Raw genomic sequence first — 63,661 nt, 5'->3', positions numbered from 1 at the left:
CTGCAGCTATTCGGGAGACATGCAAGCTCTATTTCGTGTTCGGATCGACATTTCGGGCATCTGCAACTAGGCCGAGTAATCATGCGTAAGGAGCTTCAGCAAGGGCAGAAAGGTCTTGGTGTTCCCCGAGATGTACATAAGAGATCGGTCATCAGCTACTCCTGAAATGTCCCACTGGGAGTCTTGACCCCACAAGATGAGGGCGTCAGCCAGCCTTTGTGATTCCCCATCTGCTTTAGTCTGAAGTGTCCAGTATGGTATGACGTTTTCCATGTGGTTTTCTCTATGCTTCATTTCTTGAGAGTCTGATTGCATGTGCGTTACCGCCTGCAAACGTACAATGCTTCGCAATTGTAGGCTCCTAGGCTTCTCACCTACAGTCACAGGGTTCGTCAAGTCCAAGAAAGCTCCGCAGGAGCTGTTGTAAGACCTCATAAAGAAATTCCGAAAGGTGATGAACAGCTCAGTGGAGCTATCGTCTCCTAGCTGAAAGGTCGATGCACTTCCGTGGGAGTGCGGTGTCTGATCTGGGAAGCCAGGTACCTGGACGGGCTCTTGCTCGATGCCTTCTCCTATAGACACCGAATCATCAGTAGGCTCGTCGTTGTATAACTTGACCGCCGTTCGATAGGCAGTCCTCGAGCTCCCGTCTGCTGTTGCGAGAAGATTCCCTTCGACACTCCACAACCTCAAGAACTGGTGTCTGAGAGTCTTTCTCGAGACTGAGGGTGATCTATCTGTCATCCATCGTGCTGTCTCGGTGATCGCGACGAAACATGGATTTAGATATCAGCTGCTTATCATCGGGATTGCATATACCAAAGGACACTCTAGTAAATTCTATCAGCGCAGTCACTTGGCCTCTCCTGGAGAATAAGCAAGTGTCGTGGACACGCCTGGACAGCGAGTGGAATGAATGGGAACGGAGCGTTCAACCCACGCAGATGTCAATTGTTTCAGCCGCACATCGTTCGCACAAAACCATGCTTGTAGGCTCGCCGCTACTGAATTGATGTAGGCCAGCTGTAGCTCATAAACTATCCCCCTTTAGTAGTTGACTTCCTTCATGCGTGGCATCCAAGCTTGTTTGCCACATAGTCGACACTCGAGATCATTGCGTTCCTCAGTATAGGCCTGCGAAGACTCTGCACCATCTCTCAGTCACTACTACAGCGATCGGAGGACATTCCGCGTTCAAAAGGCCATGGCGCTCCTCCGGCGTGATTGATCCGCATTTGTAACGCCGGAACGTCTCTTTCAAGTGAATGTATGAGTTGTTTCAAATGGCCTAAACGCGCTTCATAATCATTGCAAGACTTCTCCGAGCCCATTTGCCGCTTTTCCAACACAACATTTCGCTGCTCTAAAACAACGCATTGGTGTTCTAACCCAATTAGCTGGTTATGTAAAAGTTCGAAGGGCCCTATCGGTCTGTCTTGTACGTGAGCCTTTCCCTGGGTTCCGTTAGTACTATCAACGGCGATTGAACCAGAGGTGATCGGTAGTGCTTCTGACTTCTCAGCTTCGTCGTAAACAATGCTCTCGAGACTGGGCAGCGGCGTTTTGTGTGGGATCAAACGGTCAACCGGCTTCATCGTTCCGTTCACGCCCAGGCTCCTTGTCTCGAGGCTTGGCCTCGGCATAGTTGACCATGGAGCTTGCGACATGTGTAGAAACTCGAGATTGCCGTCTTGTACTGATGCATGGCTTGAGGGAAACAACCTTTTGCAGGCAGGTAGCGAGCCTATGGCAGTCCTCTCGACATCGGACGCTTCCGGCAGCCCACCACCACAACCGGCTTTCAGCTGCAACAACGCCTTTGCTACGCGGCATCTATCAGGATTGTGCCAATTTTCGTCGTCTCTGTGGATGGCGCTCCATGGCTCTTGGTAGCTTCTGAACGTATTTTTCATATTCACTTCGTCTTGTGTGTGTCCTCCCACCTCACCGCTACAACACTCGTAAATGCCTAAAAACGTAAGCTTTGTGCGTGATACCCGCAGCGCCACGTTCACGAACCTCGCTAATTGTTACTAGAGATGGACGAAGGCTCGATGGATGCCATGGCGTCCGCGCGCGGGTCCATTGTCCGTCGGTGAGGCCTCGAATTCGGGAGCATCGAAAGCCGTTTTGGTACACACCTACGCGACGGATGGGCGGTGTCTCAAGTTTCTCGAGAGCTTGTCGTTCAGCCTGGTGAAACAGTCAACTCATAGTAACGTGGTTCAAAGAGAGGCCTTTTGACTACGACAAGTCTTACGATGTAAAATTCCAGACACGATACCAAAATTGAAGAAAGCCGTTTGGTGCCAGCGAGTCGATAAGGGGTTCAATTCTGCATATCCCAGGCCAATTGGAAACTGGACGTCGTAACAAAGCCTGACCGACAACAGCCATCTCACATCATCTGCCTCTCAAGGCTCGCTCGGGGCAAGGGGAAAAGCCCCGAGGCAGCGGATCATTCAGCCGCCATTGGAGAAAGCTTCCTGGCGGCCCATACACGGTGTTTGTTCTGCACTGTGCACATTGGTTAAAAACCAGGAGATCTTTAACAGAAGCAATCTCACTATCCGTCGCCTTCGCAGTCTTCGTTCGTGTTCGTACGGCGGTCAAGGTGGCTGCCTGAATCCAACATTGCCCCCATCGTACAGGGTGAGCACCTGTAACCGGCGGAGGCCATCGACCTTGCAACAGTCGAGGCATGCTCGCCATTGATGGCTAGACATGATGTTCTGAACACCCCCGCCCGCTCACCTACACGGATCTGACTGCCCAATGCAGACGAGGCCATGCCCAGCCCAACTGACTGAACCTCCGCACGATGACCCCAGCGCGCTATTACACGGCCGGGAGATGGCTTTCACACGACTCGAAGAGGCACACAGAGGAGACTCTGTTGACGAGACGGCGTCTAGTGTGGCCCATGCCCCTGCGCTACGCACCGACAAGGATTGAACGCGCACACCCATAGAATCCCTTGCGATGGGTTCAACAGCAGGGGTACAAGTACACGCCTCCTGGTGCCTGCTAGCACAGACATGGATACCTCACTTAACGGGGAAGTGGAGTGTCCAGCTCTCTTCTGAGCAAGCAAAAGTTTGTTTCCACGCCCCTCTATGTAGAAGGTTCGGCGTTAGGCGGGGAGGTACTATCTCTAGATTAGCCATATGATTTAGGCGTGGAAAATAGAATCTGTACTTACGTGGTAACCCCCTTGTCAATTCACTGCGCTAACGTATGGGATCCCTGGGGAGGTGTAGAACTTCAACCTCCATGGATGATGGGTAACAGTGCAAGAACCAATCACGGCGGGCATGGGGGGTCCACAGCCCGTCGGTGTTTGCTGCCAATCCGACATCATGCCCTTCTCCAGATGCCAAGCGCACAGACGAACAGGGCATCCGCCAGTTGCCTGTCATGTTGAGCGGCGAGGCCATTTAAGCACACCGTTCAAGAGACACAACCGGCAGCGCGACGGCTCGATGAAATTGGACGGTCTCGCTGAGGCGATTGATCACGGTTTTGAACCTACTTGAGTTGTAGGAGTCTTGGTCGCTTCTTCTCAAGTGAGCGGCGGATGTGTGCGCAGAATCACGTAACGAAAAAGCGCCACCCATGCAGAAACTATCATTCTCCTCTTCGAACAACCATGCCGACAACACATCAAGGTTGTCGCTGCGCATCGCAATTACTGTTGTCGGTGCCGTCGCTGACTCGCCCTCCAGTGACCTCTCCACTGTAGTCAAAACAGGCGTAGCCGTTGTTGGGCGACTACACGCTAACCTCATCGAACGTGCAGACAGCACATTGCGGCCGTGCGGGGGTGTCCGCGCCTTGCAGCCCTGGGACTGGGATGCTACACACGGCTTTAGATCCGTTCATCCCGTGGTGTTCCACCGCGCAAGGAAGCGGATGATTGTGTAGTGTACACTATCGGGCGAGGTGATGCAGGAGCCAGCGACCGCCATACCCGGGAGCTCACGAATGCACGTCCCTCCCCTGGCGATGTTTGGGACAATTGACGACCCGGTACAAGTCGCGCGCGCTCTCATGGCTTGCGCGACACCCCCATCCACTTAGACGCAAGGACTAGGATTCGGCCGCGGCTCTGGTCCGATCTCCGTACCACCGGCGCGGCGCCGTTTCGTCCCGCCGCGCCAGGAAAATCCTGGGACGTCATTCTCACCGGTGTGTGGGTCGCGCGCCGAAAGCACAGGCCACCACTCCGTAGGTCCCCGACGTAACTCCTCGCGTCGGCTTCTTGTCGAGGCTGCCACTGGTATTAGTATTCGAGAATACGACCTGTAAGATGTAATACGCAGTGTATCGAATAACATGTTTTCCTCCCTTTGATGACATGTTTGCCTGCTCCTACAGCAGCCGGCCGAGGACCTGGCAAAAGCGCCTTGAGGGTACGAGAGATGTCTTCATCCCGAGTCTGGGAACTGAACACATGAATGCCGGGAGGCCAACATCATGCCACATGTGTTCCAAATTATCTCCGACCAGCGAGTTAAGCGTGCGCTGCTGGCTGTTAGAACGGTCCTAATCCTTTCACAGGGGGACGAACGGCCTAGTCCAGCCGGGTGAGCGTCCACGGGTGCACACTTTGATGTTGTCCTCAAGACGCTTTGCACTGCTTCGGCAAGTGAAGCGGAGTATACACTATTTGCATCCATAAGAAGGCAATCCAGTGTGAACACGTATGATATGGTAATCGAGTACATATTTTCTCTTGAAGCGCCCCTGACATATTATGCATCCAAGAGGACGCTCTCTGACGTGGGTCGTGATGTAACGAGAGAGTACATGTTGGTTCTTGAAGCGTCTGCCACACTCTTTGCAGTTGCAGGCGCGCCCTCCGGCGTGATGGAGGGCGTACAAACCGAGATTAGGCATAGACACCGTGTTTGAAAGCGTTTTCTTTTATCTGGCTTTTTGGTCAACCTCTAAAAATATGATTGTTGGGTTTTCACCGCCGTTTGTCACCGCTGTTTAGACGGCATAGCGATAAACCTAATCCGTTGGGGAGCTGTTACCAAGACGAGGGACGAAATCCGGACGGTGCAAACTGATCGATCAATGTGTACAGCCCACGGATTGAATTAGACTGGCCGCCTAGAGACGGGAAAATATTGCCTTCGGGTGTGCCAAAACTCCACTACACGCTCCTTTTGATGCGTCTTCTTGCCTCAGGAAATGCGCGGTAGCTGTTTGAAGAAGAAAATCAGGCAGTTTTTGGAGTAACGAAGATTGGAAGCCCGTTGAAATAGATATAAAAGCCTTGGAAATAGGAAGAACACTCTGGGATTGAAAGCTTACCATCCGGAGTCCAACGCCTTTCGTCGACAGGAAGGTGGCACGAAGCCCCCATCGTTGGGACCAATGCCAGCCGAAGGCACCGACCCTCACGTCCAGCCCCTCCACCGGCTGAACTTCTCCAATCGCCCCCGACATTGAAGATTGAATCGGTCAGCTCTCGTTTGCGTACACACAAAAGTAACATGTCGTCCAATGTCTTGACTCATCTGCCGTCAAAAGCCTTTGCAGCATAATCAAAAAACCCAAACTGTCACCATTGTCAAGGGCAGCCAAGATGAAGCAGTCATGGCCTGGACTACAACCGTGACCGCGGGTTGCGCCCGCCGGGTCGGAGAGGCCTGCTCACCTTGGCGGCGGCACCGCATCTGCTAACCTCTCTCGCTCTGGAATGGACCATGGCAAGCATGGCAGCTCAACTTTCCCTTGCGTGAACTGCCCTGTCGTCGAGGGATCAGACAAGACGGAGCAGAAACACTCGCGAATAAATTTGAAAGCCTTCAACACTCTGAGAAGTGCAATATGAAGTAGAGGTATACGATTCTTCACTTGAATGCATTGCCCACATGGCTAGCCTGCTGATCAAGTCACAGGTCGAGCTTGCTTCATCTCCTCTTATCTGAAGATCCGCAGAGACGCCTTTCCTCACCAGCTTGTTGAAGTGGCTTCCTCCGTAGGACGAAATGCACATCTAGCTGGGCACCAGCCCATCAATATTGCTGATTGTATCATTGTACTCTCTGAAAACGGACGGTCTGGGATGGATGGCACCTTCGACGGGTGACGTGACATCAGCCACGTACTCGACATGTCCGCGAGGCTGCTTTGAATCTCAGACTCGCAAGCCTCCTGGAGCATGGCCAATGTGCTGCAGCAATATCCGACCCGCAGGTCCGGCCAGCATAACCTTGTGCCTCTTACTGAGGGCGAGTGGGTGTAACCCCTGTCAGGTATCGTTTCGTAGACACGCGTACCTTCTTCTCCACTCACCGCCCTCGTTCGTAGTTCTCCCCACTCCCGATGGATCATGGAGTACAGGGGAACGACATGGGCTCAGCGTAACGAGCCAGGTTCTGCAGGGGGGACGAACCGCATCTGGCATCCCTGTTTTGTGCAAGGAAAGCGAGGAGCTGTGGCCAACGCCATTAGGTGTCGTCGACTCCGATTGAAGTCTTGAACTTGATGCATTTATCGGACGAGCGAGGCGGCATTTTCTTTACATCGCCTTTGACCAATGATTGATTCGTCCAATCGCGGAACCTCCGACACGCACATCCACTCTCCACACCCATCTCCTCATATTGAACAGAGCTGTCAATTTCGTATAGCCGCACATTGTGTATTATCGGAAGGCAACTAGTCTAGCATTATAAATATGATGGGTTTGGCGCCTTCTGCTCGCCAGGACATTTTCACCGTTCAGATATTGACCGAGCAAAAAAGCATCGCGAAGAACAAATTGCACGAAGACGACTTCAATACTAGTATTTGTTTGTGGGTACAAACCCATACTTGATGCCAATTGTAGACGCATACTCTAACTCATTCCAGGCCCACAACCTCAACATGTGCACGTGGCTTGACACACTTTGTCCCAGGTGCGAAAGCACTCTTACAACTGTTCGCTCTGTCCATTGTGGTACAGCACACGAACAAACACGAGATAATACGATTCATGAAGCAGGGGCAAAGTGCGGACCTTGCAGTTTGCCCACGCCTCCGACTAGCAGCGATGACGAGTCTGCACATTAGAATCTTGACCAAAGCATTTTGCATGCACCCGGGCTATCATCAACTTGTTGGATTGACGATTGTGTCTGGATAAGGGAATGCTTAGGATGTATTGAATACTATGTAAGAACTGTTGGATTGACGATTGATTGATTGATTGATTGATTGATTCCTACTCGAGTCGCATGTACTGTACCTCAGTCGAACTGCAAATGATTGCTGCTTCCTGCCGGGTTCCTATGTGGCTCATGTTTCCTCGTCCGATTACTGAGTATGTGAGTATGAGAGCTCGTGCACAGATTTCGCAGACATTGTCGGACGTTAAAGGGACGACAATCCTTCTTCGCAGAGGGGGGAGGGGGACGACGGGTGACCAATCTGTCTGTAATGTGTAGTGTTTTGCGGCACCGATCGTAGCATGCCTGATGCCTGGTGCTTCTTCTGTGCAGGAGGTGATACTGTTCTGTCGGGCTAGTCGTCGTTGCTGTCGCGGGACGTTGCAAACTTTGTCGGGGATGATAAGGCGACCCATAACCTATCGGTGACTGTAATGTTGATGTGTTTGGGCGTGGTCGTTGTGCTTCTCGTGATAACCTGCAGGCCGCCAGCGGAGGTGGCGATGGTGTTGTCTCTTGGCACGTCGTTCTTTGTGGCTTGCTCTCGAATGTTTCGTGGTCAGAGCCCGCTCGCAGCCACGAGTAGGCGCTTTGGATGCAGAATCAATGCCGAGGATGGCATTGTGCCCAAAGTGGCCTCGGCAGACGCGAGCGGGTGTGGTTCGATCAATTTGGTGCTGTTCTCAAAAATTTCGTTCGGCGCTTTTGTTGGTGTTTTTTGTTGAATTGACGACTGTGTCTGGATAAAGAGATGCTGGAAATGCATTGAATAATATGCACGAACCGGTGATTATGGGTAAATACGAAACATCACCCCGCTAAATCCCTCAATCGAGCACAACAATCAACTTTTGATAGATGACCCCAGGATATTGCATGATATCAACATCTTTTGTCTAAGAAGTACACAAAGGGTCATCTTTGATAAATGAACCCTGTAAGCATTGCATCGAACGTCGCTCATGCAACCAATCGTCGCAACCTGCTTAAACTCATATTTGGATTATGATATGGCTCATCCCCGCACCTCTATAAATCATGCTTTCTTGACTCACAACAAATTGTTCTGTACGTTCAGGCTTTCACCGCGCAGGGGCAGGCAACGCAGCCGGTGGTTCTGTGTATGCTGGCTCTCACTCAACCTTAGATCCTTCATACCAAATTTTTTCTACTTTTATCTCGACCTTCTACAATGGCTGAAAGAAGCGAAGAGCGAACCGCAAAGCGCTTTTTCATGCAAATCTCGCAGCGCAGTCCATTTTGGGCAGCAACGGACCAGGATATCATCAAAGCTGCTCTAGAACACCTTAGCGATGGCAAATCTCCACCCATCGCAGATGTAGACATCAAGCTTGTTATCCGAGAGATATGGCCTTCAGAAATATGGATTGTCGTCGACCTTCTCAACGATGCGTACGAGCCAACTGAAGCCCATTTGCCAGGCCGGAATGACTTGCCTGTGTATATTCTCCGTCTCGGCAAAGCTCGCAAACTTAATCCTGCTGGCCAAGCTCTGCAGGATAGGGTCAACAAAGAGGTCTGCAAGGCTCATGATTTGCACGGCAAAGACAGCAAAGTACCTTTCGTTGTCGATCACTCCGATGGCCGCATACCAACTTTCTCCAGTCCGCGATCACAAATCGTTCTACCACGCGGAACAAACACCTGATCCCAACTAGGCGCTTCTCGACCCATGTTAAATATCGACGCCTACCCGCTTTGGTGTCTGGTTGAGGGTTATTTCGTTCTGAATCATGACTCGCTAGCAAAAGTCGCTTTGGTCACCAGCTGTCATATGTAATAGCATTACCACGGTGATAGAGAATCTATGAAATAATACAAGACAGCCATCAGCGTCCAGCGAAACAAAGCCCCGCATTCTGCCGGTCATCGTCGTGCTCGATGATGCGTTGTGATGTTGCAGCTGTGCCGATGTTTGGAGTCACCTTTCGCTTGACATGCCCATAATACTACGAGCGCTTGCCTGGCGGTCACGCTTCAATTGCAGACTCCAAAGAAGCTGACGGGATGTGGGTGCTCAGCTGTCGTAAATCGAAAGCCATGAAGTCGAGTCTTCGACGTTTACCACCTGGACATCGCCGCTCGGGCAAGAAGGTGAACCGAGAGTTTTGCTCGCGTCGGAGAGCCCGGATGAATGAAGTGCCAGTAGAATTCGACCATCTCGTCCTTGGTTAAGGTCTCGATCCGCGCTGCGTCCTCCTGGTCTGAAATAGATGAGTGGCCAGTCATGGACAAGGAGAAGATGCCTACTTACCTTTCAAAAAGTCATAGTGCCCGCTTTCAATCTGGACCCAAGTGCTTGTCACTCTCCTCTTTGAGATTTCTAGGGTTTTGAAGACGCTCGATGATCAAACTTTGTTAATGCTTCTCAAAAACGGCCTCGGACATAGAATCCAGGTCATGAGAGAACTGGCTCAAGAACGCCTCGATTCTCGTCTCGAGGTAAGCAGATGTCTTCTCGCTCTGGATGTAGAAACCAGGACCACACATGGTAGGAAAGCTCAAGAAAGGGTTGCCGACCAGATGTCCCAACTGCTCCTTGGTTCTATGTTGGTGGAACGCCGGCTGATGTGTAATCTGGAGAAGAAGCATCGCCTTGGTCCGTGTCGTGCGGTCGCTGTCATTTCCAACAAACAGAAATACCCCAATACAAGTATAGAAGTCTGCCGGGTTCTGCAGCGTCTTTCTGTGAAGATAGTCCGATCCCTTGGAGATGATAAGAGATTGAGGTACGGGCCACTAACTTCCCGCTGGTTCCCGGGGCTTCAAGGTCTTCTCAATCAAGTTTACCAGACCGATAGCTTCGAGTTTTTGGAAGTTGCCTTGTGCGAAGCACTCAATATGTATTAGCGAGAGGATCTTACTCCTGGGTTGAGAAACGTCATCGACGGTGTTGACCGACTCGCGCAACAGTGCTGCGCCTGGATGCCAGAGCTCGTAATTAATGCATGATACAAGTTCCAAAACTTGGAAGATGAGTGCCCGAAGCACTCCATTTCGATACTCTAAACTCAGGCTCTCACTCGCGATGTCGAATTTTGTCTTCGATATTTCGTGGAAACAGGTCGAATCGAGAATTTTCTCTAAGAGAAGGGCTAGTTTAGCGGAGTACCCCGAAACGCTGAGCAATAGCCCTCGATCGAGCGTCCAATGCTGGACTGAAGACCTGCGAGCCTCGCATCGTAGCATTCGGTCTACAAAAATTCCACCATCAGATTTACGAACAGTCTGATTGTGACAGCGTTTCTGAAGTCGAGTAGACATCAAGATGCCAGCACCTGACATTAGATGTGGCCTGGGGTACACCGGAAAGGTCGACCTTCTTCCACCAGCATCGCATGGTGGCATCATTTCGAATGAAACTTGGCGAAGGAGCTGATCTATGGAAAGCCTATGTATCGAATCCGAAATTGACAAGAATCCATGTGTTTTGAGCAGGAACATGAAGTTCTGCGGTCCTTTCGGAGGCAGTACACAATTTAGCCTTCCTGAGGTCCGCCATGAAGCGCTCACGGTGCCTAGTTCTGACTTATATCAGCTGCACGGCTGCACAGTTTGGGGCGAATGCTGGCGGGCTACGTGGCGGAAGCTGTCTCCATGCATTCAAGTTGCTCAGCTTGACAACTTGCAGTCCGCATGACCCCAACCGTCGACCCGGCCGTTGGTCAACGGTGGCAGTCACTGTCTCGTTAGCACGCAGTGCGCTTTACGCGTGCAGATTGTTCAATTGAGGTGCGTAATGCACCCGATGTTCGAGAAGAAGAGAAAAAAGGTTTGGATCCCTTGGCCGCAAATGACCATGGACATACATGCCCGGCAAAAGGCCGGCCCTGCGGCCTTGCGTAACACAGGAAATAGTCAGAGACAGCGACGGATGAGGCGGGATGGCTGATGGAGGCTTGCTGAGCGGGGCATCACTGGGCCTAGAAGCAGCGACGCGCCCGCAGCCATCCGCAGACAAGGATATCGGTGCCATCTGCTCGCTTGCCTAAACCCCCAAGATGCTTTGCTTCTCAAGATGCTTCTACGCCGCACCAGGGGCAGCGCGTGATCCTTGACGGAATCAGGCAGCAGAGGTCTTCGGCGGCCTGTCTATTGCGTACAGCTCGTGCGTAATGAATCTTCCCCAAGGTCGATGATGAGCGTCGTACACGGCGGGGAGCATGTGGGATGGCGGCGATGAAGAGTCTAATCTGGGGCACTTCCTTTGAACCACCTTCAACGAACATGTCCGGGTACAACAGCCCATCGGGAATTCCTAGGGTGGCTGAGGACTATACAGTACGTAGCAGCCCACACCAGTTCGTCTCTTTCCTGTGGTCCGGCATAAAGCCATGAGGGTGGACTACAGAAATACCCCTAACTTGACCCAGCTCACTTCCAAGGTAGGCGCAGCGCGAAGAAGCTCAGCGGCGCCCTGGAGGGACGACACGACAGGCAACACCGCATATATGCATGGCCGTCATGCCCAGCTATGTCGATGCACCGTCGACCCGAGTTCTACGGTCTGGGCTTGTCATGTTGGTAGACTGCGCTCGCCGACTTTGATGTGTCGTCGAAATGGCCAATGATCCGCGCGCCATTGATTAGCGATAACTGAGAGACGATTCGTGCTTCGTCATCAGCGATAGATTGCCACCAGCCGTTCCAGTGTCCCCGACCCTACTGAGCAAGCTACCAAGGGGATACACACGCCAGCACCACTGTTCGTGCTCGAAGTAGGTATGTCGCACACGCTAGCGTCGTATGGCGACGAACCAGGGTCGTTTGATCGTTACAGCAAGGTACTCGTCCACCCCTGCTCCGGTACGCCATTCCATGCCATCCGCCGAAGTCCCAGTTCGTTCTGTGCGAAACGGGTAGACATCTTTGCCTAGTAGTTTTCAGGAGAGCAAAGAGTGATTCGCTCAAGTCTGCCACGTCCGATTCGACCAGGGACGTAGAACAGCGATCGTTTGAGCGGTAAGACTTGAGCACCAAGCAGGGCCTCTGCACATTCATGAGCGTGAGGCTGTGTTCTTTGGCGAGGCAGGGAAGGTGGAACAGGCCAGAGGACAGCGTTCGGCATTTTCGGGATGTGCGTCTCATCTGGCTCTCTGCACCGAAACGCCTGCCCGTGACTTGCTTGATGTGAACTCATGGCGAGCAGGAATGGATCGCGCTCGCACTTACCTTAGCCGCAACACGACGAGTACTGGGTGAGGTTGATCCTACAGGTAATGTTCATTCTGCCTCTCGGCAGGGGTGCTATAATATGGAGTCAGCCTGCTCGACCCGTCCATCTTGTGCGAAGCGGCTTTTTTTCTTTTGTCTCGCCGTACTGTATCGACTGCTCTGTGGGTCGGGTACAGCAGCCGGTAGCTTGTTCCGCCAATGTGCGGTCTGCAAGCACCTCCCGGGAAGTCGAAAGAACAGGGAAATGGTGACCTCGTAGCGCTGATAGCTGCGCCACGGCGATGGTGATGACAGTCGTCTGCTGAGAACGGTTGGACGGCGCCCGCATGAGCTGTGAGCAATCGCAAAGCACACCTTACGCGGTCTCTTTTTGTATTGTTCATCCCAGCTGTACGAGTGTATCGGCGCGTCGCAGGGCTTGAGGGTGTACTCCGTGAATGATTACAGACCCTGGAGAAATGCGTTCCGTGTGCGAAACGCCGAAGTTGGTACTAGCACCAATGCCGGGTGAACTCGCTTCCACGAGTTTAACAATGTATACTGACTGCTGCTGGTCAATATTTGACCTTTGCAGTGCCGGCGGTTCCACAGATATCGTAAGTGTGGACGCGACTGGCGATGGGGTTCTTCCAAACCATTCATTCAAAGGGCGCTCCCGCAGCTCTGATACACGCAAAGGGGCGTCAACTCATCTGAACAGCGGAAGTGGAGTGCAATCGCATCTCAACCCCTCTCTTGGCACGCCATGTGCGCAAGGATCAGGTCTGGCGTCTCGCATTAAAGGTCCTTCAGATTCTATGTCACTTGTTAGTCTTGATACTACTGGATACAGGACATTGCCCGTCCCGTTGAAACCTCCCGAAATATGTAAAGGCAGAAGGAGATGCCTCTCAGCGCGCCGATGCGCCAACACAGCTTTTGTGAGGACATGCACTTTGGCGCGTCCTATTGGAACGCCTGGTCAATGCAGGATTCCATCAATGGGAATCGCGCCGCCAGCCCCCTTGGACTATTGACCAAGAGAGGGGACAGGTAGGTTGCATTACGGAGTAGTAGCCGCTCCGTTCATTCCCTGCTGCTATGCGTGCCCGACTAGCTTAGCGCCCGTGACGGCGGGTCTCTACAGCAGGCCCGTTCTAGCGAATGCAGAGGCCAGTAGCTCCGGGGCTTAAGCTTTGTTGGCTCCAACGTACCGCGCGCACTAAAGCCTCAGCAAGGTTTCGGGAAGAGTGCCAGCTTACGCAGTAGAGCACTGTTGCGAGGGAGCGTACCCCGTTTCCGACAAACGTTCCTTTCCCACGATGACTGCACCCGTGACCCCCCTAGTCCGAGTTTGTTTCACTGATGATCGCTGGCTAAGCGCCCGTAACATCAGAGTGGATGGTCCCACAAAAGTAAGTAGTGGCCGCCCTTGAAAGGGTTTTTGTGGTTTCCGAATATCCAAATTTGGCGCCGTCAAGGTTGAAGAAGATGGTAGTATTCAAACGCATCTGTCAAACAGTGACTTTGCTGATCCCTGATCCCTACACACTCTCCACTGCCCATCATGAACAACTTCTCCTCACTCGAAAGCTACATTCGAGCAGGCCTTGTATCAGGGCACCAGCCACATCACTTCATCCGAGGTGGTGGTGGTTGTGATTAAAGGATCTCGGCCTCTACCAGCCTGCCAATCCACTCAACTGTGACGTCACATTCAGAACGTTTCTCCTCGCGTTACCGATTCAGAACAGCTTGCCTCGACAAGGCAGACTCGGCAGTCGAGTCAAACAGTCAGCCAATCTTCGATCAACCCTGAGTTTTTAGTGGTTGGATCGACCGACCCACACTTAAGCGCTCGGAGCTTGTTCGAATTGACGACAGACACTAAAGCATCCTTAACCTTCGCTACACTCAACTTACCCGTGATGGCTCCAAGGACCGCACAGGCTCTGAGAACCGAAAAAGTGCGCAGGCGACGTCCACGCCAGTGATCATGCCGTAGAGCGTGGAACCGGACAATAGTCGTGCTACTACCGGAGATCGAATAGGGCACCGCTAGCTGGCAATCCAGGAGAGGAGAGCTCAAAGTACGAGGAGATTAGAGCGAGAAGGCCAGCCCAAGGTTTGAAATCCGGGTCATCACGGTTCTCCCCACACCTATATAAATCTTTTCGAACTCCGGAACGCGCTGTCAGCTCGACGCGCAACGACGCTATGGAGGACACCACGAAGCAAATTGGTGCTCAGAGCGAGGGCTGAGGCAGAAGGATTGCCAGTGCCGTAAGCTGCTTACCGAGTGGATGAAACGGCAGCTCGGAATGGACGATTTCTCTTTAACGCGATGCTTAAGTTGGAGAATGCCGCTTGTTGCTGACGCTGTTGACTGTGAATGTACACCATCAGCAGGTTTAGGCGCCGTCACGCTGACTGTGTACTATGATGGCCAGCTGTCAGCAATTTGTTCAATCAGCCACTTCGGGATTCTGTGAAAGGGATGTAGCAGCTTTGTCAAGGGACCCCTGCCTCCTCACACGTACATACCTGATTCATGGAAGGGCGGACACCAGTTTTCCAAACCTTTGTGGAGAAACATGTATAGTATATATTTGATCATACATGTTGCTTCCTCTTGGCAACACACTTCATCTTTTTGGACTTGACCCACACAAGCCGGGCCCATAGTCGTTCTGGCTGTGTACATGCGACCACAATCAGAAGTACGAGAGTGACTGCTGTGAAAGCTGGTTGTGGATGCTTTGGAGTAGCTCTTGATTACACGCTGCCCCTCGCACTGTCGTACACCATGCCGACCCCACATTTTGGTTTGCAAACCAACCGCAACAGCCATTACCAGAGGTTTGCGGAGGCCCATCACAGCAACTTTCGGCTTCTCAAACTTTGAGAATATTTGCGAGAGAGGAAGTGACGTATGATCACAACTGTACCTGGCAAGATCTATGCGTGATGTTCGAATCCTTTATGGTGCGTCTTCTGGACGAGATCCTGCCAGCGCCACTGTCCATCATTGTACGGGCGCCAGGGCTTCTTTTGAGCTGATGGGCCCGACTCAGTGGACCAGTCCCGCCAGCAACCTGGGGCTTCGCAATGTCAATCGCCACGGCGCATCGTTCAGCGGACTAGTCTGTTGAAAGTCTCCTAATCCGCATGTTCTGTCGCAGCTGACCCAGGTTATCTCGGGCCAATAAGCACCAGCTAGTCTAAACGTCATTTAACCCCTTTCGCAGCGTACCCTCGTGGGACAAGATCCACTTTAACCTGTTGCGTTCCAGGTAAATTGTGGCGCGGCATGTGGCATTCAAAATAGGCAGCTACCTCCTCTCACCACTTGCGTCGACACTTCCTCATACACGATGGAGAGTCCCATCAATAAATCAATTGTCAACGTTGACAGAAAACTTGCAATCACTCCGCGATCAAGCGCGCTCAGGTACGTCTGCAACAAAGGAATAGGGTCTGATAGCATACCGTCTTATTCACCCAAGTGTAGAACATCGTCATGTGCATAGAACTCTGGCGGCGATGGAGTTGTGGCTGTTTGACGTTCAAGACACTCCATGCTTGCGACGAGTGGGCGGACAGCCATCCTGGCGCCAATGAGGAAGGCTCAAATGAATGGGACAATTACGATCATGAGGGCGATCACGAGACAGAGGATTTCGACAGTCGTTGCGACGATTGTGCCCATCTCCCAACCCCACCAACATCATCGGATGCAGAAAACTGAGCTTGCGAGCTAGTGGGACTGAAAGTGGGACCTTGGCCCATGTCAATGAGTTAGATAAGTGTATCAGACGAATGATTAGTCATGTTGCGACAGGTCCGTACTTAAGCCCGCTGGAACCCCTCTGTTGCTTTTGCTCTGATGTACTCTGATGTACTCCCTACAAGCATGGCGCTACGTTTCGATCGCATCCTAATCCAAACAAAAACCCACCTCGTTCCCGGTCGCGATTATCACGATAAATTGAGACGGTTAAAGAACAGTATCTGCCAGGAAATCTGGGGCAGAGACTTCGACACCAAATTAGACCGATGGCTTAATCACCGCGCCAACTTTGGCTGCTACAATCAGCGTTGTTATTTCCTCCTTGATCATGTTACTTCAGAGGAACCTCGATTTCTATGGTTTGAATGGACAGGGCAATCTTTGTCAGTGTGAACAGCTCACAATCGAGGTTCCAGCTCACTAATGTGATCACAGCAACGCCATCACCAGGACACTTCCCCCGGAAATACTAGCAGAGCTCGAAAAATATCCGCCGGGCCTCGAACAACATAGGCCGCCGAGAAGAGTAGTGGTGTCGGCAGAATGCGATTCTGATACCAGAGTTCAGATGATCAAAAGTCGGCTACGACAAGGCATGGATGTCACTCAAAGGGAGCTTGCTTTTCTACGCGCGCACCCATTATTCTTCGATCAGCTCCGGAGTATGATAGGACCTCAGTTACGTGAGAAGATCAATGGCCAAGTTCTCTCTAGCTCATGATAACTTCTCAAGATCATCGCTCTTAGTTTCGTCCACTTGTGGATTTGACCTAATGCCCCGCTTCGACTGACTTTGAATAGTTCCAACGGGCGTATCACAACAATGACGCAGGAAGTGGTGAATTCTGTTGTACATAGGATGCTCGAACAGGATCTATGTATCGCAGCTCCTGGGTTCATGCAAAACCTGTCCAGTTCACTAACCAAAGTTGCCGGTATAGTGCTCGTCATTGTGTCTTGTAATATCCTGCCCCTGTCCCGTCCCAGGAGGTGCCAAATCGTCTCCAACCCTGAGGAAGGACGACACCTTTGGTCTTCCCTGGGCGTCGCTGTATGTCCCTAGACAACAAGCGAAAGTCGACTTCCTTTGCTTTACTCTGGGCTGTCCTGCTTTTATCGTGAGAATAAGAGGAAGTGGAATGACATTAGGCTTCCACTCCGGTTTGGGTGGTAAGACCACAACTTATTTGTGCTTACAAACAATGAGATTGAATCGCCGCTATGCCTTCACGCTGTTTCTCGTGCGACAGTACCTCAAGCGTCGTGCCAGAAGACCGCTGTCGTTAGTAGCAATGCCAGAATAACACAGGAATAGACCTCGCCAGGCATTAAAGTTGTTTGTATCGCTACGGGTTCGCCAAAGGTAGGTGAAAGTACTCCCGGCCCGGTATCGGGCGATTCGGTATTGACCCCGGAAAAGATGGTAATAGATAGAAGATGGAGCCCGTCATACTTGCTCTGGACATAATGTTAGGACCACGTTGAGTAGGTTCATAGCCCTCTATAGTCTCCGCCTCACAGCCGATGTCGGGGCACTGAATTCGTCTTTGTCTCAAAACGCGAGCAGGCTAGAGCTCTGTTGCACCTCTTAGCACGCCATGATGTTTCCTCTACATATGTGCTGCCAGAAAGATTGAAGGAGCGAGCAATAGAGTCGTCGAAACCGTAACCGATTCGACGGGCTCGAAGAGGTCCTCAAATGAATGGAGAGCGAAGATGGGCGGCTACCGACAGGAAATCCTAGCCTCTAAATTTGGCGGAAGGGTGAAACAAACTCCTATCGGCGCGCTTATCTAGTCAAGAAAGGATGCGTCAGCTATTTCGAAAGTGTGTTGATGCCAAGCCTAATGGCGAAAGGACGACCCAGTGACGATTGTACCGACGATCGTCACTGGGGACCAAATGCTGAGAATGATCAACCCAAGTCGGGATTGCCGTGCACGATTTCCTTGGGCGCTTCCGGGGCATCGGATGGTGGAATTACGGATGCTCAAAGAACGACGGCGGAAAGGCTGCTGTGAGTCTGCCTCGAGGCAATAGTCCTGGGCCTTGCGTGCTTTGACGTGGACGCGCTCGGGTATCACTTGCCGTCACTACAAGGGCCAGATGCAGCATTGCGTTTCTGCTGGACAACCTATATAATCCGGCCTTTAACGATGTTGCGGAAAACATCCTGGCGAGAAACCCAATTGGATACCGCGACGTGACAGATAACCGTAACTTCCAGAAAACGTAGGTGCTACATTATCTGTTATCCACGACCCGCAGACTTCCTGGATTTTGGGTGAGCCATTTCTTCGCGGTCGAGGGACGGATCTGTGTCGGAAGCGAAGTATAGATTGCTACTCGCAACGTTGCATGACCATACCAGGTCGATAGAGGATGATAAACACACGAATAAGATCATTATATTTGAACACTAGACCGTGAGCATGCGCTCTCTGAGTGCGTCGACGGTCGTACGTAGTTAACACTCTAAACCAGAGTTGACCGTAACTTTTGCCGCAAGATCAACCACGCTTGGCAACCAGAAGGCAACTTCGCCAATCCTTGCGAGCTCAGCCATACACAGCACCATCAAAACCTCAGAGGCTTCAGGCATACCAAGGCATGTCAGTGACGTCGTCAACGGCAGCGGCCCGACCCTTACCGCAACTCACGATCAGATCGCCTTGCAGGCGGAGAAAGAGTCGCCTGACAGTCTCGGCGTCACCGTCATCGACATTGTCTAAGTGGCCTCAGTCCGATCGCGGTTGATGCACTTTTCGAGCCTCTTCAGCCAACATCGTCGGGCTTGGCCCAGGTTCAGGGTTGTCTCGCCGGACTCGTTGTGCGGTTTGTGGTAGACGATTGAAAAGTCTCGTTGGCCCTTGGAATTACGGAGGACGAAGCGAAAGGCCGAACCACCGGCTGGTTCCATGCTGCATCCGAGGCTGCACATGGCCTTGCAGAGATCATCCCAGGAGAAGGTCTGCTGAGTGCCGTCTTGTAACGACAGCCAAAAGTCCGATTCTCCAAGCTGGGTATGTGGCAAGTGACGCGGGAATGAGCTGCATAAGGGCCGTTGGGTCGACTGCCCGGTCGGTCGGCTGGGGTTGGGAGTCTGGTGTCGTCCCCCTCTCCGACGTGTTCGTTTGAGTTGAGTCGCGGTGGCTGCCGTCCCAGGCGCCTTCCTGAAGATAGAGACCAAGGCATCCGTCGGAACTTCTGACACAGGCTGTTCAGACCCAAGCGGCATTGTTTGTTCTATCTTGCGAAATATGCCTTCGAGACTTTGGTCGTTCTGTGATACCTTTGCCATCTGCTGGTCCAGTCGTTGCCAGAAAACCCTATGCCCTTCAGTTAGATTAAACTCGTCGGCGTTTTCCATTGCTTCGACCGTCTTGTCGAGGATTTCCAGCCAGGGCCGCCGCCTGCCGGTCTGTCCCGCGTGTAGAGAGTCGGCCACCCTGGAATACTGCACCCAGTCAGAGATCGACGGATGATGGCTGCTTATCTCCTCCAAGCAGACAGCCATGACGTGCAGGTCGCTGAGGGTTTGGGAGACCGCTATGGGGAAGGACGTTGTTCCATACGCTTCTCGCTCTACGGTTTTCATCACCTCCGAGAACCCCATAGACCGAAGGACAGGATCATCTTGTATGATCATCTCCAAGAGCCGATCGCCAACCGTGGTGAGTGTTCTCTGCGGCGGTGGCTTGATCCATCGGAAATGGAGCAATCTCTCTTCGAACGCGGCACAAAGAGCGATGTCGAGGGATGCTGCGATCTGTATGTCGTCGTCTGCGTCACTCAACAGAGGGTTTCTAGTCTGTTGAATAGCGGTTCCAATGGACTGGTCCAAAGCACTCAAAATGTCGATGCGGCCGAAGAGTATGGTAAGCAGCTCTTTTTTACCGCTGCTTTTAGCCAATCCCTTCAGCCCGCTATACCAGGCGTCTGCGTCTTGGCGAGCCTGCAGCAAATGGTCCATTGCTTCGTCAAGTGATGTTCTGATGACATCTCCCATATCCTCCAGATTAATACTCATGGTGTGGGAAAGATAGTTGGGCCGGGAGAAGCGATCAATGAGAGGGGTTCTTTCAGCGTCACCATTGTCGACCGGGAACGGCTCATCTCCCACTTGAGCCTTCGACGTGTTATTTATCGTGTCCGCCAAGCAGCCCAGGAACCGGTAGACCTTCTCTTGCGCTTCGAGCTGCCAGAAGAACACGCTAGGAGTAATAACGCTCGGATTAACGCATGTTAGTGCTTCGTGATCTGCGAGCTCGGAGACAGTATCTCTGTAGACCCGACGCGCCCCCGCCTCACCGGAAGATCCGTTGTGGAGCTTCAAGAACAATACTCCTTCCACCGCGATGGGAGTGTTCCGCCCTGCAAGAAGACCCAAGGTCGAATAACGACCATCCAGGCGAAGGAAATGTTGCGGTGGCACCTTGCACCGCGTTTCCAGCAAAGATGGTAGGACGTCGCTCTCCGAGAGGTCAACACAATTGAATGGCTGATAGGGATGAAGAGCAGTTGAACGACCGTCTTCGGGCCCCTTCAGGTAGGCATAGATATGAGCACTTTGGATCCAGGGAAGCTGATATTTCAGGAGAACCTGCTTCCTAGCATCCGTACTCAACCCTGCCCAGCTCCTTCGAAAGGCGGGTAGGTATTCCTGCTTCAGTTCGAGCTTGTCCAGATCCTGCAGAACCTGCTTCTCACGCCGGGAAACAGCCCGCCAGAATTGTTCCCTGTCCATAGGAATCGAATTGGATGATGTTAAGTCGATGCCCATGGCGCGGTGCATTTCTGACGATCGCGTTTGCCAGTTTGGCCCGAAGAGACGGTCAAGCGAACGCCAAAGCGGGTGTTCTAAGAGTTCGGTATGTGCATCCTCGAGCCCCAACTCCGAAAAGTTGATCTTCAGCAGCTGGTACATCCAGGCCAACCTTTCGACTTCTTCGCGTAGCTGGTTTTGCGCGTTCTTGATCCATTCTTCCAGATTTGTCCAGTCGATTTTCTTATGCAACCTTTCTTCCAATGGTTCGAACCGTTTCATGAGCTGGTTCAGTGGGTGATCTTCCGAAGGCTTCAAGAGCCGAACCAATTTGATAGCACTGTTCACATCCCCATAACCAGCGAGCTCGGCTTGGATTACCCTTAAGTCAGCCCACACGGTGTCGAGTTGGCTCACCTGCCTCTCGACCCAGCTGGTAGAGCTATCCGTGAGCGTGGGCATTGTCGCTTGTGTTGTTTACAGTAGCCGTTGGTGGTTGCGGTTGATAGACAAGCCAGTTGTCAGCAACGCGAACCAGAAATCCCACAGGCAAAATGACGGCGAGAAGGAATGGGTACTTATACAAAGCAAGGAAAGGCCCGGCATAATGGCTTTGGGTGTGCTTGTGGAGAGCTGGCGTACTTGAGGGGCTGGCCCACTATTTATGCACGGTGATGAGGTCCCAGTGACTTCGTTTGGAGCATGAAGCGTAGTACAGTAGTACCATGGAATCATGGATACGTAGGAATTCCCGCAGCGGTATCGGGAGGACGAATAACCTACACATGATTCTGAATCAGCCGCTGAATGGCTGGGCTTCCGCCTGTGAGTGACGCACTGCACCTGGTCTGCTCGAGGCCACAGCTACCTAACGAGGCATGTCTACAGTGGCCTACTCTATCAGACACCAGCACGGCAGATACCAGCATGGCAAGGCCTCCGTGCTGCCGAAGACTTCGGCAAGCTGAGCCTGTCCATGGCGCCCGGCACAGTCAAGCACCTCTGTGTATTCGACAAGCCCAATGTGACTTTGCCCTACCGGCCGGCTGTTCGACGTCGCCGAAACTTGCGACTCGGCACATTTCGTGAGGGATGCTGGAGGTTGGCCGCAATGCGTGGATAGCCGGCCTTCGACAGCGCGGAAAGGAGCAGCAGCAAGTGTCAGCAAGACTTTGGCTGTTACAGGCCCGGAAACGAACTCAAACGGACTCGGGGACACGGCCTGAGCCTATCTCTGTGACGGCAAAGGCAGCGCCAAATCACCACTTTAATCCCTGCGTCACGTTGCTGAGTCTCGGCGGCAGGAAGTACCCAAGACCGCAAATGAAGGGCGGCAGTGACCGTTGGCTGGACTGTCAACCACTCGACGATGTAGACGCCACCCTAATCGATAACGCCTTCTCCTGGTGATTAGCCAGACGTGTGGAAGAGAGGTAAGCGTAGACTACTTTGCGTACCCCTGTATGCACAGCGGTGCGAAAAGCGGCGCACTGTGAAGCCCGTTGTACCGTCGTATGTCAACCCCTATCACCAGGATGGGCAGAGGCAGACACGGAGAGTGGGTTGACTAGGGTCACAGTGGGTTGGTGGAAAATACACCTAGCCCTAATTAGGCAGGCCTGCCAGCCGTAAGGAAAACAGGTGCGGCTACAACTTGTATGCAGCTGTGAGATTAGCTTCTCAAGATCCGCTCGCAGCGTCAGCACCCGGACGGATCTTGCCGTACGCAAGACTGTAGCAAGTTTCCCACGATGGTACTTGGGCGGTGAACCGGTACTCGTGGACGAGTCGTGAAGTTACAAAGACGATCAAGCCACACACACGTATCGACCAAGCCACAAAAAAAAAGAAGAAAAAAAAAGGAAGGAAGAGTTGTTTTATTGTGAAGCAAGTCTGGCCTCTGGCACAAGATGGCCCTTCGGGCGCCTACACTAGTCCGCCTAGTATTGTGCCTGTGATCTACGTAGTATGCCTGTTGATAGCGCACCCAACCTGCTTTGGCGGCGTCAAGCCGTTGTGACAGTGATTACGACCAACCAACGGCCCGAGACACATTTTTGCACCAACATGCTGGCCAATGGTATGCACCACTTGGTCAACGACCAATCGTTGGCCAGTTGCAACCGCCAATCACTACTATGGGATTGCTCCTCACCGCGGAGGCATCCGCAGGGTCTAATCCTGGTGCTCGCAGGGTCATAGCGACTGCCAAGGGTCTCGGCGGCTACTTACAGCATGGGACCAAGAGGAATTGCATTCCATGTCGGGGTCGGCGTCAAGCACAGCAGAGCGTCGACGACCTTTATCCGTCGCAGCCGCACCACACTCCCCCGCCAGGCTGGTTCAATTTGAATTAGCGGGGATTAGTGGGAGGTCGCGCAAAGCAACCGGTCTGATACATACCAACGCTTCACAACCCAAGGTGGTTTTTTCCCTTTATTTCCGAGTCTTGAGTGGACCGTGCTCAGCAGACATACTTTACCAGCTGGGAATGCGGACATTGGTCTTGCAATTCGCTGTTGTCGAATGCATGAGTCGATCTTAATGACCCCGTTGCGCATGTCTGCAGATCGATGTATCCCAGCCCATGATTGACTGCGAATCTTCGCACAAAAGGACGGCATAAAGAGCGTCGCCAACTCGGAACGGGCTTCTGTGGTACTCATTATATGCTGACATGATGGTAAGGACACTCATCTAATCAGCCCGAATCTGTTCTGATCCGCACTCATGGCCCTGACACGGACCGACCCAGCGGCCGGTCAACGACATCAAAGGATGTTGCAAGTGATGAAAAACGTGAGGACCAAACATTGGGGGATACCCACTCGGTCGAAGCTCGCGAACAGCGCAACTACGAGTCATTGGTTAGGATTGCGGTCGATGCTATGCGAAAACTGACGATGGCGGCGAGACAGGGCGACATGGGTAGAAGCACCATAATCGCCCTTTGGACGATAAGCCCCAGCCACATCGTAATGGATTCGCAACGTAACATCAACCGCGACCTCGTCCTCACAGGTTCGAGTATCTCTAGCAGCATATCGTAGGGCCGATTATAACCATGCGCGTATCTGGCCCGCGAAGCTGTCCTGACGGTGCGCAGCGTTCCCCCATTTCGACTCTGCGAGCCGCACCTTTGCATTCCGCCCAGCCATCACTGCCCTCCCCTCGTCTCCATGTGAACCAAGAACGACATCCGATGGCTGTTGGCTCATACGCACCCCGACAAAGACGATCCGTGGATTTCCTGCAATTCATGACCTTTCACTCAGCGCATTGGGTGCCAAATCGAGGCTCTATCCCGTACGCAAAGCCATGAATCTGGGAATAAGTCCAAAACGTCTGTCTCGGTAGGTGCAGCGGAATTCGCATCGTCAACTAGGCTGGCGTCCTTACTTGGTGCAGTTGTGATAACCGGGGAATCGACGAGATGGCGGCATGGAGTCCACGGCCGATCGAGAGACGCCAAATGGTAAACGATTCCAATGTTGCACAGGTCTGAAAGCTTCGGTGATGTTGTCACTTCCTATAGAGATCTAGAGATCTAACATCCAAGGTGATCCTGATGACGGATCGGCTGCAACAACGAAGCCGTGAACCTTCGGCTTCAACCAGATTGTCCAAGATACTTTTGTGCCTCACCCAGCGCCACGACCCGACCAGCATCCCTCTTTAGCTCCAGGGAAAGAGGGAGATAGACTTTGACGAGCAGGCGTGCCATTTTCTGCGTGACACAAGGGCAGGAGAGATCGAGCTGCACGATCCTGGAGAATAAAAGTCAGCCGTCGTGGAGACAGAACTGAGAACATATTGCCAAACGTTTTGACACCCAGATGATCCCCTCATTCCGCAAGGATTGTTCCTTCATTATGACTGCTTATAGTGCATCGAGGCGCTGTTGTACAGAGATACGTTGCGCCAGTAACACACCCTGCTGCTCATGGAGTGTTTGAATATAGCGTAGTGGGATTGGGGCCCTTTTCCTGCAGCTCTAGTCACATGTCTTGAAGCTTTACGACGTGGATATAGGTTGGCATTGTCCCTTCTCAAGCCGCCATGAACTCCAACATCCTGCGGATACTTGAGATTGCAGCCGCAGATCGTGAGAGATCTAACATCGGCCAGAGGAATGCCGCTGTACAGCTTCTGATGGCTACGAAGGCAGCGATTGATAAACCACCGATGGGGTTTTCTGACTGTAAGACGCACTAGTACAGCGGGACGGCATCATGACTATTATGGTAAGGAAGCTCCTCGACCCTCGACGTGCAGAGCACGCGAATCGATGCTCTGTAATGAGAGAGAAATGTAAGCTCGTGTGGAAGGCCACTCTGATCAGGTCATCTGTGAAGGAAGGACATGGCAGCTTATGGCCTGGCCTGGACCCATGGGTATCCGCCTTTGCATTGATTTCATTCACGTGGAATCTGAGATGCGCATTTGCAGTCCTTTCCGAACGTGCACGGATGGAATGTGTGAACGACATCCACGTAAGTCTCAGGGAAAGCTGATGCTAGCGGCCGTCCATCTCGAAGGTGCTGTGTATACACGATTGACCAGACTCACACCACCGGGCAAGACGGGATGAAGGATCAAGAGTGTGCCTACATATCCAGTTTTCAATTTTGCGGCAAAAGGTGACAGTGGGTGCTTCGTCGCAAGGCAATACTGAACGCCAGGTCAGTCTACGCAAATTTCACGACGTGCTGAGTCGAGCCTTTTGCCTCCGCGAAAAAGCTGGTTCCAGCTGCGTAATTACTACTCATAACCAATAGCTCTATGTCGAGATCATCGGACTGTTTCGTAAATACACTACGACTGTTGCAACATCAGGTCTGAAGGGCTCATTAGCTTCTTCCTTACATGTCAAAACCCTGTCAACTTTTGTTTCCCGTAGAGCCATTCCCCAAAAGTCTCACGGAGCGAAAGCTTATTGATGTGAAGGTGTATCCCAAACAAACTCGATCTGAACCACCACAATGGCATTGAGTGAGATGCCGAATGCCACTTTCCCCGTGGCTCGACAGCCCCGGATAAGAAGATTTGAGTCCATGGGGATGTCGGCTGCTTTCAAAATCTTACCCTCGTCAAGGGCGCCATCATGTCGACGATAAACCGAAAGCAGCCCAGTCGCTGTCGACGCAAATTCCATATGAAGGGACAGTCTGTCGATCTGGATGTGTAACGGCCCTTGTCCCACCAACGCGTACCGATGCCACGGTAGTTCTAGCTCCGTGATCTTGACGAAATGTGACAGCATGACCGGCCATGAATGGCGCCTTGGTAGCATGGCGTCTTCAACATTGCCATGCCGCGCTGGGATCACGTTCCCCTCAACCTCCGTGAGTCGTTCAGTCAGGCTCGAGGTGGCTCCACTGGACAAAGGCAGACATGCACGACTTTCAAGAGGATAGCAATACACGATTCGTCTCTCGACTTTGAGCCTTTGAATCGCCTCTCCCATGTCCCTTGTCATGCAATCTATCACGCTTCGAAACCTCTCTGTCTCTTTAGCGGTCATCCAGTCGACGTCTGGCAGCGTCCATTCCTCGTAAAGCCGACCATGGGTGTGCGACACCACATAAACCCCATGCATACGAATGAATAGATCACATAGATAGGAAGCGGACTTGCTGCATCCGATTGCCCGCGGCGCTGGTACATGTGGCTGCCGTTCCAAGTCGAATATCTGTTGAACCTCTGCGTGCACGAAGCAGTACTGAGCAACACCTGGAGGGATAATGCCTGCGGGTGACTCCAAAGCCACAACCTCGACATGTCCAAACAAGTGCCGATAGCGGGTTTTCTTTGCGAGACGGGTAAGGTCTTTGCATGTGAAAAAGTACCTTGCCAACTTGTCAATCTGGCGGATCTCTGGGCTCTCGGCGAGCCGTTTTCCAACGCCCAACGACTTCAGATGCTCCTCGACCGAGTTAGCGCTGCCCAGGCTTGCCACTTGCGCGCAATTTTCGACAATGGTCTTAATGGCGTCCAACAAGGCACTGGGCTCTGTAGGGTGCTCGACGAGTTTTAGGGTGTCCCCTAAGCCCTTCAGTCGTTCGAGAACTTGTGTGATTTGCGCAGTGGATTGTAGGGATTTTTCGATCCTGACTATGCACGTCTGTACTCTGCCCTGCAATGACATCTGTCGTCTTGTGAAGTGGCGAGGTTGTGCCACCCAGGTCGGCCGCAGCCGGCTTAGAATACGACTACTGTTCAAGCGGATAACCATCTCGAGAAGCTTCCCCTGGACAGCACGTTTCGAACCGCCTGCAGAGATGTCAGATCTTGATCATGAAGGCCCCTTTGTGAGACATGCCTTCTTTGCTGAGCGTGCTTACATGATCCATTACCTTCGCGAGCTCATCCTGGACCTTTGATGATGGTGTTGTGTTGCCGGCAAGGACGATCCGCAGCCGTTCGTGACATTCACGCAAGGTCACCGTAGAAACGAATTGAGCTCCCTCCTTGTGATGCGCAAGGAATGCGATGGCATCGGCACATTGCATTTCATCCTCAATAGAAAGGGTGTGGGTGTCAGATTGTGATGTTCTTCCTCCGCGATAAGTTCGTGGCTCCGATGGAACATCAGTTAGCTGTCGCATGGACGTAAGGACTCGATGGAAGTCGGCCTTTAGCGGCGGTGTCCAAAAGTTGAACGACATGATCGATCCCAGTTTGCGCGCGCGTGAGATGGTTCGATATGGATCAAGCCTGGCGCCGTTCTCCCTTAAAGGGTTTTGCGAGATGTTCGCTCACTTCAAAAGCAATCTCTCTTCTCATACATATGTTGGGATTGTGCATGGATGCCCGACGTGGTCGTGAGGGGAAGATGGGTTCACTCAGCCAATCGCCGAGGATCCGTCTCTCAAGCGCTCCCGACAAAACTGTAGGTTTGGCTAACGACTAGCATTACCGTGCAAATCAAGATTAGGATGTTGACCGAGAACCCACGAACGGCTGCACCAGTCTGGAATGGCAGAACACCTGCTAGCTGAGGCGGACGCAACTTGCTGGGCTGCGTGCTCTTTCTATATGCCTGTAACCCGAGCTCAGCCTACAAGTGAACGTCGCGTGTACTGTGGTACCCTGCAAATCTTACTGCGGCGCTTGTACCGATACTTCCACAGTGGGATCTGAGTATGCTTACCTGCTTCGCATGATGGTCGGAGGTACTTGGGCAAGAGCTGACCAAACATGTGGATGCCCGCCCTGGCCCTGGCAGGACAACACCAGTCGGGCGTGCTGTCAGCGAACCACCACGATTCAGGTGGTTTGTGAGCCTCAACCAAGCAGGCTCCAAACTGAACGCCTGCCCGCTATCGTTCAAAGACCAGCGATTCCCCCATTTTCTTCACATTGGCTGAGCGTTTGGCCGCGATTAACAGCTTGAACCCTAGTGTGAAGACCGGGTACCGGAGCTGCACACCCGTCCGCCGACGTTTTCCGGCCCCGCCCGGTCTTAAGCGCCGCGCAGCAACTGGTTGGGGGCTTTTCTTCGTCCAATAGTTGGAACATCTTCGGGCGTCTGACGGCATACCGACCTTGATTGCACGCGACCATCTTGTGTTGTGTACGTCGCCTGCATCAAAGGAAGCGATGATTTCGCAGCATGTGTAAGGCGATGCGCTGCTCTGCGAGGCTGCATGTATGAAGACACTCACATCACATGCCTGTTTGTTGACCACCAATGGACATTGTGCGATACATAGCTTTGGCGATACCAATCCTTTGCCAGGTTCTTATCTGAAAGACGACTTTTTGCCACCACAGGCGGCGCGGCTGGCATACCCTCCTACTGTGCTAACGACTAAATCCTACGCCGATCCCATTCGCCTCCTGCAACGGCGTGCACCCGCAAGAGTTCGCCCACACCCGAACGCTGGCCAGTGTTCCCCATACACTCGCCAAAACCATATACGACTGCCCTGCCCAAGAATGAAACATGAGGCTACCAGCCATCAAACGTGCAAGTGCATTTCTCTTGGGTAGTGCAACCAATCCAACTCACTACATGATGCTACCCAAAAACGACACCGAAGAAATCGTGCGCCCCGTGTCACGCCCACGGGATAGCAGCGTCGTCCCCGAGCAACTGCGAATATGCCGCCGGGGTACCTATCACGGCGCACTCGCTTTCAATCTTGCCGCCTTTGTGCTTCCTGCCCTCTATGGCACCCTCTCCAAGCTCTGGGTCGCCAACATTGACTCGTCCCTCGTCGTCACTACGGACGCGTACACCTACATCGATGTAGTCACCGAGCTTCTCAATGAAGGTCTTCCACGCGCGGCATGGGTGATCATCGGCGACAGGGCATCTCGATTCTTGGCGCAAAGGCTGCAGTTGACGCATACCCTCATTGCTTTCCAGTCCGTCATGGGGCTCATCATAAGCATCGCCTTTGTCGCCGGCGCGGAAACATTTGCCAAAGGCTTCGTGCCGGCCGAGGTCCGCGTCGTCAGCATCACCTACATTCGCATCGGAGCATTCAGCGCGCTCAGCAGTGGCATCGAGACTGCTGTTTCGTCAGCCACAAGAGCACTGGACCGTCCTGACGTGCCGCTGATCATCAGCTCTGTCAAGTTCGCCGTCAATATCGTCCTTGATCTGCTGATCATTTCCAAGGTCCACATCGGGTCGCACCAGCCGACAGTCAACATGCAGGCAAGGATCCATTCCGCCTTTCTCGGCCTTGCGTACTTTCTTTGGAGCAACACCATTCGCTTTCAGAAGCGCCGGCGTGGGCATGACGATGAAGGCGGGACGACACGTCCGAGTGCGAAGGCACTCCTCATCCTTCTCCGCCCCGGTGCCTTCCTTGACCTTCGTCGAGTCGGCGATCCGCAACGCACTCTACCTCTGGCTGGTTACTAACATCGTCTCCATGGGTTCGACATATGCGACAGCGTGGAGCATCTTAATACCATTCGGTGGGGTCTTATCATGGTTCCCATTCAGGCCCTGGAACAGACGTCCCTGGCATATGTTGGTCACGCATGGGGCGCCTGGAGACGGAGCATCGGCGTTGAGACTACGCAGCCAAGGGCAGGAAGAAGCACCATCCGCAAGATTACAAGACCAGCCCTCAACTCCCTCGCTATAGCTATCGCCGTCGAGGTGCCCGTGTGCTTGTTCCTGACGTATTTCGGCGCACGACCCTTCGCGCGGTATCTCAGCGGCTCGGATGAAGTTGCCAGCGTGACTGCGATGATGTGGCGGACGATTGACTGGTGCTACTTTTTCTATGCCATGTCGACGATGTTGGCGACCATTCCGTTGGCTACGCGACCGAAGTGGTATCTCTGGCAGAGTCTGGCGCGCAACCTCTTGCACGTGCTACCTTGGGCGATTGTGTGCCAGACGGCCCAGCTCTCGGCCGATCGGGCGTGGACGTACCACAGCCTGGTGTTTGGTGGGAGTCTTGTATTCAGTTTTGTTGACATTTTCATTGTCGACGGTCTCTGGGTTTGGACTCTGTTGACAGGCCGGATGAAGCTCGATGTGTTCCGTGGATGAGTGTCAACGGAGATCTCAAGCCCAAGGACTGTGCATCATCGAGCGCGGGTAGTTGGTTGGAAATCCACGAATTGCCGGCTTTGTTCCTCTTTTTGTTTGCTACTTTTGAGCGCATGCCATGGGGTTTTGTGGCTGTTTTTGATAAAGGTCCAGCTTTTCTTACTGTGTGTTGCGATTAGGAGTGCATCCGCCATATCACCAGCCGCTCCTTGCAAAGGAGCGCTTAACATAGCCCCCCAACCCCTGGTGGTGTAGCCTCGCATGCGACCCGCGTCTTACCCTTTCCTATCCGAAGGAAGGGCCTTGCGATAACATTACCGCTCCTCGCGATTTCCAATCAGGCTTTCCATTCATGAGATTGAGACCATGGGGACAGTTGTCCGTCTGTCATTTGCTCTTCGAGAGATTCGCTCATAGCTTTGTCCCATTGACTTTCCACATTCGGAAGCAAGGCATGCAGCATGGCTTCCCGCTGCCGCCGGGGTTGGTTTGCGATTTTCGTCTGTGTGTTTGGCAGTGGTTTTGCGCTCGGACGAAAACCCATGTTGTGGTTACCAGGCGCGCGAGCTGAGGTGAACCCTGTAGCCGCCAACGAGCAAGTGCTCCTCACTTGACCGAATGAAGATCGTTCACGGCCAAAGACAGTACCGGAATGCGAATGGTTGTACAGTGCTAATCTATAAGTTCACGGCCTTCTAAGTTGGTTTGAGTACGACGGAAAAAGAAACAGGGTGGTCATTCATGGTGGCTAATGCTGCACTTGCAGGCCTGTGATACGTGCACAACCCCCGGCAGCTCCAGCGCAAGCCAGACCACAGCCATTCTACGCGCCCTAAGGCCTGCCACAGAGCAGGGTGGACACTTGCGGCGTTGGGAGGGCACCAACAGGGCATCCATCGGTTGGCAGGCTCTTCCAGCTTTTAGCACTCGTCACAGCGGGGCTTCCAACCAACACACGCCCGCCGGTTGCATCAACAGCTGACTACTGGGTCGAGACCACCCGCAAGCCTTTCGCCCACGTACATAAATGCGGCCCTGCCGCCCCGTATCCTGCCTGCACGTATGTCCGTCAAGTCGCTCGCACAGAATTCAGCCGGTTCTTCCCTTGCATTCTTTTGCTAGACACGATGGTCAAGAAAATTCTCGTGCCGTTCGCCGGAAGGCAGACTCAGCAGGATACCTCCTCTGAACCGGACAAGTCGGAACGCAACGCCGGGACCAAGCTTGAAACCCAGGCTCAAATGCCACTTCGATTCGCCGTGGCAGAAACTCGCATTCTGTCTGACGGAGGAAACACAAGGGAACCATGCTGTGTTTGCACGTCCAAGGGTATGTAGGAACCTCACAACCGAGTTACATAAGCTCAAATGCCTCGACGAAACAGATGACATGGAAGGAGTTCTAGCCACACAATTTGTGGACATCGACGGACAAGGGACAACATACATCAGTTTGACCGCTGGCGAAAACTCTCGTCAGGTGGTCCACGTGCGCGGCAATGCAAGAACGGTTATTGCGGACATGAAAGCAGGAGATGGTTCTACGCAACTCATCTGCGCCTCCGACAATGAGGATAGCTTAAGGAAAGTCTTAGAAATCGCGTTGGCACCTCGCCGCTCGATTCGAGGGGATCCAAAGCACCTTCATCCAGCTCAGATTTCGGATTACCTACCCGATATACTGTGTCTGTCAAGTTCACGAGGAACCGGGCCCGTTTTCGGTGGTTTGAGATATCAGGGGGACCGCTGGGAATGCTTCCTTTTCGACCAGTACACTGGCGCGGAAGGGAGCACGGAAAACAAGCCATTCCAGAAGCTCCTGGATGAGGCTGGTATGAACTTGGAGACGTGGATCTGCCTTGTGATGTTCGCCTCGTTGCTGGTGCAGTGTGCGGAGTATGAGGGCCAGATGACGTTGTGTCCCAACTGGTTGTGGGCCAAACAGAAAGCCATCTTCGGCTCTAAGCTCGGTCAGCCTCAGGCAACCCTGTACGGCATGCTATCGCTACTTCGGGCGGCTCCAGTATGTCCGGTCAGGGCGGGTAGTTGGACCAAGAGTTGCTTGGTTGGGATGTGGCATGCAGCTCGGCAGGAGCGGTGCCAGATGGGCATAGAGCAGGACATCCGCACGATCAGGGCTGTGAAAGGCTGTTTCCTGGACGAGGGGCCGGAGATGTACAGCGTCTAGGCTCTTGGCCTTTTCGAGAACCCAGCGCATTCTAAAGCCCTTCTCAACGTCTTTCCGTGACTAAGTGGATCGTGCGCAATGCTTCTCACGTTATCCCACGCAGCGCATGTCCCCGCATGCGTCGTCTCCTCGAGCATCGAGGCGCTGCAAATTGAAGCCCCTTCCGGTTGAGCCCGGCTGGGCTATCGCTTGGCAGGTTGGGAGCAAGTACGGGACGGGCGGCAAGGTGGTTGATCCCCTGTGTTTCTTGGGCTAAGGTGGGGTGCCAGACTGCGAGGTACCCAGCCGTCTGCATACTATGACCAGGTGCGGCCTCTCAGTCGACCGAATCCGTCCCACTGGACCACGTGGCTGGCGTTAGATGGGGCGCGTTTCTACCGGTCTCCACGGGGAACAGATACAGTTGCGGCCGGGGGGGTAGCGCGCGGTCATAAGAGGCTCCAGCCCCCACACCACCTCTGTTGTAACGTCCCTGGCTTGAGCGGCGACACCCTCGAACGCTACTGTTCCAACAGGAACCGGGGGGGGGGGGGGTACACAGTCCTGTACTCATCGGGGAAAACGCAGGGGTGGTGTAGTGCGGCAAACCGCCTAGTGCTACAATGTCCCCAGGTAACTCGTCCACTGCTTGCGGAGGTGAGCGACCTCCTGCAAGCATTGCGGCATTCGAAGCGCTTCCATCTACTGTGCTCTATGTTCCGGTGCAAGGCTTACAACCAATCATTTTAGTTATTCTGTTCTTTTCGCAGACGCCGCTAACTCTGCGCGACCTGTTTCGTCCGGTCGTTGTCGTCCTCGGCAGACCGCACGATACTGTCACGCAATAGCCAGTCATATTTTCGATGATGGAGGTCGAAGGCAACAAGCCCGCAGGCGCCGAGAAGTTGTCGAGAGCCGCGACTATAAGCGGTCGCCCGACAAGCACGCCAAGGGTATCCATCACTTCAAACGGATTTGTCTTTCTACAACGTAGAAGTGCTCGAGGTCCTGAGTAACGAGGAAGAATACGTCAACGAGCTCTCAGTGGCTTCACTTGAAGCTGGCCTTTTCCCAAGATAAACGACCCCAAGGAGATGCTTTGGTAACTGAGCAGGTTCAGAATAGCGGATGCACTATGATAACCCGTAGCGTCAGGTCTGCACACAGCACACAAAACATCACGCGAGTAAGAGGAAAGAGAAATAGCGCTGTGCAAGCGACGCGTCGCCGCAAGATGGGAGCTGGACCCCTGCATGGACGAAACAAAGGTTTGCCGTCCCCTTTGGCAGAAAAGCAGAACAGGTGAGACGGAAAGAAGAGGCTGGAGAGTAATATGCTGAAAGATGTTGCGATAAGCCCTTCTTATCACTGCCTTGGCTAGATCTTTGCCTACGTTGAGGTATTTTGTTATTTTGTCGACCTGCGCAATAGCTTTTCGTGCGGCCTCGGGCAAGTGGTTCAGAGCCGGCTTCAGCTGCAACTCGAGTGAGTTTTGTTCTGTGCTGATAAATACGTCGGCGCAGCATCGCTCTGCAATGTTGATGCGTCTGCGCAAGTACCCCTCTGTTTTTGGTCTCTTGGAGGGTCGGCAGCTCACTGGCTGAATTTAGTAGCACTCGTACAACCGCCAGTGATGAAAGTAGCCATCATTGAAATCATTTCTGGGATAAGGGATAATGGATCCCCTCGCCAATGGTAATGAACGCTTGCCTCGTTCACTTCTCCGAGCCAATCTCGATAATGCTACTACTGGATGAAAGAGTCGCACGATTCCGAGCCTCGTGGCTTCTCATACTGCTTGACTTCATACGAGCTGTTGCAGCTACAAGGCCGGGTAAATGGCACTTGATTATCACTTTCACGCATTGAAAGGTGTCCTATCTGAAGAATTGCCAATGTGACGTACGGATTGGCCGCCGCCAATACGTGCCCAATCAGGAATGGAACACTTCAACCCTGATCTTGAATCATGAGCCAATTGACGAGCGCCTTAAGAAGGCGGTTTGGTTTGAGATCTATAATCGGGGGAAGGTCGGATGGGCGAGACTAGTTAAAGGTAAAGCAAGCTTCTTACGGCACAGAAACTCCAAAGAAATGGTCACGGGCAGTTTTGCTCATGTGCCAGCTGATCTGTGCGATGTCCTTACATGATATTTAGGCTGCCGCGTCGTAATGGATGGCTCACCTCCTCTCGTCCTGCTTGAAGGGGTAAAAAGCCGAGGCATCTCGTCAAAGGCAGACTCCATGTAGCACAGCAGCATCTATCCCCCCGTTGCAAGAAGGTTCACAACTTAGCAACATCCACGACCACCCCCTGCTTATCCATACCATCTTTGATGGATCACGGCCCGGTTATGAAGAACTTGTACGACGTCTAGCAACGTGTAGACTTCCCATGCTGGCATGGACTGCAGGGGTGACCTCTTCGCTCACTTTCTGCAAACAAGCAAAACATTTGTTGCGGATGTTGGCAGCATAGATAGATAGATTAGGTCTGGAACTGAACATCTCGCTCTATAGACATGCTCAACACCAACGCACCACCAAACATTCCGAGAGAGCTTCCTACAGCCTTACCGCTGTGAGAAGCCTTGTGACACAGCTGAATTCTTTTCTGCAAGTGACACAGTCGAAAAGCTCCTCCCATGACGCGACATAAGTTAGTATCAGTGCTATGCTCTAGCCGACCATCCAAAAAGGAGAATTATTGCCAAACAAATATGAGTTCACTGATTCGGTCGTCTGAGCGATAACACGCGATATGTCCCGGGACATCGTCCAGAGGCGTTGCTGAGGCCATCATCCACTCCGCGTGTACTTAGGCGAGTTGCGGAACATTGGAGCCCGAGCTTGTCTTGGTTGCCGATTTCTCACTGGGACAACCCGGGTATTCCGTGTGCCTTTCCAAGTCCGCTGTGCGATTCATACTATTCTGGCTGAGTTTTTCGAGTGCTTGGCGGAGCACTTGGTGCGCAGGTACGACCATCGTCTCATTTCCGAGTAGCTTGCCTGGGAAGACGTGTCCATAGATCTTCCTGGATTTGGCGTTGCGAAGCCACGAGCCATATTCGCCAGAGGCGATGGGAGAGTTGAGTTTCGCGCTGTAGACTTGAATAAGTTCCCTGCGCCCTGGTGGGCGGCACAAAGCCAGCGTGCCGGAAAGAGTGCCGCCAATGCTTCGTCCCTCGGGAGTGGTGACCTCAACGGCCGCATCGCATGGCGCAGACTCAACATAGTCCAGGTAGCTTTCGAGTGGAACTGCCTGGGCATGGGCCCTCTCGCCACCCAGCTGCAGGAGCACTGAAGGTGATACTTCCACGAGTGCATAGCACAGCTCTTTTGAGGAAAATACCACCTCTCCAGTGGCGATTGCACCGCTGTGTTGGTCTATGCTGGGTTCTTGTTCGGTTGAAGGCATCAGGTCCTGAGGCCTGGATTGAAGCTTCTTGGCAGGCTCTGCTGGCGCGGGTATGGAGGATATAGTTGAAGCTTCGTCAGCAATGGTGTCCAACAGCGCCGAGTCGTCATCGTCGTCGTTCTCGAAGTCGCTCCAGCCCGTGAGTTCACAGTCATCGCTCTCCTCATCGGAACCGTTGCCGTCTGCCAAGCTTCCGGCATTGATTGGGGTGATTGTCTCTTCAGGAAAGGGTTGGACAGTCAGGAACATGAGTCGACCGTGGAACGACACGAGACCTCCGACGGTGGCCGTGAGTTTCGTCTTGATGCCGTCGGAGATGCTGCTTAGTTCATTCGGAGCTGCTGTAATCGGAGTTAGAAGAGTTCCACTGCCGTCGATGAAAGTGATAGGGTGCTTGCATCGTGGGTTCTCATTCCGATCAAACTCGGCCTTCAACGGGGTATCGAAGCCTGAGTGGTCCACCATGATTTAACTTTGACCTTTGCTTATTTCGAAGGCTTCTTTCCAGATGGCCTGATCGTTCGAGGCGAAGAAAATAGTAGGCTTGGTCTTCGGCTGTTTTCCGAGTTCGTGAAGCGATATGACAAGTCCTTCAGTTGGCTCTCTCGAGAGGTTGTTCTGCAGATAGATTTAATATTCGGGGTGGACCTAGTGGACTCTCCAATTGCGAGCAAGGCAGGGCGGGACCTACCCTCGCATCGAACGGTTGCGCTCCTACTTTAGTATTTTCGCACGGGCAGTGCTTTCAACGAGTCTTCCCTGAAGCCAATCAGGGAGTCACTTGTACAAGAAACCAGGGTCGCAACGTAATCTGGGGGGCTTAGATACTGCGTGTGATAGAACCAGGATTTGGGCCATCACAGCCAATCGTCGGCACAGGGCGACTCGCCAGGCATTCTCGACCCACGACAAGACATGGAAAGAAAACGAACTCGGGCTTGTTGGAACTAACTACATACGATGTTTACTTGCTCATCAAAGGAACCTTGCCCGGGCATTTTTGCGGGAGTTCATGATCGATTCGATACATAGCATTGCCTCCGTAGCGAATCGCCTCGTGAGCGTAGCCTCCTTTTGAAGATGGACCCCTGCAGGTAGCTTGATATGTGGCCTCAAGGGCCAAAGCTGGTGCCTAGGTCGTTCTGCTGCCTGCAACGTCGTCGCGACTACCTAGTAAAACGAGGGCGTGCGGGGTAGTCAACCGACTCTGGGGGTATTGAGAGGACGGCGCATTAATGCGCTACTGGCAACGAACGTCTCGGGCACCTATTCGGGAGAGAGTGGTCTTGATTGATCGAGATGGCCGGACACGTGGCACGTGGCATGCGGCATTCTTACGGCAATATCAGATAAAAGACCGGCTCGGATATCTCACAGCAACTATCAATGTTGGAAATTCGTAACGGTAAGAGATCACTGTGTTTGGTTTCCACGCCGCATGGCCACCTTTTTACCTCAGCAAAACTGTGACGCTTCGGTGCCTGTTACCACATAATGACAGAAACGCAGAGAGATCAGAGTGTTTCGCGCCGTATATGTATATCACATACCCTAGCAGCCTGCATGCATCGTTTGCGCGCAAGTAGGCAAGGGTCTGTTGGCGCTGCGGATGACGTGTTGTGATCAAGAGGTTGACCTACTGGCTATAACGGCCTCGGAAGCGCTCAGTCATTGCAAACTTCGCAGCCTCATATCCTGTTGTCTGCTAGAAGGTTCCTATCTGACCTTCTGGCTGGCAAAGTCTCCAAAAGGCGCTGCTGTTACTCCGTACAATCCAGAGCATCCATCAACAGAGAAGGTGAATCTGCCTTGGTGGTCGCAGGGACGCATGCGACCAATGTCGCATGCGGTCCAGTGAGCGGAACCCTGTGGCATTACCAAGCCTCTGTGTACACTACCAAAGGCCCAGAGATTTCAACCTTACAAGGCAGACTGTCAAACAGGGCGCCCAAAGAGCAACCGAAGGTGCCTGTTTGCCTTGTCACTTCTTCCACCATCCGTGCCTGGTTGCACATCAGGCAAGTCACTGTTGTGCCCCCTAGGACTCCGGGAAAGGTCTATCGAGACCCTTGCGCAAGTCCTTTCCTCCCCTGGCGAGTCAAGGGCAGACGGAAATCCAGGCCCGACGTGACTCCACATGAAGGCGTGTTGAGGACAAAAAGAGCGGAGCATGGCATACATACTCAGACATTATTCACGAACCACACAAATACCGTTCTCTCAACCGATCGCTTTTACTCGCATCCGCTGGCCGCAGAAACTCCCACCCGCTTCGAGGTCTCCAAGGACGGGATGCGCCGGCATGGTTTACTGGCAAGGCGCCCCGATGTCGAACCTTCCAACGGTAGCATGGCCGGGCTGGGCAATTCGGGGGTCCACAGACGGGATATCGTGTTCCGCATCCGTGTGAAGTACCAGTAACAATCGTCGGAGCGTCTATGCACTTGATATACTTTCTGGAGGCTTTGTTATTTCCTGACCTGTGAGTTCCAGCGGCAAAGCGGGAGGATCATTCGATTGTGGTGTAACGTTTCGCTAGCCAGGCGAACTTCTGGTGGTACGTACACAGGGGCGTCACGGCCACAGACACTTCGAATGTATCTCGCATCTTGTCACTCGCTCAGCCTCGCCATTCAGGTGGTGGCCGATCGCACCTAATTTACGCATGGCGATACGAGCACCCCGGCCGGGCGGATTTTCCCTCGACGAATCGTTTCATGGAATGACTTCGCGACAAGGCAAGAGGAGATATGGGATCAACCCCCATATTCCCGCTCGTTCGCTTCGAGACCCGTATCCCCATCGCCGCATCAACTGGACTACCTCAAGTCTCTGTTTAGCCCGATCAGCAGCGAGACTAGCCTCTGGGACCTCCGGAACTTTCAGCGCGATACGGTCGAAAACGCAGTTCAAAAGCTTGTCGACAAGGCGTACAGCGACACGCAACTCCAAAGTGGCATCGGCTTGCGAGGGTCTGTGACTTTCGAGAGCCACGCCAATCTCGGACAGACAGACGAAGCCCTCTCCGCTCATATGGAGCAGATGTCCATCGAGAGGGCTGTTACCGACGCTGCGGCAATAACCTCGAAACTACCGAGCCGCAAGCCCCGACGCAGAGCTAAAGGCAAGGGCAATCGGGCCGATCAGTTTTGCATGTGCCGCACCTCGTCCGGCCGAAACATTCCGGTTCTGGCGATTGAGTACAAGGCACCGCATAAGTTGCGACGCGACGGGGTTGTCACCGGTCTGGAGTCTGAGAATAGACCGGAACGCGACGGAATAAATAAGGACGGTGACGGGTTTGCGTTTGCGTATGCATCGAGATCGCTCGTTGCCGCTGTCATCACCCAGCTCTTCTCCTACATGGTTGGCAGAGGTATCCAGTATGAATATGTGTGCACAGGAGAGGCATTCGTCTTCCTACACGTTCTGGATGATCCCACCGTCGTATGCTATTCTATGCGCGTGCCTACTCGGACGTTCTTGAGGACGACGACGAGAACAAGTTCCATGGCATAGCTGTTGCGCAGGTCTTTGCCTTTATCCTTCAGGCTCTGCGTGCTGAACCACCTCCGCTGTCATGGCACGATATTGCTGTGAGTCTCGACACCTGGGCTGTAGAGTACGACGACGTGCTGAGGAACACGCCCGAAGCAGTGCGCAAGGGCAAGGAAGCGCGCTCTTCTCCGTACAAGCCCCAACGCTGGCGAGGATTCAAGCGCTCGCCAATTCAGACATGGGCTCGGTGCAGGCGACTCGACAGCGACGCAAAGCAGAGGGATAACGGTGACGATGAAGAAGGGACTCTTCCTTCACCCACACCGACACGGTCGATTCCCGGGGGGCGAAAAGGCTCTCACGAAGTCGAGCGCAGACTCGGCCGGTAAAGAGGCACAGCCAACCCGCCATTATAGCCAAGGGAAGCAGATAAACATATTGGATCGTCGATTTTGTACGCCACAATGTCTGCTCGGATTAGTGAACGGCTGGCCCCTGGATGAACGCTGCCCGAATTTCCAGGATCACGGACCCCAGCACTTAAACCTACTTGATATCCTCCGACTCATCCGTACTCAGCTAGCCGAAGACCGTGGTTGCGATGCTGACGTCGTACCACTGCACCTGTCTGGCTCAACCGGCTCACTCTTTAAGGTCAGGATGTCCTCTCATGGCTACATTCTTGTTGCTAAGGGCGTTGAGACACTCGACGTGGCCCGCCTTCGCCACAACAATGAGGTATACGATCGACTTCGCTCGATTCAGGGAAGACTTGTTCCCGTCTGCCTGGGACGGACAGATTAAACCCTGCCGTTGTACTACGACAGTGGCGTGTGCATGCATGGCTTGCTTCTCAGTTGGGCAGGAACGCCTTTATTTGACTCCAACACTCCAGCAACCGAAGCAGACGTTGGCGCACTTACCCAGGTGTACAAGAACTTACATAGGACAGGTGTTCTTCATGGCGACGCAAAGCTACGCAACGTTTCACGCAATCGCAATACAGCGGATGGAGGTATCGTGGTGGTGGACTTCGAACGGGCTGACTTCAGCCACCGCCCACCTCTCGCCTTGCTCCATTCAAGCCGTCAAAACAAGAAGAGAAAGCGGGGGATGTTGGGGAATTTGACTTTATCAAAGAATCAACGAAGTGAGAGATTTGCGGAAGAACTTGACTCTGTGGTGTGTCAAATATCGGGACATGCGAACGCCATAGAGCAGAAGACAGCTCTTAATGTGGCCAGCCAGATGTGAGATGTGTTGCTGGAGGGTTCAAAAGGACCATTTGAACCTTTGGCAGCTTGCCCGTCTGTGAATGCCGGGAATAGTGATGAAAAGACAGATTTCGACTCGTGAGAGGACAAGAATGGAAGGGTAGTGGTATAGTGGGGAGTAATGGTAAATGGTTAGGGTTCGTCTACGCTGCGCATTCCCACCAGACGGTTATTGTTCACCTACTAGGTTTCATCTTCATCAAGGTCCCTACAGAGTTCATGTATGTAGGTGAACACACGGAGTAGAGGCAGAACAGGTGCCAATATGTCGCCCAGGTGTCCCCGGATCCCTCGGCGCTTCAAACGTGGTGAGCTGGGGTGAGCGTGGGTGAGCGGGGTGAGCGTGTGGGTAAGGAATCGGGTTACGGGAACGAGGTCACTGTTATCGAGACTTACACAAACACAAGCTTTCCGTAACGATTGCATGCACGTGTAATGATTTTTAGCACTGTGAAGTACGGCTTTACCGAATGAAGTTAAAGAGCTACATGGGACTTTGGAGGCGCAGTCCTCTCGCCCAATCAAGTCCGAACACCACCTTGATTATGAGACTACTTTCCAGGCAGCAGCGTGGCGGTCAGCGTTGCCTACGCAATGTATTGTTTGTGATGCCTTTCTCGATTTGAATATTCATGGCCATATCGCTTCAACCCTATCCAGGGCGCTGGTGCGTACAGACTCCAAATGCCCCTGCGGAGGAGGACGGCAAAACTGGTTCAACCGCAGCGGTAGGGGCCCCACTAACTATTAGAACGGACGAATCAGACAGTTTTCGACAGTCGCAACATAACTATGAAGGTCATTAAAATCTTCCCTACGGCGGATCTGGTCAATTCGGGAAGTTACAGGATGGACGCATTAATAAAAGCAGCAGCTATATTAAACAGGCACTAAAACTGGCTTTATCACTGTACATCAAGAGCGGGCTAGCTCGTACTAGAAACTTGGCGAAGTGGTCTATGCAGATATAATCAAGCATCGGGCTGGGGATCGTGGACGGTCTCAATGGGGGTTGGTTCAACTGGGAACGGCGAGCAACGTTCATCTCGTCGGCGACATACTGTGCAGCCGACACGGCGGCGGCGAGCTGGGTACAAGCAATTAGCTTTCTAATGAGTTGAGGTTGCTCGTCATTAACGACCAACCTTGCGGGCGCCGCCATGTTGGATATTGATCAGGATTGTAGGCGTTCCTGTTGACTGGCAGAATTTGCCGCATGAGCGCCAGCATCTCTTTCTCAGATAATTTATCTAAAGGCTGGTTGGGAAGCTCCCAAGCAAACTCTGTATCGTGTGAGAAGCCTTCTTTTGAGTCAAAGAAGGCACTCGCTGATGCGCACAGAGATGCGACATAGTCTGTGTCTAGGAGCTGGTTCAAAGCCTCGATTTCCGTTTCGTTGAGACCATGGACCGCGGTTAATGACACACCGAACGGGTTGTTACTGTTCCAAAGGATGAAGCATAACAGCTCTTTGCGATCACAACAGAGTCGTACCCATTTGTTGCCCAACTTCGGACTTCCAAACACATGAATGAAACATAGTGGACTTGAGAAGAATTTCCCCAAGTACGAGCGAGAAAGTGCAGTCTCTGAGATAGATGTCCTAAGTTGGGAGCTGCCGGGTAGCGGTGTTGTGAATCTCGGGGTCGGGTCGTTGTAATCAGTGGCAGGGATAATGTCATCCGATTCTAATGACTCTGAGTGTGACTTAGCAATACGTTGAAGCTGGGATAGAGTCGAGAAAGAGACAGAAGACATGGATAAACAAAGACGGGCAGTCCTGGGGGCGGCGAAAAGATAGAGGAGGGCCCGGGGTGGTCGTCTTGTCGGGGCTGGGCCGCGGTAAGGGGGGAAGGGGACTGAGCATTGAACGACGGCTGCTCCGACGAGCTCATCCGAATGGAATCATGACGAGAATTACGAATTTTCATGCAATTGACTGCATCTAGGTAGTGCGGTATATTGGCAGTAGACGGTAAAGAATCTTGGACCCGTGGTGAAACCGGACGAAGATGGGTAGAAGCAAGCCCATTAGACCGTCTGTGGAAGCGATGTTCTGTACGTTCGGGGGAGGGGGGAGGCGCTGAACGCGGGGATATCTGGGCGTACGGTTGTTGGCGTCTGCGCCTTAGAGCACGAGGGGGTTCGGGGTCAGATGACAAGGCAGACATAGATATAGCGGGATGAGATGAGGTAAGGTCGATAGGTATAGAGTGATTGGGCGAAAGATTCCGCTTCCTGGTTGAAGGCAGAAGAGAAGATCGGCGATTTGCCTTGGCAAGGAATCGTTGCATTGAAGCGATCTCAGAAACATGCTTCTTGCGGTTCTCTCTAACTTCAGTTCTCTCTACCTCCTTGGTGGCAATGGTGAGATCCGATTTCTTTGCCAAATACGCCTCGTCAGACTCAGCGATCTTCTGCAGCTGCCAGTCGGATCGCCAGGCATGATTGAGCTGAACGTCCCTGGTAGAGATGACCTGGTGGTATATCAAGGTGTTGCCTTGATTAAGGCCTAACATGGGCTGGTGGGAAGATTGCGCAGTACCAGGAGAATTGACGGTGTTTACTAAGTAACGCTGACGCCGGAGGTGTGGATGAAGCGATTGTTGTAATTGCAGGGACGTCCAACGACGCGGTCTTTGTAGAGGGAATTGATCATCTGCTTCTTCATCCATAATACGGAAGGTAGCTGGTAGAAGTAGAGGAGAGAAGGTGTAAAAGGCGAGACCTCCAGGATAGGCATAATGAAAGAGTAATAGTTATTGAGGGGATATAAAATACCATAGAAGTGTTATAGAAAGTTATTAAAGTCGGATTATTCAAGAGATGATAGAAGAGAGAGTGGAATGAATGAAGAGGACTTTGGATGAGGGGTTGGAGGAACGTTAAGTAATTATGCAGGAATTGAGTCTTTGGGAAATTCATTGAAGGTGTGGCGACTGACCAGTTTTTGTATGAGAGACCAGTTTTTGCATGGGCAACCAGGTTTTGTATTTGAAGGGTAGGCGTCAGGTACTTATGAGACATGCTGATCAAGAATCATCAAGAGAGTATTGCGACATATGTTCATACTCGATAGAAACGAAAAATCTGAAGAGACAGAACTGCTCAGTAATGAGTCTTTGGGCAAAACCAAAAGAGTGCATGACATTTGGACATGAAATGACTGAATGTACTTAATGAGAATGTGTTGATGAGAATGACGCTGAGCGAGAGTGACAGAAAATGTGCCAAACTTTTTTGAAGGACACGGTATCGAAGTCACGAACCACGGCAAAAAAGTGGTCGAAGTACAATGTGCCGATTTTGGAGGATGGAAGTCACTCGATTTGAATTTGTGAGGGGCGTTGACTAGTTTTTCTATGCAACGACCAGTTTTTTGGTGTTGTTTCTTTTTCCAGTCGAAAAAGGTCCGTGCAGCCTGAACATGCAACCAATAGAAACCCGCGCTTCGACCAGAACTGGTCGAAATCCTGAGGATCGTATACGTTAGGTGTTTGTAGCTGTCTGTATGTTAGGTGACGACGGTGGGAGGGCCGCCAGGCTTACCCGGTGTAAGGGTCAACAGGCCAGTCTGACCAGTCCGAATGCCAGTTGACGTAGTAGTCACCGGCCCACTCGTCTGCGGCGGTATACAGACGATTTGAGTGCCAGTGCCGTCAGTGTTTGAGGGAGGTAAAGTAAGGGTGGTCAAGACACTACCAGGAGCCGTGACCGTCGTGTGGGGTCCTGCGAAAGGAGGACTTCTCGCGTTTGGGATTGACGTGAGGACGAGGATAGTTCCGGCACGGTCACTGCCGCCTGGGGGAAGGGTCAAAGAGGAATGTATGAAAAGGAAAAAAATAGCGCCTCTTTCTCCGGATCATCATGAACATGAAAAGCTCCACGTTCAATGAAGTTCAGATTGTTGCCTGAGGAAAATTCAACCCTCAACTTCTTACTCCGTTTTGAATGAAACAACAAAAATTGGGTTTGATACTAGTCGTACTCAGGATCCATGACTTAACCGATAAATCCTAGCTAAAGGTATTTTCTAGCAGGTTTGCAGAGATTCGTAAGCTTAGGTGGGCATTGATCGCGGGACTTTTGTGTCTAATGTGTCATACATCCCCGTTTTGAAGCAAGAACACAGCTGTCGGGCGCGCCTGACAGGACGGGGGCCTTTCCGAATCGGGCAGCGCCGTCACAAGGAAAAAATATAGAAAAAAATAGCGAAACCCATAATAGATGAGGGTAAGAACCGAATGAAGAAAAAACTGGCATCTACTTAAACACCAATTTCGCTGAACCTTAGCGCTTTTGAACTTTGTCTACCCCTAATGGCGGTTAATCTGAAAAGCCTTCATTGAAATCTTCATGTCATGGAAACACCTGATGCTTCCTATCGCACCCCTGCGACTGTAATTATGACAGTCGAGCCGCGTTGCGAAAACCAGCATCATGGAGCCATTGACAAGACATCGAAAGAACTAGAACTTCCCCGCTGGGTGTGTGTTATCGGTTCGTCGCTTTTCCTCGCCTCATCCTTTGGTAAGTTGATCTTCCGCCAACTATTATAACCCATAACGATGTACACCTGATTGACTCCACCAGGATTCTCCCAGTCGATTGGAACTCTGCAGTCTTACCTGCACCTCAACCAACTGCGAAACTATTCTGCAAGAGACATTGGCTGGATCACCGGGCTCGACACCGCTCTCGCTTTGCTTTTTGGTCTCCAGGTCGGGCCTCTACTGGACATTTACGGACCCAAATGCCTGGCTCCAGTCGCAACAGTGCTCACGGTGTCCAAGTTTTTCTTCCTGGCTGAGTGCAAAGAATACTGGGAATTCCTGCTCTGTCTAGGTGTCCTTGGGGGAGTTGGCTCCGCTGTATCCTCATCGTTGGCAATATCTTCGATTGGCAAATTATTTTTTCGTCGGCGTGGCTTGGCGATGGGTGTAGCCTTGACTGGTTCGTCCATTGGCGGTGTCATATTCCCCCTGGTTCTTCGTCGAACTCTACCAGATATAGGCTGGAGTTGGAGCACCCGAACGCTGGGATTCATTATCTTTGGTTTCATGTTCCTTGGGTCGCTGTGCCTTTTGCCTTTTCCACGCCTGGCTACACCGGCGGCAAACACCGCCGAAAAGAAGTCTGCGGCTCTTAGTTTTGTTGCTTTCCGATCGACTCCATTTCTGTTTACGACAATTGGGCTTTTCTTGTTGGAAATCTCAATCATCGGCATTGACGTACTCCTTCCCACATTCGCCATTGAGGCCGGCTTTCCGTCCAGCTCGGGATTTACCCTTGTTGCTACCCTAATCGGATGCTCATGCTTAGGTTGTCTTCTCCCCGGATTCGCTGGAGACCAAGTCGGCCATTTTGACGTTATGCTGTTCATGGTCACGCTTACTTCTGTCTTCACGGCGGTTCTGTTTGTGCCTTTCGGCACCAAGTCTGTCGGTGTCCTGTATGTTTTTGCGGGGATATGGGGATTCGGATCGGGGTCTTTCCTCTCTATCACACCAATTTAGCGTTTAATGACTGAACCAAAAAGCTTCTGAGCTGACTGTATCTTAGTTTGCGTCGCGAAGACATGCGACCCCAAGGAATATGGCAGGTATTATGGTAGGTTCTCTGTTTTTCTTGACATGCTTGGCTTTCTACATGTCGTTCGGTTATGCTTACATGGGCTTTTCAAGGAACTTGCACATTTGTCGTTGCTTTTGGTGCCCTGGGTTCTTTGCCCGCTGGGGGTGTTCTGTTGGAACAGGTCGGACCAACGGTGGCAGCTACATTTTACCTTGGTACTGTGGTATTGGGCGGTTTTTGCTTTTTTGTTGCGCGCTCACTTTTGATTGATGCGTGGTTCGTGTTCAGGTCAAACGTCTGAGATAGGTGCTGGCCATTTGTATTCGACATGATGCGTCGTAAATTTCTCTCAGCTCAACCTGAGCATAGCTGCTACCTATCTCTATAATCATTCGGTATCCCAACGATACTCACGATGGTATCCCGCTGCCAAGCTTTGCCGTCCTGGGCAAGCGTAATTGCGAGACGGCGGCTTCCATGATCACATTGATCGAGCATCATTTAGACAGGCAGGGGTCATGTTGTGTGTATTGATGAGTATGACGAATGAATGGCTGTGGGAAGAAACCCCATATCTATATAAACAGTGTACGATCTCCTTGTATGAGGATATCCTTGCGGATATTACTCGTACCTCTAGTTAAGCATAAGTCAGGTCGCTCGAGGTGAGACAATTGGTGTAACGAATGTGCCGGGGCAGCCTGACAGTTATCTTGTATTTGGCGGACTTGTATGCCTAAGATGTTTACATATCTCAGCAGTTGCCATTCACAGATTGCGGAAAAATGTTAGTCTCTTTGACGTTGACAGTCTGAAAATATTATTAAACCTCTTTGCTACCACGAAGGACCAAGGCTTTTTTAGTTGTGCCGCCTTGTCTAGCACGCATGCGTCATGCGAATGACGATGCCCCTATTCTCTCGAATTCTATGCTTCTTCGTGCCACATTTTTGAAAAAGGATCCGGGAAACTGCCTGCTTTATGAACTATGTATAAAGATCAATGAGCTCTTAGCCCAGACGACAAAGAGGACATCGACCTGCTTTTATCCTAAGGTCGGCGAAATGAACCTCAGTGTTGGTGGTTTTGAGTTCTTCAAACGTGCCATTCTTATGGCGGCCGACTATAACACAGGACAGTCTCCCGACCCAAACCTGTGGTGTACGCAGACCCAAGCTCCTGGCATTCAAGAAGAACCAGGACGCACGCCTCAATAACATCTAGTCTCACGAGCGACGAGCGCCCCGTCTTCCAGCAGAAGGGCATTAGACTGCCGCTGAATCAAAGTGTCTAGGCCATCGTCTTTGAAACGCACGTACAAGGCTAGTTGCCATCGTCGGGCACAACGCCGTCAGGTACGTTGAAGTCAATGTCGAACAAGTCATCGTCGTCTTCGGGCGTGGGCGTGGGGGCTTTGGTTTCGGTCTTGCAGCCATTGGTAGGCTCAGCCGGAAGGTTGTGGTAGAAGTCGCCATTGAAAGCAGCGTCCAAGGTGGCTTGAAAGTTGTTTTCGTTAAAAGGGCAGCGAGCATGCTCGTATCGGATGCCATTGAACTGGTCGAGGGCTGGCTTGGATAGCTTGTTCCAGCTGACCATAGGGGGGCTAAGCGCCCGCTGGGCGCTCTCGCCTGAGGGAAAGACGTTCATTTTGCCATCATAGCCAATAATGGGGTGGGTGTTCATAGCATTCTGGATGCCGCTGTCACCGGCAGTGAGCATGGTTTTAGAACTTGAGGCTTTGTCCCAGGTTGTTGTGCCAGTGGAATAAGAAACGCCGACCATGAGATAGTCATCAACTTTTGCGTTACACTTATCAGTGTGAACCCAAACTACGATGCTCATGTAGTAATGCTTATGGCGCTCATCGTTCTGAATCTTGGGTAGGTACCACGAGAACAGAACGCCAGTGCGATCATTCGATTTACCGACTCTGGAGTAAACCTGAGCCCTGGAGCTATCACGACATTGACCGCCGCTCTTGCCAGTGGGCCTCAGTCCAGCACTAAGGGGCAGTTGAAGTCAGCTAGAGTCCGGCGTAATCATGATTGACGTGTGCCTACCCATGGAAACCGTCTTTGTCAACCGCGGCGTACGGAAAACAGCCGCTTTTGTCATTAAGCCATGGTTTGAACCGTAGCTCTAGCTCGCCATCGATGCCGTCTGCGGCCTGCTGCTGAAACGGCACGATCTGGTCGTGATCTTTCAACCAGGGGGCCACGGCGACATCACCTTCGCCTCTTGGAGACAAAGTTCGGCCGGTAGTGAGTGTAAGTAGGCCGAGGAAAAAGAGTGAAGCTGACGATCGAGATAACATTCTTGTTGTTGTGGTCAAACGGGTGAAAGGAGTGTGGGAAGCGAGGGAGAGCGATGCTAAATCCTCAGATGAAAGGTCTATACCATAATATACTCAGCCGGCCTGAAGAATTACGGAGACAGATCGCTGGTCAACCCGATCAGTATCACTTGCCTTCAAACGGTCATAGCATCATGTTGACTGCGACTCAAGGGTGTTACTGCCAAGATGCTCACCCAGTGACATTCTTGTCGTGTTCCGCGAAAAAAAATAGAGTACAACTAGACGTGCCCAGAACTGAGGAATCCACTTTGTTGAGTTTCTCAAACCCTAGCAAGTATTGCATTCATTACAAGAGCTAGGTGTGTTAGCCGGTGAGATGTGACAGAATTTCGCTAAATCAAAGGACAGGGAGGGGGGGCGGGCTTGATGTTTCCAGATCAGCTAGCGGAAGACATTGGATTTATCCATCCCAAAAAGAATGGCAAGCCAGAGCCGCCACTAACGGCCTTGAGGATAGGTTGGCAAGATACTATGGCGAGATTAGCTCAAGAGGGTGGACAGCTCTCACAAATAACTTGCCACACCTCAAGTACGAATGAGGCAAATCGATCCTTGGAAGGCGCGGCACCAGCGCTCACATTCATATTCAACGAGACCAGTCTTCACCGTTAGTTGAATTCAGGTTGGTCTGAGGCATGGGTAAACATTCCTCTTTCTTCGGGAACCGATTTGTATCCCGAGACCGAGAACTTAAAATCCACGCGTACACTTGAGCGGCTTAAAGATCGAAGGTAAGGTTTGAAATCTGGGTATTACTTCACCCCTTCGATGAACAGACAATTCAGGTAAGGTTGATGTGCCTCCAGCTGGCGGCTTGGCCTCCTTCTTTGCCTCCAGATCTGCTTCACACATATGTTCGTCAATATGTATAACCGAATGCCGACGCATCTTGCTTGTCACGTCTATGCTTACACATCATCATCATCATCAAAGATTGCTAGGATCTATGCATTTTACATACTTGACGGATAGACCGATTTTACTACCCAGACGGCAAGGCTTTGCATTAAGCCACAGTACCGACGGGTTGCTTAATCCGGCTTGTAAATCCTCAGTCTATGCCGACGGAATGCTACACTGTACCTATAGAGAAAAAGCCTTTTCATCCAGCGTATGGATTTTGCGCTCCGGAGCGGCCGGCCCCTCTTCGTTAGATTGCCGTCATCGCTTACCGGAAATAATATGAAGTCCCCCAAGCCTGCTGATATTACAGCGAAGAAAGCTATTTCAAGTTTAGGTTTCCATCTAATCCAGATTAGTACTGAGTTGCATAAGGTTTAAGGTTGAGCTATATCTTCAGTTGGTCAGCCCCTGTGCATCTAAAGTTGACATGTCAAATTTCGTTCTTGTTTCCCCTTTTTTCTTTTTAGGTTTTTGAAAATTTTGGTAACATGAATCATTTGAGCAGCTAAATTTAGGAAGAAATGCGCGTAGTTAATGAGAGAAGAAGACGAGGGCGTATGTAAGGCACAATATCAGTCCCGGCGTCGCCGAGACACCGGTTGAGCCCCAACCCATCAAACGGTTTGCGTCATAGGAAATTCTCCAAACAACGTAAAATACATCGAGGGAGACTTTCCAATCCCAATTCAAAGGTGATATCACAAAGAAGACATGAAGTTGTAAACTCTCTTGGAAAAAGTATATAACTAGATTCGATTAATCTCGGGAACATGAGCCGTGTTACAGAACATCTTCACCTCTATCATCTTACACAATACAAGTGAGTGCATCATGAAACCCACCCACTTTCTTTGTATCCCCCTCGTCACGCCATTCTCGCGGCCTCAGCTGTCGGCGAGTTTGAGGGCCTTTAAGTCATACATCACTAGTCCGGACAACTTCGGCATCACCGCCTCCGCAGTGCGCCCCCTCGGCACTTTGCACCTTACCCTCGGAGTCATGAATCTCCCCGAAGCCAAAGATCTTGCCAGGGCAACTGAGGTGCTTCAGAGCATCAAACCTCTGCTTCCTACGAAGCCGCTGAAAATTTCGCTGCATGGCCTGGGTACCTTTCCGGGCGCCGATCAAAGCCATGTAGACATCCTCTTTGCGCACCCCACGTGCCTTGATTACGACTTCGATGGTCTTTGCCACAAGATCAGGCACGTCTTCGAGGACGCCGATGTCGTGGACAAGACGGGTTTCGGGCTATCACTCCACGCCACCATCATCAACGCCAGAAAGACACCGACTGGGGGTATTGACGCTACCGAAATGATCAAGAAGTACTGGGCTTACATGTGGATGGAGAGCGTTCCTCTCGAGAAGATCGGTATCTGCCGCATGGGTGCCGAGAAGAAGGGTGATGATGAGGAATACCCACTCGTAGCTTCGATTAATATCTGAAGTGTTGTGAGGAAGTGGCCGGACAAGATATATCCACATATAACTTCGTATGATACTATCTAAATCTTATTGGATTTGAAGCTCGGCCATAGTGACGTTGTTCTGCCACGTAAACCGAAGTGTTTTTACCAAGTATGAATACTTAAGTCTTCATTAGGCCCTTCTCATCTGGTCTCTTAATCTGGACCTCATCGCTCAGTCATTTCTTCTCAGCAAGAAGCTACTCTTAGCTTTAAGTCATTCTTTCAAGTCACTCGTTCAAGTTCACTATGCGGTGGCTTACTACCACTTTGATATGGCTATTTGCCACTTCGACGTTCGCGTTTCCCTTCGAGAAACACAGCAGTCGTGAACTCACCCTCGAGGTTGAGCGCAGCTCTGAGCCAGCCCTCAAGCGATACACCGATACCTATTACAGCGAAAAAACGGTAATCCCTTCTCTGAGAAAGCACTCTTTGATCACTCGAGCCATCGCAGATGGGCATTTCACAAGGGAAGAGTTGGATTGGCTTTCCCAGAAGTCGCTCACGGACGTTGACACTGCCGGTCTCAAGGATACAACTGCTGCCCTCAAGGACCTCTTTGGCAAGAACGACATCCCTTGGGTCATCTCCGGTGGCTGGGCACTCATTCTTTATGGAGAGCCTGATCGTAATACGCCCGATATTGACATCGTAGTTCAAATCACAATGCCTGAGCTCAAGAAGCTCCTTGAGGCAGATGGAAGATTTGTGATTCCTGCGGATGATTGGTGGCCGGACGATGCGCACCTGCAGGTCTATTACCAAAGCCAGGGCAAATATTTCGATGTGGATATGATCATAGCCGGTAAGTCTTACATTTCTAGGTTTTGCCGACTCAAGGGCTCTGACTCCGTGCCCAGGCCAGAAAAACTCGGTGAAGGAAGTAGGCAGCATCACACAATTTGTTTCCACTACCCACGGTACAAAGGAACTTGCAATTCCCGTGATCCGAATTGGGCCAATTTTCATTTCCAAAGTTTACGGCTTAGCCTCACCCAAGAGGAAGAAGCACGAGCAGGATGTGAAAGATATCTCTTGGCTCATCGACAATCACCCAGACGACCTGGTCAACATGCCAAAAGATTTGCCTCTGGATAAGCGACAGGTTGTGGTGGACTACCTTACCCGGTTCAAATCAGCATCGCTTCCGAAAGCCAAAGAGCTGCTCGATCTCTAGTATCTAGTGACTGGAAATTTCCCTGGGGCCTTTGTACTCAATGGGCCACTTAGCTTACTCAAACATTCGTTGGTCGGTACCATCGTTTTTAGGGCGGTGCTTACCTCGTGTATCATGAGCGAGCCTTGTCACCTGCCAATTGTCCTGTAATTGCGTCATCATGTAGATCTGCTCGCCAACAGGACAACCCAAGATCGTAGGCAATTGGCATTCAGAGCCCTGGCACTGACTGGCTTCTAGATAGACCAAGCTGCATAAATCGTCATGGATGTCCTGATCGTCAGTGAGAAACTTGTAAGACCTTCTGAAATAGAACTAAAATAGCCTTGGCAAATGTGCTCATCGTCATGAGTAATGCTGAAAGAACATACCCTACAAGACAGGGGGACCATTCCACTTGATAACTCTATCGAAGGTTGACAATGTGTGAAAGCGTCCTATAATATGGTTATGACTGTGAACATGGATGTGCATTTGTAGATGTAGATGTAGATGTAGTTGTGGGTCACGTCGGAGGATGCTTTAATTGGGAAAGGTTAGGGCGAGATGAAACCGCCTTATCCGACCCCCGTGCAGGGAAATGACGGATTTACTTGCTTTATTTAATGTTCTATGGTCTCGTTCACCTCAAAGCCGTTTTCCTCCACTTTCACACCACAAAGTAATACTATCTAACTTCTTCTCTTGACTTTGTTCAGCAACGATCATCCGATAAGCATCAAGTGCCTTCCCCCGCCTGGGAGTCCAAGGGCAATCAGCATGGCATCTAGTCTAGAGCATCCTCAAACACCCACGTTTACAGACTTGAATCTTACCTATCCCCCGTCGCTAGAACATTATAACATCCCAGCCGCTACGTGGCTGATGAAGAATGCTAAATCATGGGACGGTCTCGCTACGAGCGCCCTCGTCTTTTCGCCTTCGACTACTTGTAGTAAGATTCTCCTCGTCCAGCGCACAGCGCATGATAGCATGCCACTTCTATGGGAGACGCCTGGGGGTGGGGTGGACCCAGACGACACAAGCCTACTGGTTGCCTGTGCGCGAGAGCTCTGGGAAGAGACAGGTCTTCAAGCTGTCGAATTTGTAAGGGTTGTAAGTGAGGGGGCGAATGAGGAACCTGGTAGCGTCTTTACAAATCGCACTGGAACGAAGGTGTTTTGTCGGTTTGCATTCGAGGTGAAGGTGCGAGGAGCGGTGGAGGGCGAGGATGTAGAAGGCCGGATAAGAACAGATCCGGGCGAGCACTGCGATTATGCGTGGGCATCTGAGGAGGAGGTCAGGGAGGGGCGCGCCGGACTGAAGGAACTTCCTCTGGCGAATGGGCAGATGAAGAGATTAATCCTTGATGGGTTTCGCAGGAGGACATAGGAGAGAGTGTCAGGAGTGTAGGGTCATTGAATGGTAATGGCGAGTCATGAGGAACTGTTCGGACCTATTCTTTGCCTCTCGGAAGCTTCAATTTTCAGCCCGTGACTACGAAATCATCAAGATCGATGCGCAATTTGAGAATACTGACATTGGGATTGCCTCTAAACGCCTGACGACCTAAATGTATAGATACAAGGTCGACAAACATTAACGACCACGTGGCCGCTACCTGAAGCAGATCAATCCCAGGAGAGCTGATCAAGCTGTAGCAGATCTCCAATAAAGGGAGTCCAAACGAGACCCAAGAATCGGAGGAAATGATTACGAGAGCTACAGAGAGCACATGCCTGAAGTGCATCATCATCTGCTCGTGAGGAGCGGTAGAAGCGCTAGACCCTGACAACCAGAGAACGGGCGACAACATGGCTATGGAGATTGTCGACGAAAGTGAATGAACACCAAAACCTGAGAGTAATTTGTGAGTAAAGTGGGAAATTAGAGACAGCTGGCCGATGTTTCTGCATTGGCGAGGTGGGGGCGCTGGGGACCAAGACTCGGGGCATGTCGACTGTAAGCCAAACCCTGCTATCCAGGTGTGCTGACTGACTATAGCGGCCGAACGAAGGCTTGTTGCCGAGGCAATGGCGACACGCCAAGATCATCCCGCTGAAGAAGCCAAACAAAAGCGATTACGGCATAGCGACGGCCTGGCGATCGATCTCGCTTCTGTCGACGCTCGGAAAAGTGCTAGAGTCGGTCCTGGCAGAACGTATCTCGCACGCTGTCGAGACGTTCGGCCTCCTGCCCATGAGCCACTTTGGCGCTCGCTAGCAGAGGTCGGCAGAGCAGGCGCTGGGACTGCTGCAGGAGTACATCTACAGAGCGTGGAGAAAGAGAAATGTAGTCAGTCTGGTCAGCTTTGATGTCAAAGGAGCTTACAATGGGGTGTACAAGGGGAGACTACTTCAACGACTCAGGGCACGGGGTATGCCTGATAAGCTTGTGAGATGGGTCGACGCTTTCTGTTCCCATCGTACAGCAAGCGTATTGGTCAACGGTCACGAGTCCGAGGCTCGTTCGTTACCACAAGCAGGGTTGCCTCAGGGCTCGCCACTGTCGCCCGTGCTGTTCCTCTTCTTCAATGCCGACCTCGTACAACACCAAATCGACGAGAACGGGGGCGCGCTGGCCTTCGTCGACGACTACACGGCATGGGTTACCAGCCGATCGCGAGAAGCAAACCGGGAAGGCATCCAGAACATCATTGACAGAGCACTTGAGTGGGAACGACGAAGCGGGGCGACGTTCGAGACGGACAAGACGGCCATCATCCACTTCACGCGCGACTGGAGGCTGCCGGCAGACTCGACCAGCTTCGTCATCAAAGGGGACACTATCCGACCAAAGAACTACGTCAAGGTGCTAGGGGTGACGATGGACACAAAACTTCGTTTCGAAAAGCACATCGCAGACGCGACGACAAAGGGGTTGGAGGCCGTGCTGGGGTTCAGGCGGCTCAAAGGTCTGTCTCCGGCGACGGCCAGACAGCTTTTCGTCGCGGCCGTGGCACCGACAATGGATTACGCGTCGAATGTCTGGAGATATAGATGTCGAGCAGCTCAAATAAGGGTGATCAACCGAGTGCAGAGGATTGGCGCCCAAGCGATCGTGGGAACCTTTAACACAGTGTCCACGGCGGTCGCTGGAGCGGAGGCAAGCATATAATCGGCGCAAGAGAGATACGACAGAAAATCAACGACATTCTGGGTACGGATGTGAAGCCTTCCCAAGACCCATCCGCTTCGACGTCTACGGGCGGTGGCCTTTAGACGGTTTCCATCACCCTTCCAGCTGATGGCGGAGGCCTACCGCGACCAACCCCTCGACAAGCTGGAGACTATTGAAGGGTATTCAATCGCTCCATGGGAAGCTCGTATTGATACAGTAGTCGACGACGACGCGGTCAAGGCTACCGAAGCAATCCAGTCCGGGTGGGCAGTGAGGATAGCGACAGGGAGCTCGGCAAGAAACGGGGTTGTGGGCTATGGAACGGTCACAACGCTGCCTGTATCACTCAGAGGGGGTGGCGGCGTGATACCGGCCTCGCACACACTCGGCCTGAGAACAGAGCAGAACCCGTATGTAGCAGATCTAGCGGCGCTGGCAGAAGCGGTCAAGTCTCTACCCCAGAGACTCGAGTACCGGGCTGTCCACGTGTTCACCCGCAACAAGGCGGCAGTGTTAGTGATGCGCAACCCGCGGCAGCAGTCAGGCCAACGAGAGGTCCGACAACTATACTCCAGTATGCAAGCTCTGCAGAGACGAGGCAATAGGTTCACGCTCTTCTGGCTCCCATCAGCTGTAGAGTCAGATCTGGCGCAAGCGGCCAAAGCTGCAGCAAAGGACAGCACGAGACCGAGCAAGACACCGCAGAAACGACCGGCCAGAGCCTACTCAACGGCACTTAGGATCGCTTTACAGAGCGTGCGACAGAAGTACGGAGCTTTGCCCGATAACGTAGGAGCATATTCGAAGAAGATCGATGTGGCTTTACCAGGAAGGCATACGCGCGAGCTATACGATGAGCTCTCTTGGAAAGAAGCCCGTATCCTGGCGCAACTGCGCACCGGCATGGCAAGACTGAATTGGTACCTGCACCAGATCGGAGCAACTGCCTCGACGCAATGCGCCTGCGGGCAAGCGGCAGAATCGGTAGAGCACTTTCTCTTCCGTTGCACACAGTGGACGGCACAACGAACTCAGATGCTTCAACTGACGGAGTCGCATAGAGGGAACCTTTCGTACTTTCTCGGGGGAAAGAACGCGTCCGACCCTGATGATTGGTCGCCAAACGTAGGTGTTGTCAAAGAAACGATCAAGTTTGCCATGAGCACGGAGAGACTGGATGCACAGATCAACCAGCAGCGAGATTACACACCACCTACATTAACACACTGACCGACGACAACCCCCACGCACCCTCGTGCCATCGACAGCAGGACTGGCTTCGGCCGCCGACAATAGGACGCCGAACACTTTGGGAGACAACCTCAAGATGGCCTGTTACTAACACCACGAGCAACCGCAGCATTGGCAAGGAGTCTTGAAGGTAATGCATATGTGGATAGACTGTACTCGTATGGGCTTCTAGGAGGCAAGGATATGAACGAAGGTGGAGATCATGTAGATAATCATCTGAGCCCTGATAGCTTAGCTGGGGCGTAATAAACTATGTATGTATGTAAATCGCCAAATTGTGAAGTAGGCCAGTGGCAATCGGCCCCAAGGCCGGAGATCAGAAAGCCAGAATCGACTAACGCTCAGCAATAGCTGCCTCTCTTGCCCGCTCGCGCCTAGAGAGAACCGTGCCTCTACTCCGCACTCCACCCATCTTCTCGCTTGCTCTGACACGGCATAACATGACTCCATCCATCTTCTGCCTTTTCTTTAAACCCATCAACAACGGAGATGGTCTGCAGATCCCACTGAAACCACCGATATAGCCCACTGGTGCCAAGCAGACCTCATCATGCGGGACTATGAGGTGTACACGAGCGCGGCAGTCTCGATCATCGTTCTCTATGGCATCGCCTCTATCGCACGTCAATACGCACGGCTGAAGCACATCAGGGGCCCCCCAAGCGCAGTATTTACCAAATGGTGGCTTGTGCGCGCCCTACATAGTGGCAGGGTGCATCTTGAATTCTACGAGGCCTACCATAAATATGGTAAGTTTGGGACCCATGCCGTTTCTCAAGGCCAACAAACGTCCAACATTGCAGGATCTCTTGTACGTGTCGGGCCGAGGGATCTGATCACGAGCGACCCAGACCTCATGAAGCACATGCTCGGCGTGCGTACCAAATACAGTCGGTCGGATTGGTACGATGCCATGAGGCTCGATCCCGGCAGGGATAATGTATTGTCCATGAGGGACGAGGCGTTACACGCCCACAGGCAGTGCTCCCATGAAATCATTCGCAGCCTGAAGATGTTCCCCCAAACAAGAAATCATTCGACGTGGCTCATCTTTGACCTCATCCGGTGAGCTAATTCCTTGCATCACGTTCTGCGAAACTGGATATGGTGCTTGTGGAAGGATTTCTGGAGGCTCAATTGATCGCGTCCTCTCCTGGTTCACAGATGGTACACTAGAAGCCTGACCAGTGTTATCCGGCATGGCGCTGGGATCATTCGATTGTACACTTTGTGGGCAAGATACATCGATGCCGTCGGGCACGTCTATGGATAGCTCATGACGGGAACCATCACTATCAGACACATATATCGACGGCTCTCGGTCTGTTGCGGCACCCTCTGGTCCATTTGCGTGCGATTCAAATTCAAAGGGTGTATGAGCATTTTCTGAACCACTCGAGGTAGCATCCGAAACTGCAGTAGAAGGGCGGTCCATAGATGCCGGCGCAATGCTAGCGTCAAGATCGATCAGACTCAGGGCGGACATTCGACTAAATTCAGTGGGTATATAGGTGCCATCCGTGCCACACGACAGGGTTTGAATTTCGGCGGGGGGTACAAAGCCCGGAAAGACCCAGTCTTGCGTCCGGCGTTTCGTAGAGTTATCCGGTTCGCTCCAATCAACCTTCTTGATTGTGCTTGTGTCTGAAAAACTTGAATCGGAGGACGACATATCCAGCCTTGCAGAGGCTGGGAAAACCGCGGGAAAAGTCCAATCCTGAGTTCGGCGATTTACATCTGTCGCGTCAGCGGAACGCGGTCTGACCTTGATTGTATGAAGGTCATTGACCTGCGCCGGCGCGGAATCGATCCACGATGCATCAAGGTCGATTAATGATTCGCGAACAGTTAAGTGCGCTGAGTCGTCGTTCCGAAGGGGTAGGTCGGATAAGGTTGTTCTTGTGTAGACAGCACGAGCGTGGTCGGCGTAGTTAGAGATGGTATGAGGATCGAAAAGCTTCTCCAATGGGGCTTTGAACGCTTTCATATTCGGTAGCAGGCGACGACGACGATGAGGGTGCAATAGAGGCAACTGGTGAACACTGAGCTCAGGGCCGTCGACTTCGTATATGGTTTCTGCATCGTCGAGTCCAGACTGGTCTAAGCCGCTATTGTCATGGAAAACCCATTCATCGTTCGGGTTGAAAGACAGATCGTTTGGAGGTCCTTGAGCACCACCCGCCGAGAATAAGGATTGTCTGCTGCCTCCCTGTGCCTCCCAAGCCTTGTAGGCGCTCACAAGCCTAGAGAGTGAAGCAGCCGGGTATTTCTCACTTGTGTTGTAGATGTACGGGTGTGTCTGTATTTGTTGTATGTGAGGTCGTAATTTTGGATCCTCGACCATGCAGTAAGCAACGAGATCCTTGAGCTGGGATGAGTAGTGATCACCCTCCAAACGAGGACAGTTCTGTTTTAAATAGGAGCCGAAGCGAGGAATATCGATCCTTGTGGTTGCGTTTGGTGGTAATCCGGAGGCAACCTCATACGCCAAAGATCCGAAAGCCCAAATATCAACCTCCATGCCGTACGACACAGTGGTGTCGAATAATTCAGGAGCCATCCATTGCAACGTCCCTGTCACTGTTCTTCTCTTATCGAACCGCGTCTCAATGATTCCCGCCACGCCGAAGTCGCAAAGCTGGACTCCCCCGAGCTCGGTGACGAGGACATTGGCACATTTGATATCGCGGTGAATGATGCCTTCCTGATGGACCCAATAGATTGCCTCGGCGACCTCGCGAAGAATCGGGACGATCCATTTCTCAGGAAGCCCGCCAGTCGGTCGCATGAGTGACGCTACACTACCACCGGCGCAATACTCCGTGATCATCCATACTGAGTGTCCGACGAGCAGAGTGTCGATGACTGCGTTGATATTTTTCGCTCCGCTGTTTCTCAGTCGCTTCAAGGTATATACCTCTTTGAGAATATCGCTCAATGTATCTGCCGCACCTGGCTCTAGCGAGTCTCCTTCCTCAATGCTGATAATTTTGACGGCGACGACTTGACCTGGCGCTGAGCCCGTAGCCTTATACACACGGCCAAAGCTTCCCTTGCCGATAAGCTCTGATAGCACGTACGGCGGTGGATGTTCGCCAGCAGCGGCGCATAGCTTAGCAATGGATACCTGCGCCCTCTTCGCGTCGTCAACGGCTTTCTGCTTTGTCGCCGAGAAATCGACAGAAGCACGCTGCAGTTGCAGCATCGTTCGAATTGAGAAGTCTGAGAGGACGATAGCATTGAATGATTCGACGTAATAGTCACGGTTGACAACAGTGGGGTAGCGGTTATCCTGCGGGCTCGAGGGCGACGTTGTTTAAGGAAGATCAATTTCTTCCTTAGAATAATCAGGCTGTTAACGAGTTTCACCGGAAAAAAAGGGACCAACCGTTCCACTTCAGTATTGACGGTTGAGTTTGGATTTCGATGGGCTCGGTGTATTCCCGGGTGTGATGACGTGGAAGTTTGACACGGCTGATACTTAGTTGTGCTCAGGGCGGCACCCCAATAAGTAGCATTTGTCTGGAGAGCAGGCGGGGCTCTAGTGTCACCTAGGGGGTTAATTTTGGTTTCATGCGCAAGAATTTAATTGGCTCGCTCACGTGAGCTATGCGCGAATCTTACCCCACGGCCGGGAATATTGAAGTCGGAAGGGAAATATTTAAGTCCGATTGCTATCCAATATCGAACGTGGATTCCACGAAAGGACGAATACTTATGCAACGTCAGAAAAGTACTTCGTTTCTGTAGTCTATATCTCACAAAGGCAACCTGGACCAGGCCGAACCCGAGGACCATACGGCCGGCGTTGGAACCAGGCCAATCCCAGGGAAACCGACCAAGCCGGAGCAGGTCCCCGACGAAGAAGATCCAAAAGAGGCCTAACCCGACACCTACCGAGGAATCGGAGGAGATGGTCACCGTAGCTGCGGAGAATACGCGCTCGAAGCGCACGATCATCCGATCGTGAAGAGCACTTGAGGCGCTCGAACCCAACACACAGATGACAAACGACAGTCCAGCGATGGAGATTGTAGGCGACGACAGCGAATGAACGCACAACACACACTTACAAATTACAATACAACGTAAGAAAGTCGAAGGATACAGTCGTGGCGACGCTCCTCCGTGATCTGAGCATCGACAACTACGACATCATCGCTATCCAGGAACCATGGAGGAACCCCTACAGCGCAACAACCCACCATCCGGCCAAGGACCGATTCCATCTGTCCTACCCCTCTAGGGAGGGAAGAGGACCGGCCAGGGTCTGCTTCTTTGTCAACAAGAAGCTCGACCACTCTCGATGGCAATTTAGGGAGAACAGCAGAGATCTCTACACTCCGACTACCGCAACAGACGACTGTACTGAAACAAGCCTGGTGCTACACAATGTGTACGACCCGTCAACGAGGGAGGAAGATCGACAGCCGGTCCTACAGCAGCTACGAACAACACTGGAAACACACCAGCACGTTGAGCAAATCGTCGTCGGTGACTTCAACCTACACCATGAGCTGTAGGGAGGCAGCGATATCCGAGCGCCGGACCGCGAAGCAACCGAGCTCTTAGATCTAATGGACGACATGAACCTCATGAGTCAACTGAGAGCGGGAACCATTACGTACGAAGAAGGAGACCGCCGGACAACCATCGACCTCTGTCTCGTTACCCTAGGTCTCGTTGACCGAATGACCAGATGCGAAGTAGACAATAATATCAACCATGACTCCGATCATCTACCCATAGCGACGTCCCTGAACCTAGCAGTGACCGAGCTACAGCGAGAGGAGAAACGAAAGTGGAAAGCTAATGATAAGGAAACATTTATCGAGACTCTCCGTGGATCGTTGCCGCAGCTACGAAGACCAAGAACGAAGGCAGCGCTCGACGGATACGTAGGGAAAACCATAGACGCCCTCTCAGTCGCTATCAAAACCGCGGTCCCGACCAGCACCCTTTCGCCAAAATCCAGGAGAGGCTGGGACGAGCAGTGCGCAGCCATCCTGGCCGAGACGAAACGACTCCGCCGCGATCACAGCGAGCGACAGACAGAGGAGAGCTGGGAGGCATACAGAACAGCGCGCAACAGGAAAGGCCGCATCATCAAGAAAGCTCTTCAACAAGCACATCGCGAAGCAGTGGAAACAGCGGCCGAGTCACCTAGATCGCTGTGGAAGATCGCCAAATGGGCCCGGAACAGACAGAGCCAGCCGCCGACCGTTACGCCGGAAATCAGGAACCCCAACACGTCTCAGGTCGCCGCAACGCCCGAAGAGAAAGCTGCACTCTTCAAGGAGACCTTCTTCCCCCCGCCACCCGAGGCAAATCTCGAAGACATCGACAACGCATCGTACAGCAACCAGATTGGCCTGCCGCCAGTGTCGGAAAGCAAAGTAGAGGTCGCCATCCAGGAAGCAGCACCGCTGAAGTCACCGGGCCCCGACGGCATCACGAACCTGGCACTTCAAGTGGCGAGACCTTGCATCACGCCACGTCTGGTCCGCATATTCACCCAGAGCCTCCGACTAGGATATTGTTCACAACACTTCAGAAAGTCCACCAGGGTGGTACTCAGGAAGCCAGGCAAAGACAACTACACAGTGCCCCAAGCATACAGGCCGATAGCCCTCCTTAACACGGTGGGCAAGATCATATATGCAGCCTGGGCTTGAGGAAAGGGGTTGGTAGCAAGCCTACTTCTCCTGGACGTGTCAGGCGCCTTCGATAACGTTTCGCACCGCCGACTCCTGCACAACCTGCGGAAGAGGCGGATCGACGAAGCGACGGTACGGTGGATTGCCAGTTTCCTCGGATGCCGAGAGACGGAGATCCACGTGGATGGATTCCGATCCGAAACCTACAGGCTCGACACCGGCATCCCACAAGGGTCGCCCCTTTCGCCGATACTCTACCTCTTCTACAACGCGGATCTCTTGGATAGCTGCAATGAGACCGGAGACACGACAGCCACCGGCTTCATCGACGACGTAGCGATCCTCGCCGTGGGAAACAGCACGGAGGAAACCTGTCAGAAGCTCCAAGAAGCGCTTTGGAAAGCCGAGACGTGGGCTCTCACTCACGCGTCCGTCTTCGCGCCCGAAAAGTTCCAGCTTACCCACTTCACAAGAGCGAAAACCCGAATCGACAGAGACACAACACTCCACAGCCCATGGGGAGAAATTAAGCCCAAGGCAACCTGTATATACCTCGGTCTCATCATGGACTCAGCCCTGAAGTGGAAACAACACATCGACGAGACAGAACGCAAGGTCACGAACACCATCACAGCACTCAGCAGCATAGGCAGCTCCACGTGGGGCGTGATGACGAGAGAGATGAGGACGATCTATAGGGGAGTCGCAATACCACAGATGATGTACGCATGCTCGCTGTGGTCCAATAGCGGTTGGGGTGAGATGGGCTACACGAAAAGAACACTAAACAGACTGCAGAGGCTCCAAGCCAGAGCAGCCAGGACAATGTGCGGAGCATACAGAGCAACCTCGTTCCCAGCACTGGATGTGGAAATGCACCTCCTGCCAGTCGAACAACAGATTTGGAAACACAACATCGACACCATCAGCAGAGTAGGCATGGCCGAAGTCACCGCGCGTAGAGGAAAGAAAATTAGCCCGAGAGAGACGATAACAAACCGAATACGCGATGGACAAGACGTAACCAACGAACAACACGAGCACGAGCACATACCGCCCTTCATCACTCCCCCGTGGTGGCAGGGACCGCGTATCCACATCGCCGGAGGCACGGAGCAGGCCGAAAAAGAACACGAACGCTGTCTGGAAAAGAACACCGACGCGGCCCACATCTATACAGACGGCAGCGGCATCGACGGTCAGATCGGAGCGGCAGCAGTCTGCACAACCACACAGCAAACTAGGAAATCTCACATGGGGGACGACACGACATCCACTGTCTACGCGGGAGAGCTGCAGGGCATCGTCCTGGCCCTCGAGATGGCGCAGGCAGACAAGGAAAACGGAAACCACCGAAGCAAAGTCTTCATACACACCGACAACCAGGCCGCCATCAGATCGTC

General features: G+C 52.3%; 20 protein-coding genes across 20 annotated transcripts; 13 read left to right on the top strand and 7 right to left on the bottom strand.

The window, feature by feature from the left end:
• Positions 1-66: 66 nt before the first annotated feature.
• Positions 67-744, bottom strand: CABS01_16351 (uncharacterized protein; the record flags this gene model as incomplete). Its single annotated transcript, XM_060549682.1, has 1 exon — positions 67-744. The coding sequence occupies one exon, from the start codon at positions 742-744 to the stop codon at positions 67-69; it is 678 nt and encodes a 225-aa protein (XP_060389490.1).
• Positions 745-7,606: 6,862 nt separating this feature from the next.
• CABS01_16350 (uncharacterized protein) lies at positions 7,607-7,891 on the top strand (the record flags this gene model as incomplete). The annotated part of the gene is made up of 1 exon (XM_060549681.1): positions 7,607-7,891. One exon carries the CDS (start codon positions 7,607-7,609, stop codon positions 7,889-7,891), a length of 285 nt encoding a protein of 94 aa, XP_060389489.1.
• Positions 7,892-14,871: 6,980 nt separating this feature from the next.
• On the bottom strand, positions 14,872-15,216 carry CABS01_16349 (uncharacterized protein; the record flags this gene model as incomplete). The annotated part of the gene is made up of 1 exon (XM_060549680.1): positions 14,872-15,216. One exon carries the CDS (start codon positions 15,214-15,216, stop codon positions 14,872-14,874), a length of 345 nt encoding a protein of 114 aa, XP_060389488.1.
• A 3,643-nt stretch (positions 15,217-18,859) lies between these two features.
• CABS01_16348 (uncharacterized protein) lies at positions 18,860-21,358 on the bottom strand (the record flags this gene model as incomplete). The annotated part of the gene is made up of 1 exon (XM_060549679.1): positions 18,860-21,358. One exon carries the CDS (start codon positions 21,356-21,358, stop codon positions 18,860-18,862), a length of 2,499 nt encoding a protein of 832 aa, XP_060389487.1.
• A 1,605-nt stretch (positions 21,359-22,963) lies between these two features.
• CABS01_16347 (uncharacterized protein) lies at positions 22,964-23,946 on the top strand (the record flags this gene model as incomplete). Its single annotated transcript, XM_060549678.1, has 2 exons — positions 22,964-22,976; positions 23,585-23,946. 2 exons carry the CDS (start codon positions 22,964-22,966, stop codon positions 23,944-23,946), a joined length of 375 nt encoding a protein of 124 aa, XP_060389486.1.
• Positions 23,947-25,829: 1,883 nt separating this feature from the next.
• CABS01_16346 (uncharacterized protein) lies at positions 25,830-27,564 on the bottom strand (the record flags this gene model as incomplete). Its single annotated transcript, XM_060549677.1, has 2 exons — positions 25,830-27,146; positions 27,241-27,564. The coding sequence occupies 2 exons, from the start codon at positions 27,562-27,564 to the stop codon at positions 25,830-25,832; spliced, it is 1,641 nt and encodes a 546-aa protein (XP_060389485.1).
• Positions 27,565-28,916: 1,352 nt separating this feature from the next.
• Positions 28,917-29,774, top strand: CABS01_16345 (uncharacterized protein; the record flags this gene model as incomplete). Its single annotated transcript, XM_060549676.1, has 1 exon — positions 28,917-29,774. One exon carries the CDS (start codon positions 28,917-28,919, stop codon positions 29,772-29,774), a length of 858 nt encoding a protein of 285 aa, XP_060389484.1.
• Positions 29,775-29,843: 69 nt separating this feature from the next.
• CABS01_16344 (uncharacterized protein) lies at positions 29,844-30,416 on the top strand (the record flags this gene model as incomplete). The annotated part of the gene is made up of 1 exon (XM_060549675.1): positions 29,844-30,416. The coding sequence occupies one exon, from the start codon at positions 29,844-29,846 to the stop codon at positions 30,414-30,416; it is 573 nt and encodes a 190-aa protein (XP_060389483.1).
• A 1,127-nt stretch (positions 30,417-31,543) lies between these two features.
• CABS01_16343 (uncharacterized protein) lies at positions 31,544-32,603 on the top strand (the record flags this gene model as incomplete). The annotated part of the gene is made up of 2 exons (XM_060549674.1): positions 31,544-31,745; positions 31,801-32,603. 2 exons carry the CDS (start codon positions 31,544-31,546, stop codon positions 32,601-32,603), a joined length of 1,005 nt encoding a protein of 334 aa, XP_060389482.1.
• A 2,797-nt stretch (positions 32,604-35,400) lies between these two features.
• On the bottom strand, positions 35,401-36,465 carry CABS01_16342 (protein PNG1; the record flags this gene model as incomplete). The annotated part of the gene is made up of 1 exon (XM_060549673.1): positions 35,401-36,465. One exon carries the CDS (start codon positions 36,463-36,465, stop codon positions 35,401-35,403), a length of 1,065 nt encoding a protein of 354 aa, XP_060389481.1.
• Positions 36,466-38,750: 2,285 nt separating this feature from the next.
• Positions 38,751-39,887, top strand: CABS01_16341 (uncharacterized protein; the record flags this gene model as incomplete). The annotated part of the gene is made up of 3 exons (XM_060549672.1): positions 38,751-38,777; positions 38,830-39,447; positions 39,507-39,887. 3 exons carry the CDS (start codon positions 38,751-38,753, stop codon positions 39,885-39,887), a joined length of 1,026 nt encoding a protein of 341 aa, XP_060389480.1.
• Positions 39,888-40,099: 212 nt separating this feature from the next.
• On the top strand, positions 40,100-40,627 carry CABS01_16340 (uncharacterized protein; the record flags this gene model as incomplete). The annotated part of the gene is made up of 1 exon (XM_060549671.1): positions 40,100-40,627. The coding sequence occupies one exon, from the start codon at positions 40,100-40,102 to the stop codon at positions 40,625-40,627; it is 528 nt and encodes a 175-aa protein (XP_060389479.1).
• Positions 40,628-45,133: 4,506 nt separating this feature from the next.
• On the top strand, positions 45,134-46,288 carry CABS01_16339 (major facilitator superfamily transporter; the record flags this gene model as incomplete). The annotated part of the gene is made up of 2 exons (XM_060549670.1): positions 45,134-45,302; positions 45,366-46,288. 2 exons carry the CDS (start codon positions 45,134-45,136, stop codon positions 46,286-46,288), a joined length of 1,092 nt encoding a protein of 363 aa, XP_060389478.1.
• A 1,381-nt stretch (positions 46,289-47,669) lies between these two features.
• On the bottom strand, positions 47,670-48,660 carry CABS01_16338 (necrosis inducing protein; the record flags this gene model as incomplete). The annotated part of the gene is made up of 2 exons (XM_060549669.1): positions 47,670-48,348; positions 48,407-48,660. The coding sequence occupies 2 exons, from the start codon at positions 48,658-48,660 to the stop codon at positions 47,670-47,672; spliced, it is 933 nt and encodes a 310-aa protein (XP_060389477.1).
• A 2,259-nt stretch (positions 48,661-50,919) lies between these two features.
• On the top strand, positions 50,920-52,251 carry CABS01_16337 (uncharacterized protein; the record flags this gene model as incomplete). Its single annotated transcript, XM_060549668.1, has 3 exons — positions 50,920-51,030; positions 51,315-51,879; positions 51,935-52,251. 3 exons carry the CDS (start codon positions 50,920-50,922, stop codon positions 52,249-52,251), a joined length of 993 nt encoding a protein of 330 aa, XP_060389476.1.
• Positions 52,252-53,010: 759 nt separating this feature from the next.
• On the top strand, positions 53,011-54,453 carry CABS01_16336 (NUDIX domain-containing protein; the record flags this gene model as incomplete). Its single annotated transcript, XM_060549667.1, has 2 exons — positions 53,011-53,346; positions 54,235-54,453. 2 exons carry the CDS (start codon positions 53,011-53,013, stop codon positions 54,451-54,453), a joined length of 555 nt encoding a protein of 184 aa, XP_060389475.1.
• A 2,698-nt stretch (positions 54,454-57,151) lies between these two features.
• Positions 57,152-57,670, top strand: CABS01_16335 (cytochrome P450; the record flags this gene model as incomplete). Its single annotated transcript, XM_060549666.1, has 1 exon — positions 57,152-57,670. The coding sequence occupies one exon, from the start codon at positions 57,152-57,154 to the stop codon at positions 57,668-57,670; it is 519 nt and encodes a 172-aa protein (XP_060389474.1).
• CABS01_16334 (STE/STE20/YSK protein kinase) lies at positions 57,566-59,806 on the bottom strand (the record flags this gene model as incomplete). Its single annotated transcript, XM_060549665.1, has 1 exon — positions 57,566-59,806. One exon carries the CDS (start codon positions 59,804-59,806, stop codon positions 57,566-57,568), a length of 2,241 nt encoding a protein of 746 aa, XP_060389473.1.
• Positions 59,807-60,625: 819 nt separating this feature from the next.
• On the top strand, positions 60,626-61,124 carry CABS01_16333 (zinc knuckle; the record flags this gene model as incomplete). Its single annotated transcript, XM_060549664.1, has 2 exons — positions 60,626-60,634; positions 60,699-61,124. The coding sequence occupies 2 exons, from the start codon at positions 60,626-60,628 to the stop codon at positions 61,122-61,124; spliced, it is 435 nt and encodes a 144-aa protein (XP_060389472.1).
• A 54-nt stretch (positions 61,125-61,178) lies between these two features.
• Positions 61,179-63,661, top strand: CABS01_16332 (zinc knuckle; the record flags this gene model as incomplete). Its single annotated transcript, XM_060549663.1, has 2 exons — positions 61,179-62,032; positions 62,771-63,661. Coding segments are annotated over 2 exons (1,745 nt in total), but the record flags the coding sequence as incomplete, so codon positions are not given.

The sequence above is a fragment of the Colletotrichum abscissum genome, assembly GCF_030869225.1.
Source record: "Colletotrichum abscissum strain IMI 504890 chromosome Unknown Scaffold_92.1, whole genome shotgun sequence".
In the NCBI taxonomy this organism is placed as follows: domain Eukaryota; kingdom Fungi; phylum Ascomycota; class Sordariomycetes; order Glomerellales; family Glomerellaceae; genus Colletotrichum; species Colletotrichum abscissum.
This window is presented reverse-complemented; position numbering and strand designations above follow the sequence as displayed.